Source organism: Antechinus flavipes, chromosome 1 (genome assembly GCF_016432865.1).
Source record: "Antechinus flavipes isolate AdamAnt ecotype Samford, QLD, Australia chromosome 1, AdamAnt_v2, whole genome shotgun sequence".
Taxonomy (NCBI): Eukaryota; Metazoa; Chordata; class Mammalia; order Dasyuromorphia; family Dasyuridae; genus Antechinus; species Antechinus flavipes.
In genome coordinates, this window is record NC_067398.1 from 110,486,993 (window position 1) to 110,559,081 (window position 72,089).

At 34.7% G+C, this 72,089-nt stretch overlaps 2 protein-coding genes across 3 annotated transcripts in view; one reads left to right on the forward strand and one right to left on the reverse strand.

Moving 5' to 3' along the window:
- Positions 1 to 10,772: 10,772 nt before the first annotated feature.
- On the forward strand, positions 10,773 to 38,337 carry AK3 (adenylate kinase 3). 2 transcript variants are annotated; one of them, XM_051987812.1, is made up of 5 exons: positions 10,773 to 11,148; positions 23,781 to 23,900; positions 29,071 to 29,243; positions 31,929 to 32,047; positions 34,842 to 38,337. In XM_051987812.1, exons 1-5 carry the CDS (start codon positions 10,995 to 10,997, stop codon positions 34,960 to 34,962), a joined length of 687 nt encoding a protein of 228 aa, XP_051843772.1. In that variant the 5' UTR covers positions 10,773 to 10,994; the 3' UTR covers positions 34,963 to 38,337. The 2 variants fall into 2 exon arrangements, with proteins under 2 accessions (XP_051843772.1, XP_051843782.1); XM_051987822.1 differs by having other exon boundaries at positions 10,775 to 10,899.
- A 3,408-nt stretch (positions 38,338 to 41,745) lies between these two features.
- Positions 41,746 to 72,089, reverse strand: part of CDC37L1 (cell division cycle 37 like 1, HSP90 cochaperone) — a 32,195-nt gene continuing 1,851 nt past the window's right edge. Inside the window, exons 2-7 of the mRNA XM_051987797.1 lie at positions 69,553 to 69,834; positions 64,773 to 64,866; positions 50,072 to 50,187; positions 48,616 to 48,738; positions 44,512 to 44,676; positions 41,746 to 43,550 (exon numbers count right to left, since the gene is read on the reverse strand). Coding sequence (XP_051843757.1) covers positions 43,449 to 43,550; positions 44,512 to 44,676; positions 48,616 to 48,738; positions 50,072 to 50,187; positions 64,773 to 64,866; positions 69,553 to 69,834 — 882 coding nt within the window. The 3' untranslated portion in view covers positions 41,746 to 43,448. The remainder of the gene's footprint in view (positions 43,551 to 44,511; positions 44,677 to 48,615; positions 48,739 to 50,071; positions 50,188 to 64,772; positions 64,867 to 69,552; positions 69,835 to 72,089) is intronic.

Genomic DNA, 72,089 nt, shown 5'->3' on the forward strand with positions numbered 1-72,089 from the left:
CTTGCTTCTCTTGACTTGTGACCAAGGACATTTGGGAAAATGTATATAATACACACTAACTCTACCTCAGTATGCAGAGACTGATTTCCTATTTGCAAATGGGCAAAACTGCAGATAAAAAGTTTTAAGAGGAATGGAACCAAGTGACGAGGTTCGGTGCAGGGCAGGGAGCTGTGGGGAACCTCCTTCTGGTCAGTGAAGGTTCTTCTTAAATGAATTTATGAATTTGAAAAGTTAAACTGTCAAAATAAGTTTATTGTTAGAACTGAAAAGTCAGCCTTTACAGGCTGACTTCCTTAGAAATGTTCTAACAGAGAAATCCTGACAGAGAGGTGAATAAAGTCCTGTTAGGGAAATAGGTGAGAGAGATCAAGAGGGAGTAATGCTGAAAAGAGAATGTCTTTTTAGCATGCAGAGGGTCACAGCAATGCCAAGGGGAGAGAGAGATTCCTTAGCATAATTCCTGTCTTTAGGTCCTCTGAAAGGAATGAGCCCCAAGTTGCCTCTTTTTATAATTGAACCTTTGGCTAGAGGCTGGGGGGCAGTTTGAGATGAAATCAGAGGTTTTCCAATTCAATAGAGTTGAATAGAAATCTGCATCTCCAGCTCTGGCTAAGAAGGAGTGGTCCTGGACTCAACTAGTCCCACCTAGATAACAGAATGAAACCACTTTATCTTGATTCCTGGGGTGGGTCTCTCAGAGAGAGCTTCTTCCTTATATTCCCCACTACACACTCTGATTTATGCTTGTAATCATGGCAACTGTGAGTGAATCATCAGTGGATCTTACCACAGTACTAACTTGGCTCTTAATTTTCAGTTTCTCCACTGTATTTGGCCAACGTGCTGACCTCTAGTTGGTCTTTTTCCTTTTTCTGGTGTTCACTTTCTTGTTTTATAAAAAGAGGGGGTCATGGTGTGATAGAACTCAAATTTGCAATCAGAAGACCTTTGTTTAAATCTTGCCCTTCCATTTACTCTCTATGTGACCCTGGACAAACTTCTTAAGATATGAGAATTTTAGTTTTAATTTAGAGGTCTGTGAATCTTTAGTTTAGAATCTCACTTAGAAAAGTGAGAGGGGTGGACAAATTGACTAAAATCTCACCAATTCCAAATCTATGATCCTGTTACTGGATGCTCTCTAAGGGTCTTTTCAGCTCTGATACTCCGGAGTTCTGTATTTGAAAAGGGATTAAGATGGAAAAAAGAGAAAACTTGTGATTTTTAAAACAAAAATTTTTATTACCACATTGATAAATATTTATAATCTGTAAAATGTATAGTGTCTATAATGTAGAATCTCACCATATGCTCATTTAACATACGAAAATTGAACTATGTGTGTCTGGCAAAATAATAATCATGAAGGAGTCTTTAAATAATGTGGGCTATTATGCTTGCAATCCCACTCAGTAAGTATATGGCCTAAAATCATTATAGGTAATGAATATATGATCATCCAGTGAAGCTCTTTTTAAGTGTATTCCCCCAAAGATTAGTTCTCTCTTTCTCTCTCTTGATATCTTAATTGAGTGTTATGAAAAAAATTTACATTCATTTGTTTTCATAGCAACTACCTCAGTACTCTATTACAAATCGCTCTCTTTTTAATAAGATCCTAGCCCTTTTCTAAATGTAACTATTTAAAAACAGCATGCTGATTTTGGAGGTGATTTAAGAGTTTTTCCAGGATAATATTAACTTATAGGATGACTATTATTTAAACTTGTAAAATGAACTTCATTCTTTGTTTTCCATGTCACTGCCTTCCCCCTTCTCAATCTAAGATGCAATTAGTCTTGGTTGATATGACTGTCAATTTGTAACTAGGAATTAAGATAACGATTAATTGTTGTCCTTGTATTTTCAGCACTTAGTAGAATGCTAAATGTTCATTGACTTGATTTGAATTAATTCTGAAGCAATATATTCAGAAATAAATCTTAAAAGTATCGATTCAAAAAGAATCCTAGTGTTATCACGTTCATAATCAAATTTTTTTTAAACATACTAAATAGATCTGTATTTTGAGTTGGACAACTCTAGGGTTATTTTTCCAGAAATTCTCATTTGCCCTTCCCTATAATTAATGATCTGTTTACAATAAACAATCAGGAAACAACAACAAAAAACTCAGTTTAAATTTATCTGGACACAAAACCCATCATAAACATATAGACAGAAAATAAACAAAATGTAATATTAACCAATACCAGTTCCCCAAGCTACTGTGAAGGAAAGGAGGGAGAGGAAATGGAGAGGTGATATATTCATCCAACCCCAATAAAGCAGTAAATTCTATCAAGGTACTTTTTAAGCAGGTTACCGAACTAGTGACCCAAATGATCATGATTCCATTCAGTCTCAGGTAGCAATGTCCCGCCATTATAATTGCTAATTGCTGGCATTCATTTATACAATCTGTCCCTTCTCCTATAGCATACTCTCTAGGGATTAAAAAGTTGTCCTACCTTCTGCCTCCCAAGATTCTACAGTCCCTCCTTTCTGTTGAGAAAAACTTTTGATAAAAGGTTCCAGTATAACACAGAAAGTATTCCTAAATACCGTTTAGCAGAGAAATTTTGCCTAAAGATATTCTTCCTCTCCTCATTCTACTGGGGTGGGTAAAATGTAATTGTAAATTTAACCAATTTCTGTGCAAATACAAAATAGCCTTTAATTTTAAAAGAACTGAAGGAAGGCCTTTCTCCTGTTGGATGGAGCCATTTCTGTGGAAGTGTTGAGATCCTAAATGGTGGGTGGGATGTTCAGGGAGAAACTGAAAAACTGATAAAAATTATTCCCTGGAGTAGGCAGGAAAAAGATAATCAGAAATCTATTTAGTTCCCTGGCCTCACCCTTTGGGAATAATCCAGTGAGAATATGTCAAATCCCTGTGGCTCAATTTTCCCTTTAAAGCATTGTATGGGCCTTGGCTTCCCAATTCCCCTCCTTTGGGTCAATCAGCCACTGACACTCTGCCATGGTGTCTTTCCCTTTTACCCCTCCCCATGTCATGATGTAGCTCTCCTAAGCCCCTTTTTCCTCCTTATAGCTAATTCATTTAGGGTGCTAAGTCCCTTTCAGGATTGAGCCTGCCAGCTAAGGGCATGCTTCAGCCTCATGGAGTATTCAACTTCCTACGGAGTAATTGTGTGTTCCACTGGATAACTCGGGTCTTTATATACTCTTCCACTCTATTTTAAATGTTTACCAATTCTGGTATCTAAAATATTTACTAATTCTGGTGTCTATTGTATTCTATTATTTTGTCTGTAACCTATTCCCCTAAATAAATCTATCTTTTGCCAGAGAATGGCCACTGTGAATTCTTTACATGACTGAAACCCAACTTTTGGAATTTCTCCTAAAGCATATTATCTGGTGCCTAAATAACAACATTTGGTACTACATCAGCCATATCAGGTCATGCACAATAGTTCCGTAGGATGAAGCAGTAAGGAAAGGTTGTAAACTGCACAATTAGAGCAAACATCCAGATTACAGATTCTTCTAGATGTAATGATGGAAGTGGGAAAAAAATCACAGCATTAACTAATTTTCAGAGTTAGAAGGGGATTTCAGAGACTAACTGGTCTAAAGAATGTTGTTTAATAGTTATTTTTTAAAATTATGTCTGACTCTTTGCCATTTCCTAATTGTTTTTAGTTGATTCTCTGAGGTTCTCTTAAGTATACCATCATATCATCCACAAAGAATGATAATTTGGTTTCCTCATTACCTACTCTAATTCCTTTAATCTCTTTTTCTTCTCTTAGTGCCAAAGCTAGCATTTCTAATACCATATTGAATAGTAATGATGATAGTGGGCAACTCTCTTTGCCATTTCCTTCTCCAGCTCATTTTACAGATGAGGAAACCGAGGCAGTCAATATCAAGTGACTTGCCTTGGATCACATAGTGGATGTCTGAGACTGGATTTGAACTCATGAAAAAAGTCTTCCATTTCTAATACCCCCTACCCACTGTATCACTTAGCTTCTCCTATAAAATGCTTACCAGAACAGTAATCTCACTACAATCTACACAAGTGGCCATCGACCCTTTGTTTAAAGACCTCCAGTAAAGGGAATTTACTGCCTCTATTCCACTACATGATACCTTTGTTAACAAGTTTTTCTTTTTATTACCCCTAATTTTCTTTATTGTAACTTCTACCTTTTGCTTCTCCTTATTCAGCCCTACGGGTCTGTGGGGAATAGATAAGGTAAAGAACTTACAGGAATGTATGAATTCTTTTTCTGTATTTTATTATTTCTGTGTCTCCCCTATGACCTGTATATGTGCAGGCTCATATCTACTTGAGCCTTGGCCAGCTAGAAACATATTTACTTAACCTGAACTGATGACATTTATTGGTATTTGACATTTATCAATATTTAGTCTATTAGCTGGACCACTGTCTGCTTGATTAAGCCTGAAGGCCTGACTTTGTTTCCCAGAAATCAGGAGATTTCAGGGAAATAGAAACCTTCCATTCCAATCTCTCCAACTAGCAACAACCAATTAGCTGCCTCCCCCTCCCCTTCTCAATGCTCTCTTACTTGTGATGTAATTTCTTGTATAAAAGCTATGTATTTTTACTACTTCTTTAGCCCTCCTACCGCGAGCTTATCTTGCGATGGGACGGCTCATCCTCCGGAGGTTTTTCAATAAACAACTTTTCTGCCTTCTACTGAGGGATCTCTGAGTAGTCATTTTGGGTAAGGGTCTTCTTACATCCCTCACAGATGGGGGCTCGTCCGGGATGGGGTCTTTGGGGGAGATGGCTATGTGCACCCCGAACAGGGACAGGCGCCCACGGAGTAGTTTTCTCCATGGTCTCTGGCTCTGGGTGAGCAGCCTCCCTCCCCTCTTAGACAACGACCCGAAGCAGGAATACTCAGTGGAATGCAGAATTGAAGATTGAAAGAAATAGAGTCCTGATGGCCGGCATTTGCAGCCTGAAAAGAAACATATGTTCTCGAGGTAAAGCTCTTGGGAAGTCTGGGGGTTTATTGGCTGGGTCGAGGGAGACCCTGAGGGATTAGCCCTCTTAAATTTATTTTTGGTGTGGACTGCTGTTAACCCCAATGATAAAGGACTTTTCCTAAGGAAGCTCTCGGGTGGCTGTGGGGGCGTGAGGGTAACATAGGGCCTCTGCCTGGGCGTGAGGATAACATAGGGCCTCCGCCAACACCTGGATCGGGTCCAGGGTGGTATAGAAGCAGTCCGAAAATTTGTATCAGGACGTTAGCTAGGGAATTCAAGACTGGAATGAACTTCCCAGATATACAAGGGAAGAAAACTGGGAGGATGTATATCCCAGGATTATTTGGGTATATCAGACTTAAATCTGTATGTAAAAGGTGAAAAGAGTTTTATGAATGTCTGTGTGTATGTCTGCTTTGCATTGCCTTTGTTCTGTGTTAAAAGTTAGAACGCTCATAAGAGATAAGAATTCAGCTCTGTGTTACAGGCTTAGAAAAATATCAGGATGAATTGTGGGAACTGGAATTCATTCAGAGTAGTAATTCTTTCAGAGTGGCTCAGAATGTATTGGTCTTAGAATTTGGGAACTAGTTTTGGGCTTCTCAAGAAAAGAAAAATCATTTTTCTCTCTCCCTCTGTCTCTGGCAGTGGCTTTGCAGGAAGGGGGAGAGAAGGGGGAAAATAAAAACATAGATTGAAAGTTTGGAAAGTTTTGAGAAAAATAGAAGAACAGTGGCTATCGCTCCTGTAAACAAGGAGCCTGTTATCAGGACTCAGCTAGAGAAAAAAATTCTCAAGGTAAAGCAAGGATTGGTGCTTAACTCTTTCCTGGTTACTAAAGAAAAGACATGGGAATAAAGTATCTAGGTAAATTTTAGGAAATTTCACAAACTGAAGTACTGGTTAATTTTAAAATAACTTTAAATTGGTGTGTGTGTTAAGATTGGAAAATTTAAGATCGGAAATAAGAAACTGCAGATATTGGAAAGGAGGAATAAATATAGAGTAAGAGAGGTAAATAGTAGAACACAGGGGTGTTCTGACCTGTTGGACCTGTGGGAAAACTAGGCCTACTTCTAAAGAAAAAAATTTGCAGGAAAAGAAAGAAAAATCATTATTAGTAAATTTGCCTTCATGGAATTAGAGAACAGAAAGTTTAAGAAGACTAAACTGGGTAATTGTTTGCAATATTTGATTAAGAGTTTTGGGAATTTACTATATTTTAAAGAGGTACTATAATTTTGAAATTGAAATAAAATTAAAATTGGGGGAAATAATTTACTGTTGCCTTACACATGTTAGATTTATTCTGAGTATAAAATCTTAAGAATTTTTCGAATATTGTGGCCTTTACAACTGAAGAGAAAAACTTTTCTTTTTTTTTATTATTTGATTGGACTTCAAATTGAAATATAGGTTATTAAACAAAATGCCAGTAGCTTACCTTAGGGGGGGCTTGTGTTTGTATCTCCCTACTTAAATGGTATGTTGCTTTTTAAAAGTATTGAGTAATTTGTAAACTATATTATAAGTTTTATGAAATTTGATTCGAAATTAATTGTGAATCTTGAAGTTTAAAGTTTAAAAAAAGATGATTTAAAGACAAGAGAAAAGAGATTGATTTACAAAAGCAATTAATAGTTTAAATAGAGCATCTAGTCAGAAGGATTTTTGGTTTAGGAGTGTTTAAAGTATGTAATAAATTTTGAGCAAGTAAGCATTGGGAAGAGAGAGAGACAGAGAGATGAGATAGGAGAATGAAGGTAATTTAAGAAGGATTGATTAGTAGAAACAAATGATTTCAAGAAGTCGTCAGTAGGAAAAAGAAGGAACTGGTTGGAAAGGGTAGTCACAGAGAGATGGATGTGAGAAGGGATGTGTTTTTGTGGGAGGAGAGAAAGTCAGTAGCAGTAGAAAGCGGCAGCCGCTTGGTTCCTTTGGCTGAAGAAAACAAATGGTTATTTAAAGAGACAAACTGCTCTTAAAAGATGTTAATTGATTGAATATTTGTTTCTTTAGATATATAATGGTTATGAATTTTAAAGAATATGATCAGAAATGTGGTATATAGTTTGAAAGGGTTATTTCAAAAAGTTTAATTGATGTTTTTAAGAACTTTTCAGATTCTTTTTATGTGAAAATAGGAAGTTTTAATTAACTGTATTGATGCCAATTATCTGAAATGGGACTTTAAGGATAATAGTTTTTGCCTTCTTCCTTTTGAAAATGTTTTTGTTGTGAACCATATGTAGTTTGGGATTTTTCTGTATATTGGGTATTTTAAAAGCAAAATGATTGGTATATTAAATTTATTCAAGATGCAACATCTACTTGGGTATATAAGAATTGTGTGAATTTTCTGGGATAAATTTCTTACTGTTATTGATATAAGGTCATGGTAAATAACTGAGATTTATTTGAAACTTTGAAGACGAAATTCTTTGGGCTTGTAATTAATGCTATTTGGAAGTTTTAAAGCTCCACTCTTCAGTGTGCTGAAGATTGAGTTTTAACTGCTTATATTATGTTATAGTTATGTTCTTGCATTTTTTCCTCCTGTGACTGATTTCTATGATCAGAACAATAGCTAATAAGAACTGTTAATGTAATTCAAATATGTCATACCTTGCTGTTTCCAATCTGGTTATATGTAATCATTATATCCTAAATACTTAGGCAAATAAGTATTTAGCCTGGTCATTTGTCTGTTACTGGATATTTGTGTTTTATTTAAAAAAAATTTTTTTTTAATGATAAGAGGACAATTTACAATTGTCTGTGAAACCTAACTGCTATTTATTGGAACTATAGCTGTCTGCCTGTCCTGTGAAGCAAGCTTATTCCTTCACACAGGAACTGCTGGCCAATCTATACTGGCCTCCCCACATATTGTTGCAGGTCCAGACTATTCTAACTTTGTTAGATTTAGTTTTTTTTGTTTTTCTAGATTTTGGTCAAATTACAGATTATTGAATCTCTTCTGAGACATGGATCGGCCCATCTGAAGCTTATATTGACACCACACCACACCCCTGCATGAATTGAGCACTTTCGCCCATTTCTCAGCCTGAAGCAGCTAAGATCGAGACCATCGCCAGTGCTCCTGATGTAATTTGGACTGATATGGGGGAAGTGGGAAAGTGGTTGATGAATTATTGTTAAAATTACAACTCTATTACTAGAGTTAGAAAAAAATGCAAATATTACTGTGTGTTTAAGATTTGGGATGGAAATTATTCAAAATGGTAACTATTGCTGTTAAGGAAGTTATAATATGTTTATAATATCTATGTTCACTTCAGAATATGTAATTGTTTAAGGTATTTGATTTGATTTGATTTGATTGATTTTAGGAAACTCCTCCTGTACTAGACTGTTATGTATGTAGGAACTTTAATTCACTCTTGGGATTTATATGTGGATGGTTATTTGACTATTTATTATTATTATTTTTTGGATGATTCCTTTCCATGAGGAAAAAAAGGGAGAGGAAGAGATAGGGAACTAGAGAAACTGGTGGATTTTTCTCAAAATACCTAAAAGAGTGGGAACCCTTAGTTTTCTTTCACTTTTGCCTTACGTACTTCTGCCCCACCCCCTATACCACCAGTTCAGATTGAATTGGAAGTCCTTAAACAATCCTTTTTGTTTTTACTATGTTTTAGCTTTGAAATCCCTTATTCTGTGGAATTGCCCTGGCAGACTCAGTTTTGGGAACTATTCTGTTTTAAAGAAATCTCTAAGATAAAGACACTTGTCTTGGGACTGGCAATCTCCAGCCCTGTAACCCCAGTTTCTTAACTGGTACCTCAGCATTTTTAATAACATTGCCCTTTTGAGATCAAGCCTCTAAAGTTTGGGGTTTGCCTGCCTTCATGTTCTAACTGTGCATGCTCTGATAGCTCTGCTCAGAAATCTGTATTCTAGTAGCAGCCCTGTCTGTCCCCCTGGGTGGGGACAGGTGGAGCTACTCTAAGCCTCACCCTTCTCCCCTGGAGTGGGTTGCCCCTCTGAATGGGCAGCATGACTGTCTCGAGCCCTGCTACTCCCTCTATAAGCAGAAGCTGAGTTAAGTGCACAAATGACTGCAGACCCCCTAACACAGTGAACTGTCCATCTCAAACTGGATTCTCTGACTGAGATGAGGGCCTTTGTACTGCTGATAACTCTGGGGTTGTCAGGAAGAGACTTGTCCTTGCCATAAGTCCTTGCATTTTCTAGTTTCATTTTGATTTATTTGCCTCACATTGGATTGGTCAAAATTATGGTGCTGAGACCTCCCAGGTATCTTAGGGAGGTAATTCAATAATTCAAATATTCAGAAGAAGAGTGTGTAATGTTGTGCCTCAGTTTCCCTAGATTGTCATCTTTATTTATCTTTGTATTTTTATGTTTGCCAAATGCCAATCTGTTCTGTGATAACTGTTTCTAAGATAGTTGGTGGAAGCAATTTTTATGGTATGAACTTATTGCAGTCAATGGTATTATCCTGTTGCTGCTATGTCTATCCTGTATAATTACATTAGTAACCAGAATAGTTCAGTGGTCCCTATCAAAATATTGCATACAGAAAATGCTATTAAAATGATGATTCTTCAGAGAAAAGACTGGAATGTATTAAAGAGGGATGATCTTGATTGTGAACTTGATAAACAATGTATAGATATATTAACTGATTTTGAAAAGTGTGTAAGTTCTTCATAGAAATGTGATAAAAATCATTTACATATTAGAAGGGGGGAGCTGTGGGGAATAGATAAGGTAAAGAACTTACAGGAATGTATGAATTCTTTTTCTGTATTTTATTATTTCTGTGTCTCCCCTATGACCTGTATATGTGCAGGCTCATATCTACTTGAGCCTTGGCCAGCTAGAAACATATTTACTTAACCTGAACTGATGACATTTATTGGTATTTGACATTTATCAATATTTAGTCTATTAGCTGGACCACTGTCTGCTTGATTAAGCCTGAAGGCCTGACTTTGTTTCCCAGAAATCAGGAGATTTCAGGGAAATAGAAACCTTCCATTCCAATCTCTCCAACTAGCAACAACCAATTAGCTGCCTCCCCCTCCCCTTCTCAATGCTCTCTTACTTGTGATGTAATTTCTTGTATAAAAGCTATGTATTTTTACTACTTCTTTAGCCCTCCTACCGCGAGCTTATCTTGCGATGGGACGGCTCATCCTCCGGAGGTTTTTCAATAAACAACTTTTCTGCCTTCTACTGAGGGATCTCTGAGTAGTCATTTTGGGTAAGGGTCTTCTTACATCCCTCACAGGTCCAAGAAGTCCTACCCTTCTTCTAAATAATAGTCAAATAGAGGGAGAAAGGGATGGGGGGGGGGGAGTGAGGAATAACATGTCCTTACCAAATTATGATCGATGCTGAGTTGACAAAGGGAAAAGTCTTTGATCACATTTTTACCCCGATAGTTTGGAGACAGAAGGGGAATTGGAGACAGGATCTGTGTTAGAACGCAGCCTTTGCTATTCACGGTTTGAAGCTAGACAAGTTACTTGTCTTGGGTTTTAGTTTTCTTGTAAGGAGGGTGAGCATTAAGGTTTCTTTCGGCTCTGAAAGCTGTGGGGGACAAAAAGGAAGGGATAGAGGGAAAGGAAACTACCACGAGGCTCTCGGCAACTAGAATGAAAGCAGGCTATTTCCTGCCCCCCCAGGCCACACCAGCCTGAAAAGTACGGTAAAGCGGGAGAGAAGGCGGGCAGAGGAGTGGGGCGGGCACTGGGCGGTGCGGCCAGTTCACTTCCGGGAGGCCAACTCCTCGGTTTCGGAGCCACCCCGACTTAAGTCTGGCCTTGCTGCAGTCAGTGATTCGGCTTGCAGCCTTGCACTGCTTGTGCCGCCTCCGGCTGGTTGAGATGCACCCGAGCAGCTGCTGAAGTAAGCGGGCCTACGCACGGGCTGGCAAATAAGACTGGTGCTGGGTTCCTATTGGATTTAACTCAGGATCTGGGCGCTTAGGCTGGCTGGCAGAGATGGGCTTAGCGGGGCGCGCACTCCTGCGGGCCGTGATCATGGGGCCCCCCGGCTCTGGCAAGGGAACCGTGTCCTCTCGCATCGTCAAACATTTCGCCTTGAAACATCTCTCCAGCGGAGACCTGCTCCGGGACAACATGAATAAGGGAACAGGTGGGAGACCCAGGAGGAGCAGATCCTCAGCATTCCTATTACCCTCCCCACGTCCAGACCTTTCGTTCCACGGGCCCCCAACCTCTATTTCCCAGGGAAAGAATCTGTACAAAACTCTTCCTGCAACGGCCACACCCCGAGCCTGGAGTCTTAGGCTGGGGCTGGGCCACAAATTTGGCATGTAGCCCGCAGAACGGTGCCCTCTCTCCTCTCTTTTGGAGAGGGGTGACCTATTATTAACGTCCCTGTAAATCACTTAGCTGTAGTACTCATCGCGTGGTATCTCTGCTAACACTTTATCTTTCATATTGCACTGTATGTTCCTTTGGGGACATCTGATCTGATCTGAACTTCGTCTTTTCCCCAGCATCCCTGCCCCCCACGCCCAGCCTGAGGTTCTGCACCCAGTTGGCCTGAGTGATCTTTAGCCCATCACTTGACACCTCCAGCTCTCCGTTTCCTCTGCAGTAACGAACTCCAGCCCTGAATCTATTGGCCCTATGTATGGACATACAATCCCTTTGTTTAGTCCTCCAAAGGATAAAAATCTAGTTTAAAGAACCAGAGATTACATCATTTCTGCCTGGCCTCCCCGGTTCCCAGGGTAAAGGTGGGTGGGGGACTGGCAGAGAATAGCCATTGTTTACAATGATTTACTTTCCCTTGTATTTCTAGCGGGCCACTGCAACCCTTAACCTAGAGATGGTGCGAAGAAATCTTTGGAGGTTTTTTTTTTTTTTTTTTTTTTTGGGGGGGGGGTTGTTCTGTCATTTTTCAGTCACGTCTGAGTCTTCGGGACTCCATTTGTGGTTTTCTTGTCAAAGATACTGCTTTGGTTTGCCATTTCCTTCTTCAGCTCATTTCACAGATAAGGAAACTGAGGCAAATACTATTAAGTGGCTTGGCTAGAGTTAAGCAACTACTAAGTGTCTGAGGGAAGATTTAGAATTTTAGAAGATGCATTTTGCTCTTTCCAGTACATTCAAAACTATTCCCTACTGCCTTTGAGAAAGTTGTTCAGCCGTGATTACCACTCCCGAACAAACTGATCTTTCTTGTGTCCTCATTCCTGGAAATCCGACTTATAAAACGTGCTAAACATGTTTTGTCAGATTCGTCCAGCCACCACACCCTCTTTCCCTCCCCCGTTTCTCTTTTTTCCCCACTTATAGCTCTGGGAGAATTTCCCCTCCGTTTTAGAACGCGGTGTTTTTGTTTGGAATCACGTAGTTCTTGTTAGTTTTCTTCTCCCCCTCAACGGTGTCTTTGCAGTTAAAATTTTGCTGTGAGTTTCCGGGAGACTTTTTGATCAAGGGAAACTGTTTTCCTTGATGCTCTTCCAAAAAAGCTTGTTTTGTTCCTGTGGTCAAATTTTGCAAACAGCAGAAAGTTGCTCTAAATGAATTTTTCCTGAATGCAGTATTACAGTCCAAGATTTTTCAGCTGTGTTACCATTTTTAAAGGCAGAATCAGGCCGATCTGGATTTCTACTTCTCTTTTGACACTTAGATTTACAAGTCCTGGTAGAATAGATAGAATTAGGCTTGAAATCAAGATTGGATTTAAGTCCCACCTCAAATACTAGCTGTGTGATCTCGGTAAGGAAGTTAATTAACTTTTGTACTTCTGTCCATGCCAAGTACTTAATTCTTAAGGAATAAACAGGATTTGTGTTTGTGAAATCTGTCTTTTCCTAAAGAAGCCTTAATTCTACAGAGAAGAGAGTCAGTTTTTTTTAATCTAATTGGTGTGCTCATGATATTATTCTGAGTAATGACTTAGTGTTCTTCAACCCATAATTTCAGAGCGTTTCCTTTAAATGTTTTTTAACTGAGATTTAAAATTTTTTACCACCAAAATTTCTCCCAGCATCTCTCTCATTCCCTTCCCAAGAAGTAGTTTATATAACAAATAATATTTTTAAAGAAAGAAAAAGGGGAGGAGAAAAACAGTAAAACAACTAATTAATGTTCCAACAAAGTAAAAAAAAAAATGCAATGTTCCACACCTGTGTAAAAGAGTAGGTCAGGGTATCTTCTCTTTTTTTGAAGCCATGCTTGTTCTTTGTAATTTTGCAATGCTCTTTTGATTGTATTTTTTTAAAAATTGGGTTTGATTGTGTTCTTTGTTTCAAATTTACATTGTCATGCATAGTTTCTTGTGCTTATTTCACTGCATCAGAATCTGCATCACATTGTGTAAAATATTTTCAGGCTTCTCTGTATTTATTATTTTCATAATTTCTTATGGCATAGTATTATTCCATTACATTCACAAACCATATATATATATTTTTTTAACAATTTCTCAATGAGCATCTACTTATTTTCAAAGTATTTTCACATAGCTAGTCAGAGACTAGTGTTCTTTGGTCCTAAAATGAGTATCTCTGACTCATCTGCCCTTTTATTCTTCTATATATAAAATCCCAAATGTCTTAATGCAGTTTTAAGGCACTAAAGTTTGAAACTTCACTGAGACTTTTGGGACATCTTGTATTGGTTACCTTTTCAATCAATAAGTCCTTCAAGTGAATTCAGCTCCTCAGAAAAGTTGTTAGTTGGATCATTGGTTGATAATATCCCTTGATTAATTTTTTAAAATTGCAATAATTAAGTAACAATTTAGGGACTTATTCTAATGAGCTAAGTTGGGTTATAAAAAGCAGGGAAAGACAGTGGAAATTTTTAAGAGTCTTCTAGCTCTGAGGTATAATTGTGTATGACTTAAGGATATAACTTCAGGCAGACCAACAAAGTTTAGATGATTGATTTAAGACTTTGGTGATATTACACTTTTTTTCTTTAAAAAAATTTAAAAAATTAAAAATTCAGCTGAAATAAGAGAGTTGAAAACAGGTGGCAGGGTAGGTAAGCATGCCAGTCTTTAGATTCAGGAAGGCCTGAGTTCAAATCCAACCTCAAGACAGCTGTGTAACCCTGGGCAAACTCTTTAATCTGATTTGCCTCAGTTTCTCATCCATTGAAGAAAATGACTAGCTATTCCAGTATCTTTGCTAAGAAAAGGGGTCCACAGAGTCAGACACTTCTGAAAGCTTAAGGATGTCAGATAGTTTTCTCTCTGAAAAAAAAAAAAAACTCAGTAGAAAACTGTGATCAGTTTTTTCCATAGAAGATAGATGATACTGTTTGAGGGGGACTTTATGGTTTTTCATAAATTGTTACTATAGTTCATAAATTATAGTGAAATTCAGTATATTCAAAAATTCAGTATATTCAGATGGATAGTTCTATAGTGTGATATGAAAACATTGGAAGTGTTTATTTTATTACCAAACTTGAAGTCATACTAGGATTCAGAAAAGGAGTCAGTCTTAGAAATTCCCAAGCCATAGAGTAGATTTTATATATTAACCAACCTGGAAGTAGCACTAGAGCAACTGAAGAGTAACTTTTCTCCTCATTCTCTTTTGTGTTCCAAATTATGATTTATATTAACTAGACACATCTTTGTTTCTCTGAGTCCTGATTTCTGTATCTATAAAACAAGGAGAATAATACTTGTATTGTCTCCTTCACAAAGTTGATATAATTAAGTACTTTATAAATGTTAAATTACTAAAGAATGTGAAGTGGTAGGTGTCATTATTTATTCTTCATTTCTAGCCTCTCTTCTTGAACCTGTCATTTTTTTTTTCCTTCCGGTCCCTGCTTTGCCTTAACATTTTAACTAAAGATAAAAGCATTTAGACTTTTTTTTTCCTGAGGCAATTGGGGGTTAAGTGACCTGCCCAGCTTCACAAAGGTAGGAAGTGTTAAGTGTCTGAGGACAGATTGAACTCAAGTCCTCCTGACTTCAGAGCTGGTGCTCTATCCACTGTGCTACCTAGCTGCCCCCAGCATTTAGACTTTCAAAACCTTGATTACTTCATGTATAAACATATATTTGCAAGACATTAATTGCTTCATGTATAAACATGTACTTGCAACATAGGCATATATATGTGTGTGTATATAAATATATACATATATATATAGTGTGTGTGTGTGTGTGTGTGTGTGTGTGTGTGAGCTTAACAAACATTTGAGTATTTATGTAATAAGTGTATAGGGTGACTATTTCTCCTCCTCCTGGTAACATACACCTTTGACCTGGTCACATGCATACCTGTTTACTCTCTGGGCTGACTCAGTTATTTTAACCTCTTACCACATTAGCAGGTCTGGGTTCCAGGAGAATAGCCACTATTAAATTGTTATACTCAAATTTATCAAATTCTCCGGGGTAATCTTGTTGAAGGGAAATATATTTCCTGCTAATACAACAACTAGGACCCCCTACTAATGAATAGCCAGCTACTTAAAATAAGGACACTTTTAGATTTTAAACATAACTACTTGCTTTAAAATAAGGCAAAAATAAATAGATAATATCACATACTCACATATTTAAGTACTGCATAACTAACAATACATCTCACTCTATAGTTAAACCTGAGTCACACTTTAGTTAATGAGCAGTCATTAACTGGGGGGATTTGTGGGCATAAACTTATAGAAGCCTGCCAAGGAAGAATGTGTTCAGGGTACTTCTTGCTGGTATACTTGTTCTAATTAGGAACTGTACATAAAAATACCATGATTAATGTATCTTCTGGATTGAACTTTCTCCTTCTTCCTTTAAGATGCATTGATCTGCAGTGTTTTGCTGGATTAACATTGACTGGATTTTAAACCTAAGCCAAATTAATTGGTCCACTGAGTGACTGCTCTGATTTTCTGTTCCTCTGTCCAGGTAGTCATATTCCTTATAGCAACTCTAGTATCTATCATTCTGACTTCAAATTTAGCTGTTACAGTTCAGTTCTTAGATTTGTCCTTTCACCTTTTTTATCTTTCAAAGTACAGCCTATGGATTTTCTAAAGTGACACAGCTAGGCTTTTGATGGGTAATCACATTTCCATATTTCAAATTGGAGTCCTTTTAGGCATTTCAAACAATACATCCAAAACAAAACTCATCCTCCTTCCCTGCTAAGAAATCACTCTTCTAAACTTTCCTTTTTCTGTCAAGGGCACCATCATCCTTCTGATAACCTAAGATCACAAACTTAGAGCCTTCCTCAATTTTCCTCATACTCCATATCCAACTGGTTCTCAAGTCTGTAACTATGGGTGTGATCATATCATTAAATGCCAGTGGCTTCTTATTGACTCTTAGATCCAGTGTTTTGATCTAAGACACTTTAGGGGTGTCTTAGGGGCCAACAGACATCTCTATTTGGTTTATAAAGCCCTTCATAACCTGATTCCATTCTACCTTTCTAGCTTTATGCCCTTTCTTTCCATAGCCAGAAATGAGGTAAATGATAGATCAGGCCTGTATTATTGTTATCATTACCATTGTTGTTATTAATATTTATTATAATTGGGAGGGGAAACCAATTATTTTAAAGGAAGATTCCTTTCCTAAGTAGATGAAACTTTTGTATTAAACACTTTTTTAAAAATAATTTTTTACTTGAATATTGACTTAATATTGTTCTTTGAACTTTCCCCCCTCTTCTAATTCTGAAAAAAGTTTTCTCTTCCTCTGTCCCACTCAAAATAACAGTAGCTCTTATCAAAATTATTCTTACATTTATTAGTATCCCACCATGTACCAATTTTACTGTATATCATCTTATAGTTAATTATGGGAACCAATCCATCATTGGTTTCTACTTAGATAATGGGCACCTAACTTCTGGGACCACTAAGTTTCAAAGACCAAATATAGTGAAATTCAGTATATTCAAAAATTCAGCTCATGCAAATGCTACCTGGCTAATTAATACTTGTGAGTCTTCAAGAACACTTGAAAGTCTAGGGACCTTGATGAAGACTTCAAAAGTGAAGCTTTTTCATTACTTGAGCAGGAGCATTCTAGCCTCAGGCAATATTGCTTCTGAAAACCTGTTTTGAGGGTCAGACTAACATGCATACTTATATCAACTTGGAGGAAATTGATACAAGGTCATTAGAAAACTTCTAGGTACAGAGGAGGATGTCTTTGTTCTAGAAGTATCCAGAGGATCTGAAAGCAGCATTCATACTTCACATATTCATTATTCATCTGAGATTTAGCTGCTTATAATTCATTTCTGAAATCACCTCTCTCCTTTAATAAATCTCATTAGAATTTATGTTAATTGTGTTGGTTTTACCTCTTAGTGTTGTGAGGTAATGTATATCAAAGAACTATTTTTTAAGTGTCCCAATTCTTTTTTAAAATTTTTCAATAGTATGTTATTTTCCAAATACATGTAAAGATAGTTTTCAACATTCATTTCATTTCTGTAAGACTTTGAGTTCCAAATTTTTGTACATCCCTCCCTTACTTCTCCCCTCCTTAAGATAGCAAGTAATTGGATATAGATTAAATATGTGCAATTCTTTTAAACATATTTCCATATTTATCATGTTGTACAAGAAAAATCAGACCAAGGAACTAGATGATGCAGTAGATAGAGCACTGATGCTGAAGTCTGGAGGACCTAAGTCCAAATTTAGCCTCAGACACTTAATATTTCCTAGCTGTCCAATTCTAAAGAAGTTACTTAACACCAATTGCCTGAGCAAAAAAAGAAAAGAAAAATCAGACCAAAAAGGGAAAAAAAAAAAAAAAAACATGAGAAAGAAACAAACAAAAAGTGAAAATACTATGCTTTGATACATATTTTGTCTCCATAGTTCTCTCTCTAGATAATTTTTTTTCATCACAAATCTATTGGAATTGCCTTGAATCACTGCATTGTTGAGAAGAACCAAGTCTATTGAGCTGATCATCATTGTTACTGTGTATAGTGTTCTTTTGGTTCCTCTCTCTTCTCTCAGCCTCAGTTCATATAAGTCTTTCCAGGCTTTTCTTAAATCAGTCTGATTATCATTTCTTACAGAACAATAATATTTCTTACATTCACATACCATAACTTATTCAGTCATTTCCCAACTGATGGGCATCTATTTAATTTTTAGTTCCTTGCCATTACAAAAAGGGCTGTTATAAACATTTTTGCACATAGGGGGCCTTTCCCCTCTTTTATAATCTCTTTGAAAGGTAGACCCAGTAAAAATTCTGGTGGATCAAAGGACATGCAAAGTTTGATAGCCCTCAAATGCTCTCCAGAATGGTTGGATTAATTCATAATTTCACTAGCAGTGCATTGGTGTTCCTATTTTCCAAATCCCCTCCAATATGTACCATTATCTTTTCCTGTCATCTTAGCCAATCTGAGAGATGTGAAGTGGTACCTCAAAGTTATCTTAATTTGCATTTCTCTAATCAATAGTGATTTAGAGCATTTTTTCATATAACTAGTAATGGCTTTAATTTCTTCATCAGAAAATTGTCTTTTAATATCCTTTAACCATTTGTCAATTGGGGAGTGACTTGTATTCTTATAAATTTGGTAATATTCTCTATATATTTTAGAAATGAGATCTTTATCAGAAACACTGTCTGTAAAAATTTTCCCCCCAGTTTTCCAGTTTTCTTTTAATCTTGGCTGCATTGGTTTTGTTTGTGCAAAACATTTTTAATATACTCAAAATTATCTATTTTGCATTTCTTAATGTTCTCTAGTTTTTTTGAAGTAATCATACAAATTTATTTTTTTAATAATAGCTTTTTATTTTTCAAAATACATACAAAGATAGTTTTTTATATTCATTCTTGCAAAACCTTGTGTTTCAAAATTTTGTCTCTTCCTCCCTTCTTTCCTCTTCTCCTAGACAGTAAGTAATCCAATATAAATTAAATGTGCATTCTTCTAAACATTTTCACTTTTATCATGTTGCACAAGAAAAATCAGATCAAAAAGGAGAAAAAAACAAGCAAGCAAACATCTAGTTCTCCTTTGGATAAATTCCTTCCTTCACAGATGATAGATAGAATATCCCTTGCTCTCTTAATCTGCAAAGAACTATTTATATATTTCTTGTTCAGTCATGCCAGCACATTGTGATTCAGATACTGTCCGTGGGATTTTCTTTGCAAAGATATTGGAGTGGTTTACTATTACATTCTCCACTGGATTAAAGCAACAGGTTAAATAACATGTGCAGGGTAACAGAACTAGTAATTCAGAACTCTGCCTTGAATGCAAGTCTTTCTAACTCCAGACCCAGTGATCTTTCCACTGAACCATCTAGCTATCTCTGTAGGGAATATTAGTTACTCAGTATGGTGGTAGTGATTGTTGTAATGGGGAATGGTTGTTCACTTGTGTCTAACTCTTTGTGGCCCTGTGGACCATAGCGTTCCAATATTAGCTGTAAGTATTTTCTTGGCAAGATGATGAAGTGTTTTGCCATTTTCTTCTCCACTGGATTAAGACAAATAGAGCTTAAGTGACACAGCTAGTAAGTATTTGAGACTGAATTTGAATGCAGATCTTCCTGATTCCAAACCCAACATTCTCTCTGCTGAGCTACCTTGCAGGTTGTGGAAAGTGTGCGACAGAACCTGATCACTTCAAAAACCCTTGGAATTAGTCCTAAAGATTTGGACCATTTTAGAAATTCCCTTTCCCACATGCTGTGCTGAAGCCAAACTGACTTTCTTTCTCTCATACAATATTCCATCTTCCATCTCTGTGCCTTGGTACTTAGCCATGCCTCCTTGCCTCTTAGCTAGCTTCTTTCAAAGCTCAGCTTACGCAGGGCCTTCTTCATGAAGCCTTTCCCATGGTTCCCCTAGCTTCTACTGCCTTCTCTTCCCTTTTGATTTATTTTAGTATGTAATTATCTGTACACATGTTATATTCCAATAGCATATAAGTTATTGGGTAGGAAATGTTTAATTCTTGTCTTTTCATACTTAATATTAAGTACATGGTAAGTGCCTAAGAAATGTTTTCTACTAATCATTGTGGAAGAGATATAAAGATAAATATCAAGTCAGTATGATATAGTGGAATGAATGGTGCTGCTCTTGAATCTAAGAGAAATGGATCCCAACTCCAGTGAAAATGAGAATAAGAAGGCTGAAGTTTGAGCCAAGCTTGCAATATAATTTTTGTGATTCTGTCTCTCTTGCCCTTTGTTTCTTTATTTGTAAAATGGGTATAATAATTTCTGAGTTTTTGATCTTACAAGGGTTTTGTGAGGAAAATCCTTTGAAAACCTTAAAAGATAATAAAAATATGAATTGTTTTAAATGTGAAATTTCTCATAATTGTTTTCAAAATTGGATGTTTGTCTTCTCTTCCTCTCTTAATTCCACAATGTGCATCATGAATACTATTTGACACTTCTCTCTGTTTTGCTTATGATTATTAACAGTAAAACAAACAAACTTCTTATGACTAGTTAAATTTCAGTAACAAAATAACGGGTTTGCAAAGCTCTTTAAAAATATTATCTCTTTTATCCTGATAAGAACCAAAGGAAGTAGGTACTATTAGCCTCATTTTACATATGACAAAACTGAAGCAGACAGAGATTTAGTGCCCAGTCAGTATCTGAAGCAGGATTTGAACTCAAGATTCCCCAACTCTTGGTCTAACAGTCCAACCACTTTGCCACCAATCTTTATGATTTTTTTTTTCCTGAGGCAATTGGGGTTAAGCAACTTGCCCAGAGCCACATAGCTAGGAAGTGTTAAGTGTCTGAGATCAGATTTGAACTCAGGTCAGACTTCAGGGCTGGTGCTCTATCCACTGCACCAACTAGCTGCCCCTAATCTTCATGATTTAAAAAAAAAATTTTTAGTCAAGGGTTATTTGTTAACCTGTGGGTTATCCTCTCACCCTTAAACTACTCATAAATTAAGGAAAAAAGGAAAATAACATGTATATATTTCTGTTTCCACCCTCCTTTTCCCCTTCCTCATTTATTTATTCTAAAACTATTTCAGATTATAAGTACCAAGTACTCTATATATCATAGCTAGTCTCAAATTCAAAAGGCTTTGAATTCAAGTTAAAAAAAATTAAATTACATGTTTAAGCCCTACTTGAAGAAGCTGTAATTTGATCATTGTAGGCACTTCTTCCACCAATGCCAATTTCAATCCCACTCTGACTTGGTAAAATGTCTTCAAGAGTTGTGGTTGAAAAAGTCTTTATGCTGTAATGAACTTGGTGATACCCCTCCCTATGCTTAGCTACTCAGGCACTAAGGACAGTACTTGGTGTACAGTAAGCATTTAATAATGTTTGTTCACTGTTAGACCAGTTTTTGTTCTCAGTTGATACTGAATCTATTAATAGGCACATGCTTCTAACCTTTCTAGCTTGTTAGGACCTTTTAGAGCTTAGGTGGTGCTGGCAAAGCTTTTGAGACTCCAGGGAAGGGAGTTTTCCATGAGAGGACCCATCTTTATACTTAATCAGGGCTTGGATTCAATCAAGAGGACTTCTCCCAAGTATAGGATCATAAATTTTTTTTTTGCACCCTCTGCCTCATTCGACCTCAAACCCTATCATCCTCCTCTAGAAACCTTGGGAAAACCTTTTGAATAATACTAGGGATAGCTAATGTTTAGAGTCTCCCCTGAAAAGGATTAATATGATTACTTCTAGAAAAAATACTCAATGTATGAAATAGATATTGGGTATGAAGCAGCTATTTATTTCCTTCCACAAAAGATATATTTAAAACAGTGTACATAATGAATACTTAAGACATGAAACAGTAACCCATCACACTTAATTATGATCTCTCAGGAGAAGACTTTGCAGAAAACTGCTGAACAATTTTTTTTTTTTAAAACCTCTGTCCTGTGCTGTCCACACAACATAAAAGTTCACATTTTCTGACAAGCCAGTGAATGACATGGGCTTTCTTAGTCTTATTACTTGCATTGTCTTCCTCTAGGGCAGCTAGGGGGTGCAACAGATAGAGTGCTGGGTCTAGAGTCAGGAAGATTCATTTTTCTGAGTTCAAATCTGTCTCAAAACACTAGCTGTGTGACCCTGGTCAAATCGCTTAACTATGTTTGTTCCACTTTTCCTCATTTGTAAGATGAGCTGGAGAAATAAACAGCAAATTATTTTTGCCAAGGAAACACTAATTGGGGTCTTGAAAAATCAGACATGACTTAAACAACTGAACAAAAAAAAATAATGGATGTATGCTGAATTGAACTATTGTTGGGAATTGGCAAGGTGAGTTATGAGACAGAAGGGGAAAAGAAAGAGGGATGGTCAGAGAGCTGAAAAGCAATCAACCACAAACAAAGATTATTACTATAAATCTGAACAGTAGCTGGTTGAGTAGTGGATAGATTGCTGAACCTGGAGTCATGAAGATGAAATTAAATCTGACTTCAAGATGCTTACTATGTGTTTGACCTTGGGCAAGTCACTTAATCTCTTCCTCAGTTCTTTAAAAAAGTGCCTTAAGTTTTGTAAATTACTAGGACCATGTTATGAGAGAAATTCTGAGAGACAAAGTTCCAAGCATGATCCATTTCTTAGTAAGGTTAACAGTTACGAATAAATGGGGGTAATAGTCTTCTCTCAGTGACCAAATACCTTGAGTGAGGACTTAAAAAAAAAAGACAAGCAATATAGATGTTTATTCTTCTGATTGCTATTAATGACATAGTCAGATGTGAGATTATGTCATTTGATCTCCCCTTCTGAAATCCCACTTCACTATAGTCAAAACTTATAATCACAAAACTTATAATAATAGTCCCCAGCTATGTGATTAATCTGCAGGCAATGTAAGTTGCTGTTTAAATGAATATTTAAATTGAGTTTAAATGGATGAAACTTGACTTTGTAGGTTAACCAGGTTTCTTTGGAAAGTAGGTGATGGGTGGGGCTACAAAAGTGGAGTTGGTTAAAAAACAAAAACCACCTATAAGCAAATTGTGGGGTTTGGGTAAAGTTTACAAGGGAAGGAACCACTAAAGAGAATATTAAATCTAGCTTGATTAAGTCTTAGCAAAATAGATTTAAAATCATTTTTCAGTTTTTCAACCAACAAAGAAATCTTCATCTGGTGTCCAATCTGGTAATACTCCTTTCTAAACTTATCTGGATGATTGACCCATAGAATGTTGCCCAGTTTTTCTTTGAGATTTCTAGCTTGGTAGGACCTTGCTTAGGTTTCATTAAACTGATATAATTTTTAAGGATATCTTCATACTATGTTGAAATTTTGGAAGAAAATGTTAGTGGAGGAAAGGATGATGGCTACTTATTTAATTTGAAATATACTATGCAAAGTTGCCATTAGTACTTTATGGCTACAAAATGCTTTATTTTATTTCATCCATGCAACAATCCTGTGAAGTAGGTATTACAAAAGTCACTGGCAGTTTTACAGATGAAGAAACTAAAGCTCAGACGGATTAGGTACTTTGCTTAAGGAATCTCACTAGGAGAATGTGAACTCTGGTTTTCTGATTTCAAATCAAGTGCTCTTTCTACTTTTGCACGAACACCTTGAATTAGAGGACTAGAATATTCCTATACACACATTAAGTAGTAGGAATGGCCACTTAGAAATGAAATTAGGATTAGATTTATTCCATTAAACTAAATTTTTTGTGGAGACAAAAAATATTAGGCTTTTTTAGATCCTTTGCCTACCAACTCAAGCCACTTCTGGTTTTAGAGGGCATCAAAGCAAGCTTTGACTAATTTTAATTGACTTTCTGGTTTGTTTCTTCTGCAGAGATTGGTGTGCTTGCCAAGACTTTCATTGATCAGGGGAAACTCATACCAGATGATGTCATGACCCGGCTGGCCCTGCATGAACTGAAAAATCTAGCCCAGTATAGCTGGTTGTTGGATGGTGAGTGAACTCAGTGAATTTCAAAGGTGATGGCTAATATCACGACTTAAAAGAATGAACATTTCTGAGTAGGCTGTTTCTGAGTAGGCTATTTCAATTTCAATTTTTTTTTCCTTTTTTCCTTTTTGGGAGATGCAGATGAGTTGGGAGGAAGGAGGAAAGTCCAAGAAGAAACAAATTTATCTATTTAGAATGGTCTCTACTGATCAATAGGCATTTTCATAGGATCATAGGATGTTAGAGCTAGAAGGAATATTAAGATTTATTCTAGTCAGACACTTTTATTTTAGAAATAATATGAAGGCCCAGAGAAATAAAAGGACTTGCTCAAAATTATAGAATGAATTGGTCCTTGGCTCTTTGCTGCTCTACCTATGGATTCATTCAACATTTAGGTATTTGGAATTTGAAGAGCACTGTGGTAGGCCTTAAGGGATACAGTGCCTAGACAACACACAGTTCATGCCTTCATGTAACATGGAACAAGGCATAAACACAGATGGCTATAACATATAATATTGTGTGATAAGTGAATTAGAGGTATAAAACAAAGTGTTGTATAACATAATGAATACCAAGCAAGATCTAAATAAATAAAAAGAAGGAGATCAAAATGACTTAAAGTGAAAATGGAAGAAGATAAAACTGTCCAAGCAAAGTGGTATCAACAGAGGAGAACTGTAATTCATAAAAGAAAATATCCAGGAAGAGATCTATCAATAAAACTCAAGTCTTCAGATGCCTTTAGGCACAATGTATAGGTTATAAGCAAAGTAAACTGGAGATCTTATCACAAGGAGCTGAACTCAATTTCATCTACATCACTGAGATATGATGAAACGGAATATAGTACCCAAAGAAAGAACACTGGGAAACGAATGTAAACTATCTGCATTTTTGTTTTTCTTCCCGGGTTATTTATACCTTCTGAATCCAATTCTCCCTAAGCAACAAGAGAACTGTTCGGTTCTGCAAACATATATTGTATCTAGGATATACTGCAACATATCCAACATATAAAGGACTGCTTGCCATCTAGGGGAGGGGGTGGAGGGAGGGAGGGGGAAAAAAAAATCGGAACAGAAACGAGTGTCAATATAAAGTCATTATTAAATAAAAAAAAAAAAAAAAAAAAAAAGAAACGGAATATAGTTATATTCCAGTCACTTTATTCAAAAGGAATAAAAAAAATTGTATTAGAATATGGTATGTAATGGTATTCTACTATATTAATATTATATTTTATACACACACATACACACACACACACACATATCTTAAGAAGATAAACTTATGCTATGCAATCTATGCTGAGGATCATTAAGGGAGTAAAAAAACATTGTAGCCATAGAAGTGTACTACAGACCACTTGGCCAGAAGGAAGAAAAAGACAAGATATTATGAAATCCAGCCATATATTTTACATTAGAAATATATTGTATTGATGGATCATAACATTTTTCAGTGAAAGAAGACTCCAGAAGTCACCTAGTCAATCCCCTCCATTTTATAAGTAAAGAAAAGTAAGGCCTAGAAAATTTAGTAAGTTTGCCTAAGGCCTGTCTGTCTGCTTGTCTCTCAAAAACATATAAATAGAGCCTGGTTTCAAACTGACACACATTCTGTGCCAAAAGCGGAGCAATGGATTAATTTTTCAAATGCCTGAAGAAAATTATTTCATTCATCAAAAGTCGGAAGATCATCATGTATTATTAAAAGTCACAGCAATCACAAAAATGACTTCTAATGAGGAAGAAAAAAGGAGCTGGACAAAGGGGTCTGTGTGGGCACATAGGAAACTCCTTAACAACTTTGATTTAAAAACCAAAAGACATATAAAAAAATAGAAGCAAGAGTTTTCTCTGAAGATGAATCTAAGAAAGCAGTATGCATCCCAAGTCTCCAGTATTTATATTTTCCTGTTCCTCACTCTATAGTTTAATCCTTATCCATAAATCTCTATAACTCTTCATTGTTGCATCCAATCTCATCTGATCCTCAGCCTACTACAGTGGTTCTCAAACTTTTGTTCTCAATATCTTCACGTTATTAAAAAACTATCGAGGATCTGTTCAAAGAGTTTTTGTTCACATGGATTATATTTATAGCTATTTACTATATTAGAAATAAAAAAATAAATTTGAATTTGTAGACCCTCAGAAAGGGTTTCAGAGACCCCAACAATTCTTTGGACTACACTTTGAGGACCATTGGCCTACTAGATCCCTTGTTCTGGGACATGAAAGCCACTACCTTGGAAATGAAGGAAGCTTTGTCTCTCTATTAAGGAAGCAATTGGAGAAAGGAAGCTGTGGAAAAGAAGCTCCCAGATTTCAGATGGAACACTGAATGAATTTCCTCTGGATATTGCATATGGTGGTTAGGTTCCATAACATTATTGCACATACTTCCTCTTTCCCATAACTGTGAGAAAAATGCTTTCTAAATTCCAAAGTTGCAAAAATGTGAGTTATTGGCACAGGGTTGTGATGGCATAGTAGGAAAAAAGGCTGAATTCATAATCAGATGGGTTCAAAATCTTGCTTGATACTAAATGTGAGATCCTGGACAAGCCAGTTATTTGGTCAACAAAAATTGATTAAGCCCTAATACTGTGCTAGATGTTATGCTAAGCCTCCAAATACAATCTTTGCCTTCATGGAGTACATATTCTAATGGTATAGACATACAACCCCTCTCCCCCCATACTTACAAGATATACATGCAGTATAACAGGGTGAGCTAAATTTCAATTTCTTTACCTATAAGATAAGATATCTTAACTTCAGTATTTGTCTTATAGGGTTGTTGTGAAGATCAAATGGGATTAAAAAGTATGTAAAGTGCTTTGCAAATCTTGAAGGATTGTGTTAATTCCAGTTACTGTTATTGTAGTTATATAAAAATAGGTTTTAATGAGCTGGCCTAGGGCCCACTCTGTCAGTCTAAGCTTGTTTAAACTTTGTCCACTCATGACTTTTCACCTGAGAAATTTTTATAGGACCCCAGGTATGTAGGTATATAAAATAAATATTTACTGATAATAAGAAATTTATTTTAAAAAAATTATTTGGTATACATATAATTTTATCACTTATTAAAGATGAAAGAAAATATGCATACTAATTAGATGAACATTTTACATAAAGAATTAAATCTTCATGATATATTTGATATCTTTTACTGCTGCCAAATTTTTTGGGATCCCCACATTTGCAACCCACAGCTTAAGAAGCTTTAGTCTAGAATCTGGAATATATTTTCTCATTGAAACTTGAAAGTGAATTTTCTCAATGAATGTTTCTCGTTGAAACATGAATGTTTGGACCATAATCTATTGGAAAGTTGATTGTCCACAGTATTATAATTTCCTTAATAATAGGTAGATCTCATTTCATTTAGATTCATGGGAAGAAAAGGAGATGATAGAAGAATAATAAGGTGATATGGTAGAAAGAGGACTGCCCTTCTAGTTAGGAGAGAATTCCAAATCCTGCATTTGATAAGCTTCAATACTTATTAATTATGTGACTTTGAGCAGCTTAGTCTCATTTTCTTTCTTATACAGTTTCTATATTAAACCATCCCAGTGATCAGTGAGGTTCAAAGTCAGATTGCCTTTGTAGCTGACAAGTAAAAGTTGAGGGAGAATATTGAGAACCCTTCCCATGACTGCATTATAATTTTTCAATGCCATTGCATTGATCAGGATAATAATAAGTAAACATTTATTATAGTTTTATAAGGCTATAGTTATAGAAATGGAAGTGACTTTAGAGGCAATCTGGTGGTCTGCTGGCCCTTTCTCTATTTTAAAGATGAGGGAAGAGCAGCTAGAGGATTAAGTAGATAACTGGACCTAGAGTCAGGAGGATGTGAGTTCAAGTCTGCCCTCAGACACTTATCAGCTGTGTGATCTTAGACAAATCATTTAGCCCAGATTGCTCTACCTACTCCCCACCATCCCCCAAAAATAGAAAAGGAAAGAAAGAAAGAAAAATGTGAGGGAAATGAATCCTAGACATATGTGACTTATTTAATATCATACAACTACAGAGTTTATGAGGCAGGATTATGGGCCTTAGAAAAAATCATTCAAGTATCTGTGACTATATTAACTGGATTTCAGTTAGAAAATTACCTTTTCAAATCACTATTGATCAGAGAAATGCAAATTAAGACAACTCTGAGATACCACTACATACCTGTCAGATTGGCTAAGATGACAGGAAAAAATAATGATGAATGTTGGAGGGGATGCAGGAAAACTGGGACACTGATGCATTGTTGGTGGAGTTGTGAATGAATTCAACCATCCTGGAGAGCAATCTGGAATTATGCCCAAAAAGTTATCAAACTGTGCATACCCTTTGTTCCAGCAGTGTTACTTCTGGGCTTATATCCCCAAGAAATACTAAAGAAGGGAAAGGGACCTGTATGTGCCAAAATGTTTGTGGCAGTCCTGTTTGTAGTGGCTAGAAACTGGAAATTGAATGGATGCCCATCAATTGGAGAATGGCTGGGTAAATTGTGGTATATGAATGTTATGGAATATTATTGTTCTATAAGAAATGACCAGCAGGATGAATAGAGAGGCTTGGAGAGACTTACATGAACTGATGCTAAGTGAAATGAGCAGAACCAGGAGATCATTATACACTTCAACAACGATATTGTATGACGATGTATTCTGATGGAAGTGGATTTCTTTGACAAAGAGAAGATCTAACTCAGTTCCAATTGATAAATGATGGACAGAAGCAGCTACATCCAAAGAAAGAACACTGGGAAATGAATGTGAACTTTTTGCATTTTTGTTTGTCTTCCCGGGTTATTTTTACCTTCTGAGTCCAATTTTCCCTGTGCAACAAGAGAACTGTTCGGTTCTGCAAATATATATTGTATCTAGGATCTACTTCAACATATCTAACATATATAGGACTGCTAGCCATCTAGGGGAGGGGGTGGAGGGAGGGAAGGGAAAAATTGGAACAGAAGCGAGTGCAAGGGATAATGTTGTAAAAAAATTACCCTGGCATAGGTTCTGTCAATATAAAGTTATTATAAAATAAAATAATTTTTTTTTTTTTTAAAAAGGAGGTTACCTTTTGGGTGTGATAAATCCAATAATTATTTCTTTCTCTTCTTTATTTAAATTTTAAAAATAAAGGTTTCCCCAGGACTGTCCCACAAGCTGAAGCTCTGGACAAAGTCTACCAGATAGATACAGTGATTGATCTGAATGTACCCTTTGAGACTATTAAGCAACGGCTCACCTCTCGCTGGATTCATCCAAGTTCTGGCCGAGTTTACAACACTGAATTCAACCCTCCTCGAAAAATTGTGAGTACTTGTCTGTAGTAAAACCCATCTCTGTGTATATGATATTTGATGTTTCTGTTTTAAAGACATATAACCTTCTACTGTCTTTCCTCACACCTATCAGAATGTACTTGATCTCTTGGTTTAGAAGTGTTAGGTCTGGTTAGTATTTAGATGAAAGACTTCTAGGACTACTCAGTAAGAGATCTCTTTTTTATAATTTTATTTTAATAAGGCTTATCATTTTTATTTTTATTTTTTATAATAGCTTTTTATTTTTCAAATTACATGCAAAGATAGCTTTCAACATTCATCACTGTAAAACCTTATGTTACAAATTTTCCTCTCTTCCTCCCTACTTCTCTCCTAACCTAGACAGAAAATAATCCAGTATAGGTTAAACATGTTCAATTATTCTAAACATATTTCTGCATTTATCATGCTGCACAAGAAAAATCAGATCAAAAGGGAAAAAATGAGAAAGAAAAAAATAAGCAAGCAAACAGCAAAGGTGAAAACTGTATGTTGTGATCCACACTTAGTCCCTATCCATAGTCCTCTCTTTGGATGCAGATGGTTCTCTCCATCATAAGTCTATTGGAATTATGGCTATCATTTTTAAAGCTACAAGTATTTCCCAATATTTCCTATCCTTCCTCCCCAATCTAGAATCCTCCCTTGTCATAAAAAAAAAAAAAAAAACAGTTCATCAAAATCAACCTATACAGAGAATGGTTTGTTAGTGTATATGGCATTCAGTTCCTACAGTCTGCCACCACCCTATCCAAAGGAGGCAAGTATATTTTATCATCTTTCCTTTGGAACCATTATTTACCTTTAATCTGAGCTCACTTGCTTTGATTGTTTTCATTTACATAATTTCACTCACTATGTTTTTTAAGTCTCAGATACTTAGCAGCTACTTGGCCCTATTTTCCCTGGTTTCTTCTCTGGGGCTCACTCTCTGCAAGAAGCCTTTTCTGCTTCCCTTAATGCCTTTCCCTCTCAGACTGACCTCCTCTCTCTATACATTCTGTGTGTTCCTTATTTATTATTTTATTATTTATCTATATTTATTGTATATCATATAAATATATTTTATATTGTATAATAAAATATGTATTATATATTTATTATACTTATGTTTATTGTATTTATTATTTAAATTTAATTCTTATTACTTACACTTATTTATAATGTAAATGTATCCTTTGTAAGTTCCTTGAGAACAGGGAATCTTTGTACTTTTCTTTGTACCTTTGGCACTTAGCATAATATCTGGCACATAAGTAGTAAATAAATGCTTGTTGACGCATACCAAGTACTCTCAGAACCAGCCCTCTGACAAAAGACCTATAGTCAAGAAGGGTTTCTAAGAGCCTGAGACCAAAAAGATTTCAGTTTTACTATATAAAGATCAATTGATCTATCTATCTAGAATATATATATATCTCACATTGCAGAAAAGGGCTTACCCATACAGACTTGTTAGAAGACTATACGACTGCAAAGTGGGATGAAAAGAATGTAGAACTAGTCTTGTCTCAGCTCCACCAGGAACTTGCTTTGTGGTACTGGATAAGTCAAACTCTCCAAGGTCAAGACCTAGGAAAAAAAACCAATGCAAAGACCCAGAAGGAGGGAGATATGGCATGGCACGTGTGAAGAAGCAAGTATATCAGGTTAGCAGGAATAGAGAGTATAGAGTGGTGAGGAGTCTGCAAAGGGGTGAAGAGGCCAGATTATAAAAAGGTTTACATGCCAAACAGACCATTTTGTAATTGATCCTGAAGATAATAAGGATCCACAGGAGTTCCTTGAGTGGGATTGGAGGAATGAATATGGTCATGTCTGTGCTTTAGAAAAATCACACTGGAAACTGAATGAAGGATGGCATGGACTGGGGAGGAAAGTTGAGGAAGTAATACAATTATTTGGTTTTGTGTGGCCCTGAATTGGGATAGTCACTGGGTGAATATAGATAAGAATAATTGTTTTACCTATGTCTGTACTTTCAGAAGTTCGCTCTGGGGGCCTAGGAGTTGAATGAATGGAGATTGTATAGTATTAGTAGTGAAGGAGAGAAGTAATATACTCAGATTCTGGAAGGCAATATTCCCTGATGATAACTGAAACTGCCACAACATATTATTCAAATGTATAGATTAGTTACTAATCGAGCTGTGTCACTCTGAGACAAAAAACGATTTTCTGCAATTCTCAAGTTCTTGAGAGTTTTATGTTACAGTCACATTGGGCTTCCTAACATTCTAATTCTCTTTTGTTGGTCTTCATTTATTGCTGTTGTTTTTAAGATGTAAATAGCTTCTTATTTTTTCCAATAAATTACATGTAAAAATAGGTTTCAGCATTCATTTTTGTAAGACTGTAATTCTAAATTCTTTCTCCATTCCTCCCTTCTTTCTTAAGACAGCAAGCAGTCTGATATAGGTTATACACATACAATCACCTTTAAACATATTTCCATATTTGTCATGTTGTAAAAGAAAAATCAGAACAAAAGGGAAAAATCATGAAGAAGAAAAAACAAAACAAACAAAAATTAGTATGCTTTGATCCTCATTCAGTCACCATAGTTCTACCTCTGGATGTAGATGGCATTTTCCAACCTATTGGAATTGTCTTGAATCATGGTTAGCTTTTTAAAAAGGATACAGACTGTTTAATTCATTATTTTTCTTTTAGGGCATTGATGATATTACTGGAGAGCCTCTCATACAGCGTGAAGATGATAAACCAGAAACTGTTACCAAGAGATTAAAGGCTTATGAAGCTCAAACAAAACTTGTCCTGGAGTATTATCGGTAAGTTCTATATTCACCTCTCCTTTCTTTCCTTCTTTTTTAATTCATAGATGTTCACAGTAGCACATGTATTCAGTTCTCATCTGTATTCACATATGAAAAGATTGGCCAGAAAATGCAAAATGTTATTACCATCATTTAGGCTTTTGGATTACAAAAAAAATTTTAAAAGAGAAAACTCCAGTAAAGGACTTATTTTTTAATATAGGTGTATTTGATGTTCTGAAAATTCACAAAATTTCCTATGAACACAAAAGGAAGCCACACAGCTAACATTTGAGAGGCAGAAAATTCTAGAACTTTTCCATCTAATCTCCTTGTTCAGCTTTTACTTCTTGTAGCATAAAGACAACATTACTTTTCAGTATGATACAGAGAACCAACTTTGGGGATTTTCTATATCCTTTAGATTCTCCTCCAAGTTTTTTTTTTTTTAATGGCCTTTAAAGGGGCTAATTAGGCATTTTGATTTTTAAGTTTTATGGATGCCTTTTGTCTGTTCAAAATTACATTGAAACAAATTCTACAAATAGCACTAACATGCTAACCTTTTCCTGCTCCACCTCATGCATTGAATCTTTTCTTCTCTGGTAGCAAAGCAAAATTGAGAGCTAAACAAATGGTTATATAAGTGCTATATGATAGCATAGACAACATTATGTATTACAAATACATAATATCCTTCCTCTTAAATAAAAGGAAAAAAAATGTGTTAGAGGCTATAGGGAGCCATTCTGGGAGTGACAGTTTGTTCTCCAGTCCTCAGAATCCAAACTGTCATATCACTCTAAGTTCTGATTTTTTTGGGTATTATCTTCATTTACATTATCATGGTCATTTTGTGTGTGTGTGTATATATATATTTAGGGGGGTTCTCTACTCTGGATCAGTTCATACAAATTTTCCAATGTTTCTCTTTGACATTTGATATCCTGCAATAATACCATTATATTCTTATATCACAATTTATTTAGCCCTTCCTGGTTGATTTATGTCCCCTTTCTTTCTAATTCTTTGCTAACACAAAAGGACTACTATGAATAATTTGGTAGATATACGGTTTTCCTCTTGACTTTGGTGCCCTTGAAGTATAAAACCTTTATTATTTCCTGGGCTTTGTAGGAAAACAAATTCTATGAGGTAAAAAGGAATGGATTCTAGGGATAGAGATGATCAGTACAAAGACATGGAAAAAAGTGTCTTATGTGACAAGGCGGCCAATTTGACTGTAGAACAGTGGTATTAAACTCTAATAGAAACAGATCCCCACAGGTTACAGATTGACTTAGAAAATCACAAGTTAACATTACCTAAGTTACATTGTATTTTTATTTTGTTAAACATTTGCCAATTCCATTTGAATCTGGGGACTCAAGAGTTTTTCAGAAGTGATAGCTTTTTGAGTTTGACACATTTGCCAGAGAGTGCACACGGTGGAGCAAAGTTTAATAAGGCTGGAGGGGGTAGATTGATTTCAGTTCGTGAGAGACTTTAAACTAAACAAAATTGTTGTTAGAGTCAACAAGGAACTAAAGGAGTTTGAGTATGGATATTATATAAAGCCTATGCTTTATGAAAAATCCTTCTCACCAGAACCCAGAGAATCACATTTACTTTTAAATTCTGGAATTCTGGAAAGCAATTTGGAATTCTATGGAATTGTACATACCTTTTAACCCTACATAGCCACTTCTAGCTATGTATCTCAAGGAGATTAAAGAGAGAGGAGAAAACTTTATATAAAAATGTATATAATTATACAAAAATATTTATAAAAGTACTTTTTGTGGTGACAAAGAGCTGGAGAGAAAGTCGATGTATGCCCTTTGCTGGAAACTATACCAGACTTAATTTCTGATATGTGAATTTAGGGCAGCTAGGGGGTGCAATGAATAGAGTGCTAAGCCTGAAGTCAGGAAGACTCATTTTCCTAAGTTCAAATCAGGCTTCATATACTTACTAGCTGTGTGATCCTGGGAAAGTCACAATTTCTGTTTCTTCAGTTTCCTCAGCTATAAAATAAGCTGGAGAAGGAAATGGCAAATAACTGCCAGTATCTTTGCAAAAACAAAACAAAACAAAACAAAACCCCAAGGCTTTCTTTACATGATGTCAGACACAACTGCAGAAGTGGTACAATGGATGGAGTGTGAGACTTGGAATCCAGAAGTGCTGAGTTCAAATCCAGACTCAGACCCTTATTTTCTGGACAAATCACTTTAAGAAGATATCACAAATGCAGAAGGTTGCTTGTGCTGTCAGATGTGGTTGTTTTGCTTAACATTCTCTTTGTTACAAGGAAAGGAAAGATTCAATGTAAGAAGGAAATGTAAAATTCAGTGGAAGCAGGAAAAATTGGAATGTTAGTGTTATTTATACAATTTGTTACAATGTTATCTCTAACAGACAAGTTGCTACAATGTTATTTTTAATAGCTAAAGGCATACATAAAACAAACTTTTCTCATCTATAAAATGAGGATGATAATAGCAGCTACTTCAGAGAGTTATTTTGAGAATCAAATGAGATAGTATTTGTAACATGCTTTACAAAACTGAAAATCTGGTTGTAAATGCTGGTTGCTATTATATCACCATAAGGGAGGAATTAGGCATATATTGTAAAATAAAATTAATATGTGGATTGACTTTGCTTAACTGTAGTAATTTATTCTAAGGGAAAGTTCTATTTGGAAGTGATGGGTATATTTTAAAAAATAAACTAATAAAATTGAATTAGAATAGTTGAGCAGGAAAAATCAAAACTGCTTATTTATTATCTTTTTTCCTTTTAGGAAAAAAGGTGTGTTGGAAACTTTCTCTGGAACAGAAACCAACATAATCTGGCCTCAAGTATATGCTTTCCTCCAAACAAAACTGCCAGATATAAGTCAGAAAGAAGCTATGACTCCCTGAAAAGTAACAATTCACTATGGCAGTAGCAGAAAACTGGTTTGCTTTGCCAAGGAGTTTCTCTGAATGATGGGATTTTGATATATATGAATTCTGCTAAGATCATGATCTACTCTCATTTTTCTGATTTTTTCTGGAAACTAAGTGATGTTGTCAGTCATGAAGACTTTAGTTTCTTAAATCTTTATTGTAGTGACCTGTTTCTCAACTTCTGGTGGTTTGTGTAATTTTTTTTAAAATTCTATTTATCTAATATTTCATTTTGTAAAATGGCAAAGCCAAAAGTATGACTGGTTGTTTTTAAAACAATATGTCCTTTTCAGTAAGTAAGCAGCTTCTAGAATTTCCCTTTTTTCAGAAAAAGAATCAATGTTTACATAGCATTAACTCTAGTCAAATACATTATCCAGAGGTATTCTTACCCTTTAGTCTTTTAAAACCATGACAAAAATCCTTCTTCTAACTTCAACTCAGAAGTTTCCAGCACTGTGATTTTTTAAAATATCTGGAAGTTCTGCCTTAGAGAATCACTGGTACAGAATGTCAATTCATCAATGCCTCAAATAACGCACACATGAGACAGTTTTATTTGATGACTAGAATGTGCTTATTTTTCTGGTGAAGATGCTCTCCTTTGAGAGCAGCTAGGTGGCACACTGTGTGTGGAATCAGGAAGATTCCAATCCTGTCTCAGACACTTAAGCTGTGTGACCCTGGGCAAGTCACTTTAATTCCATTTGTCTCAGTTCCTCATCTGTGAAATGATTTGGAGAAGGAAATGACAAACCACTTCAGTATCTTTGCCAAGGAAACCTCAAAAATGGGGCTATAAAGAGTCAATCATGAATGGAACCACCACAGCAGCAACCAAATCATCCTTTTAATTCTGCCTGAAGAATAATTGTAGAGCATATTGTTGTATGCAAAAATAGGGAACTTGAATATAAATGCTGGCTCCTGCTACCTGTAAGCTGTGTAACCTTGGGAAAGATTACTTAACCACTTAACCTTCAGAGTCCTCATTTCTTAAAAGTGGTAAGATTGGACTAGATGACCCAGGGAATTTTCGATCCCTTCTAAATCCCTCATGATGCTATTGGAATAACTATTGGAAACTCTGTAATTGTCATTAGGAAAACATTTTATCTTTAATTTGTAAAGTGCTTTAGCATTTAGAAAGTACCATAGCAAATATAATTTGTGACAGCATACCAGTAAGAGCAATGATCATTCTTATTTTGTGTTCAATCATGTATGACTCTTCACGATGTGTGGGATGGGTTGGGTGCAAGACCCTCTTCCCAATCCAATTAACTAATCAGAGACATCAGGTACAAAGAGAAAACATTTATTTAATCCCTGCAGAGAGAGGCCCAGACAAACACTTGGGAGCTATCCCATGCTCTATGTGCTCCTGGAACCTGGCCTGCTTCTGTTTTGTCTGGGGTTTAAAAGGCAAAGAACGCGACCCTTCTCATTGGATAGACTAAAAGGACATAATCATCCTTGACCAATGATCACTAATGCTGACTGCCTCCCACAGGTCATGTCACTTTCTGCATTTCAGGTTCAAAGTTCATTCCTCCAGAGTAAATGACCTTCCCAAGGTCTCAGTTCTGGAAACAGGGAACATGTGACCCAATACTGATAAATACTTCATCCAATCAATCCCATTCAACTACTCCATGGACACACCAAGTCCTTCCTTCTATCATCTGTCTCTCAAAGCCTGTCTAAATTCATGTGCATTGACACTATCTCATCCTCCTTTTACCTTCCTTCTTTCTCAGCATCAGGTTCTCCAGGGAATCCTGTTATATCATTATGTGCCCACAGCATCTCAGAACATTAGCTTATGTATTTGTCCTTCCAATAATTAGTCAAGTTTTACAGGATTAGGAAAATGAGGCTCAGGATTTATCTCATCCCAGATCACAAAACCACATAGTATCACACTGGTCATTTTTTCTTTTGAAAATATTTGCTTTCACTCATGGATATGATACATAAGAGTTTTGATATAATGGGATTTCCTCAATGAGCAATGAAGGGAGATTTTTTTTATCCCAAATGGAAAGTTTTTAGGCATTTATTGTGGTTGAGAAATGTGGATTTTAGAATTTCTGGTTTTCTGGCCATTCCATGTTAACATATTGAAAAAAAACCAGGTTATTTTACGGTACTGTGCAAAGCAAGGGTATTTCCCAAAGCAAGCATGGAGCCTTACATGTAACAGGCTTCTAATATGTGATAATGGTAGTTGTTAGCTTTCCATTCCAAATTCTTGGGCACCCCTGGGAATCCAATCTCACTAGATTTCCTGAAGAAGTAGCAGGTAGAGGCAAGTCCTATAAGGGATGCTATTGCATATTTGAGGCAGCAGACTTATTAGAAGCAAGAAGATAGTATAGTTTGGGGAAGAGTAATGACTTTAAAATATCTGAAAAAACCATAATGCTGCCCACTATATCTTAAACTTGGGAAAAGGAAAAACTTCCAGAATGTGTGGATAGCTTTTAAATCAATGTCTTTGGGCCTCAGCTTCCTTATCACTAAAAGAATAGCACTTACTTCTAATGGTTGTTATGTGTCTAATATATGTAGTTTGCAAACTGTTTTTAGTAGAGGAGTAGGGTAGCTAAACCTTCCATTTCCATTTCATTTTCCTTACAATAACCCTATGAGAATCTTTAAGTCATGAATATTATCTCCACTCCAATCTGATGAAATTAACTTGCTCAGGGTCACACATCTATTGTCAGAGAGAGCATTCAAACTCTGATTTTCTAACTCCTGGGCCTTGATGCCTCAATTACTGTGGCCAATGGGGAATAGTGGTATGGTATAGATAAAATGCTGGGCTCAGTATCAGAAACATCTGAATTTAAATCCTGCCTCAGACATTTGTGTAACCTACGCAAGCCACTTTCCTTCTTTCAAGCCTCAGTTTCCTTATCTGAAAAATGAGGTGTGTTGGACTTAATGACAGCTAAGATCCCTTTTAGCTGGAAATGTGTTTCTATGAATTAAAGCTTAAATAATTAAAGGTTTTAAATGCTTTATCAAGTTTGCCAATGTTCTTGAAAACTTGATCACCCCCCATCCCTTTTCTGAGATTTGTCTTCGAGGCAGTTAAAATGTAAAAGCAATTTTAGAATTTTTTTTCCTACTTAACATTCTCATTCTCACACTGTCAATCTTTTCCCAGCCTACTTCCCTTTTTGATATTTTTCTTTTACTTTGTATAAGACTTTCTGTAATGCCTTACGTGAGTATCATAGTATACCCATTTCTAACAAAATAATTTTGGATTTTTTGATACAAAATAGCATTAGACTATAAAGCATGCTTTATAATAAAACTGATCAAAAATCAAAACCAATGTTCCTTTCTTCTTGGTACACACAAGACTGTATGTACTCCAAACTCTTTGATACTTTCAAAATCACAGCCTACACCTGCCATGTTGTTTTGTTCTCCTGTTATTTTACAAAAGCCCCATGAATGAAATCCAGATTATTTTCAGTGTTTACAAAATACTTTTACTTGTATTATTTCATTTGTTCTTCCTTAGAATCAACTGTAAGAAAAGTGAAGGGTATTACTATTTAACAAATGAAGCTCATCTCCCAATATAACATTCTATGTTTCAAAATGATTTTTCCCCATTTTATGTGTAACTTGCATTTACTTGTGTGCTTGTGTTCTCCCTTATCCCCTCACTTCAGAGAGGGGAGTTTTTCATTTTTTCCTGTGCTTATGGTAGTGCTAGGCGTTTAATATTTGTAAAATTAAATTTTGGGATGTTGCCCAAGAATACATAGTTAATAAACTAGGTAAAGATATTAGACAACACTAAGAATCCAAAAACAGATCCTAGAATGATGGGTTGAATCCAACAAAAATCAGTTAACAAAGGTCAAGGGATTATCAAGTTTCAATTCACTGATCCACACTATTGCTCTGAAAGAGAACTCAGAATACCCGAAAGCATCACATTGCCACTTTTGGGAAACTTCGATTGCTTTTCTTTCTGTGAAAATACCTTCCTACTACTGCTGCTCTGTTCTGCAAAGCAGAACAAAATAAATCCCTTTCCCCTTTAGTCCTTCAAATACATGAAGACACCTATTACATCCACTTTTGGATTTTCATTTATATTAAACAGTCTCCCCACTTCATTTAATCAGTTGGCATGGTCTCCAGTCCTCTCATCGTGGTCAAACTTCTTTGACTACACTTGTTTGTTCATGCCATTCTTCAAAAATGGGGATACAAATTTCCAAATGTGATCTGGTCAAAATATGTTGGACACTTCCTAATAATTCAACCTAATACTAATTACATTACCTTTTTGCCTGCCATGTTTTACTAATTTGTACCTGAAACTCCACTTCTTGATATGAACTATTGCCTGACCATGTATCTCCTATCCTTTATTCATTCAGGTTATTTTGGGGCTCATTCCTTGTACCAACCAATAACTTTTTGGATTCTGAGTGTCATATTTTATTAGCTATTCCTTTTATCTTTGTCATGTCACACAACAGAGGTGAGATTTGAATACAAGTTTTTTGATTCCAAATGTCCATATTATTCAATACTAGTTTACTGTCTCATGACAGGTTGAAACAAAAAAGTTTGAAGTGGTAGCAGTGGTGTTAGTAGCTTCAGGAAGTCTCAGGCCACTGGAGATCTTTCCTAGCATTGAGGAAAGACAATAGCTTTAGCACACTAGAACTTACAGTCACAATGGAATGGATACCCTCCTCAATTCCAGGCTAGAAGAGAATTTGTAGTCAGGTCTCTAAAAACAGCTGCACAAAACTCCTCAAATTGGAACATTACAACCTTCACCCTGGAAACAGAGCTATACTTTAACAGAGTTAAAAGCTGAGTAAGAGGCTGAGAAAATGAGCAAACAGAAAAAGATTCTGAACATAAGTTACTATGGTGACAAGGAAGCTCAAAACATTCAGAAGAAAACAAAGTTAAAGATTACTACATCTAAAGCCTTAAAAAAAAAAAAAAAGAATTGGTCTCTGGCTAAGGAAGAGCTCAAAAGGGATTTTGAAAATCAAGTAAGAGTGGAAAAAATTGGAAGAGAAATGTGATGAAAAAGGAAATACAAAAAGCTAATCTTAAATATCTTAAATAGCAAAATTGGCAGTATTTAAATATGAAGCATTTCAATTAGAATGATACATGATTTTTCTTTCTGGCAACCAGATAATTCATTTTTTACATGTCAATTTAGACACCAATCAGAAAAGGGATAGTGACTAATTTGAATCAAAAACCATAATTTTGGAGATGATTAGTCACATTTCCTAGTCTAAGCAAAGCTCCAAATAAAAAGATGACTACTAGTTTCCAGTAGGATGAACATTCATTTCCATATTCCCCATCCATAAAAAAATCTCAAAGACATCACCAAAGGGTAAAGTTTATATAGGTAGTATTATTCCAAGTATGTCTGGCAATAAAAGCTGTGAATGATAGCTACTTTCATTATTTTAAAATATTTGGGAATATTAAATATTGATCTAATATTCAATTGTCAATTAAATTCAATAAGACAGGATAATGGAATATTAGCAAGTTTCATGGGGCTATTGGTAATTACAACTGTTTGGACTATTTGGCTGAAAACATTTCAAACAGGTATTAATCCAATCTTTCTTACATCCCACTACTTTGCAGATATGCCAATTTATTGCTGTCATATAAAAAAAAATATTAAGAAAAGTCCCACATTTGAATAATCTTAGTAATATTCTGGTGCATTTCAGGTTCAAGTCTGCACATAACTACCTTTGCACTTTCCTTCAATTTTTTTTTTTTAACTTTTATTTAATAATTACTTTATATTGACAGAATCCATGCCAGGGTACTTTCCTTCAATTTTGAATAAAAGGACTCCTAATTAATTTTTAAAATAAGAGAATACTGGATATGGATAAAGATTCACATGCAATAAATTGTCTGGTCAAGAGATTTGTTTAATTGAATATGCCTCATCACTTTTGTAATAAACAAGTTTGAAAAAAAAAATCCTTTCAGAGTTAAAACACTGACCAAATTTTAGAACTTCACTTTGTGCCTTTCAATTGCCAAAAAAACCCACTTTATTCAGAAAGAAGAGTTCAGGCTATTCAGGCTAAATTAAGGTTGTTCTTAACTTTTTCTTTTCTCTCTTTTTGCTAGACTCTATTAAAATCTGGTCAGTCAAAAGTTCTTGGAAGGCAGTGAAGGTAGTACAAAATTGAAAGCAATTTTAAAAATCGAAGTTGGTTAAGTCTGAGAATTTTAACCCCATGTTTCATTTCTATTTGTAATTGATAGCCAAGAGCTGGTTTCTAGAGGAGATAAAGAATCTCTTTAATCATTAGCAAGCTGAGGGATGGAAAGAGAACAAAAACTCAGAGAGGCATTTCTGCAAGTCTTGTTTAAATCGGGATTTAAATTACAATTCCAGCCTAAGGAACAGCCAAACTTCAAAATGTCAAGAATTCTGCAATTTAATTGAGATGGGCAATTCCTCTACCTTCTGCCTACAAAGACCCAAATCCCTTAATGCCTTTTTACTTCATACTTTTCAGAACATGTGCATGTTCAGAGAAGTGTGTCAAGACCATATTTCTCAAAATAACTCTGAGCTTATGTTCTACTAAAGGCAGGACTGGCATTTTATCTTTACCAAAAGAAAACAATATTGATATTGAACCAATGAAAATAAACATAACTTATTTGGAAGCAAGTATTATAAGAAATAAAACTCAGAAATTTCCTTTGATTGGGCTAGAGTTTAATGAAATTTACCACTGTGACAAATTAACCATATTTGTAAGAAAAAAAAAAAAAAAACCTAGCTTTTATTGAGCAGTTTTAATCACTCAGCTTTATGATGCCACTTACCCCTTAAAGCACTATGTAAATGTGAGTTATCCTTATTAACAATATGCTCAGGGGATTAAGTTTCAAAACAGAATAAACAAGTCATTTAAAAAAATTGAATTATCCTATAACTTGAAGGTACTGTACATGTAGTCTACAGGCCATTTATGGATCTTCCCTTCCCCACCCACCCTCAACCTCTGCTTAACATTTTCAGGTCATCTAGTGGAATGAAGTTAAACATGAGAGAAATTGTTTTTATTCTAAAGAAGAACCTACATGAATTTTTTTAAAAAAATCTTGCAATATTTATAAACGAATAACGTATATTGTGGCTCGGTGGAGAGAGCACTAGATTTGGATTTGGAAGACCTGGCCTTAAATCCAGGTTTGGCCCTTTTTACTAGCCTTGTGATCTCTGGAAGATAATTCAACTCTATATATAGTTTCTTCATGTGCGAAAGGAAGAAAATACCTGTATTACCTGCTTCATACAGGGCTGTTGTGAGCAAAACACTATGCTAATTTTGAAAGTGCTCTACAGATTTGAGGTTTGTTTTTTGTTTCTAATGAAAGGTGTGATAATCAAGTTAAAATCACCTAGCAAAGAATACCATTTATTACATGTATCTTTGAATAAATATTAGGGTGAATTTCTTAAAATATCAAATTACATCTGGTGTAGTGGAAAGAAGAGACTTGGGTTCAAATCCCACCTCTGATCAATTCTTCCTAATTGTGTGATCACAATGGGAGAAATTATAAGACCTTTCAGAGCCCTGTTCCTAATCTGTAAGATAAAAATATTTGCACTATCTACCCTCACAGGTCTATCATGGAGAAAGTGATTTGTAAACCGTAACACCATAGAAAACATGAATTGTTGTTATTACATCTATTTAAAGGCTAGAACTGACACATCTTGGAGATAAAAAATAAAAATTTAATCCCAATAAGATATCTATTTTAATCGCTTATCACCCAGCTCCGTTAAGTGGACATCAATTACTGATTTATTGCTTTTAATATGATGAAACACCAGATTTGACATCTAAATTAGCAATATGATACAAGTACATTTTATCTTTGTCTTTGTAGAGGACATGAATGTCTATATAAAAAAGAGACTGTAGCAGATGCCTCCTAGAATCAACCAGTTCTTGTAAACATTGTATTTGTGCAGATTTTCATACTTTGATTTCAAAATTGAGAACAATAGGATTAAAGGCAAATTTAGTAGCCAAAAAAAAAAAAAAAAAAAAAAGAAAAGGTCCAGTTTCACATCCTGCAACATATGATGTACCTCTTCTCCCTCCAAGGAAAAAAAAAAAAAAAAAACACTCCCTCACCCCCAAGACAAAAACAAAACAAAAAACCTAGCAGCATATTTTCCAAAAGAAAAAAAAAGAAAAAAAAAAAGAAAAAAGAAAAAAAATATAAAATGTTTCAGTTCTCTCTTCCCCTCTCATCAAAAACCAAACAAAAATAAAGTGCAGCACCCATAAAAGTGTCAAGAATATAGCCAAGTTCTTCCTTTTTTTTTTTTTTTTTTTGTAACAAAATAGTACTTGGCCTTAGCAGTCTTAACTGAACTATACAGTGTCCATCATTTTCGGTTCATCATCCTCTTTATGAACCACTGAATTTAAGCTGCAGAGCGCTGTATTTGTACAATACTGAAGATAATCTGGATTCTGGAACAAAGAAATGGAAGAAAAACACAAAAATCAGTTTTATGAAAGTTAGTACAATAAGACCTTCCAGTTTTACATTGTTTCTTCCAAGAAAAATATGAACACAATGATTTCAACAGTATCAGCTAATGCATGTGATTTTAGTTCCTCAACTTTCAAAAACCAATGGAAAGAATGTGAAAATTTCAGAAATTAAATACAGTCAGCAAATATATCAAGACATTCTTAAAAGAATTGTTTTTTTTTTAATGCAGTAATATTTTAGTTTAAATAACAAATGCCAAATTAGTAAATCCTGAAAACAATTTGAATTGTAGAAAAATATTGAATAGATGGGAGGGAAAGAGCCCTTTTTAGCACCTAAATTTTGTCTGTTCAAAGTCAAACCTTAAAGGTGATGTTATTTTCTTTTTACTGAGGGATAATGACCCACATAAAAAATAAAAGCCAAAAACATCAATTGAAGGGCTGGTAAAACTCAATTTCAGATTCTGAAAATTATTTTTTACAGATGGAAAAATATAAAACATCCCATTTATCTACAGCAGCATTTCAGAAAAAACCATAATATTCTACTCAAGAAATACATCAGTAGGTTTCACTTCACTGATCATTTAAAAAAATGCTTATTTTCATGCATGATATGTGCTAAATGGTGAGTATTCAGCTCTATATTGTATGCAGAGCAGTGTGACAAAGGTATCAGGGAGGGGAAAGAAATGGTAAAAAGAGTGGGGAGTGGGAGTGATTGGGGCAGGGTTGTTTCAGAAAAGTGACACAAAGAGACAGATAATACAATATATCAGGAAATTCAAATATACAACATACATACCAATATTTAAATATGTTAACAAAATTAAAGATTAACTAAATTAGTATACTTATTAAAATGGGAACATTTTACTAGTCATGACTACTCATTCAGTGACAATGACAGGAATGATTACTTCTCCACACCTACCTGTGGTAAGGATTCTAATACACCTATAGATCCAACACCAATATGGGGAACATGATTCTGAGCTGACATAGGTTGAAAACTTTGTGATTGAGAATAGAGTCTTACTCTTGACTTGAATGCTTCAAGTTCATTTTTGAAGGCTTCAAAATAACCCTCTTCCTCAGCCTGGAAAACAAAGAAAAAAAAAGTCTTTATATTAAAATTTCAAGATTTTTTCAAGTACAGTGGATGGATTCCAAGACTACAAGAAAGGAAGAAAATTCTTGTTATATATAATATACTCAGAAAGCTTTTATGTTAGAAAGATTAAGTGTCATCCAGTTTTAAATATAAGAATTGTTTTATATAAGCATTTGATTATCTTCAGGTTCTACTTTGTAGCAGTGCTATCTCTGTACACTTTGTCAGAGTTGCCAGATTATAAAGCTCTTTGAGGGCAGGACTATTGTGTTTCATTTTTGTACCTCCCCAACTCTGAGTAAAGTAATAAGAAATACACATTTAAATTGTGTTTGCAGATTTAGAAATATTTTTCTAGTTAGGAAGGTACTTTAGGGATGAAAATACTTGCCAAAAAAGTTACATAGCTACTAAATTTCAGAGAATTTCAAAGCATATCTCCTGAGTCTTTTCAGTCTCTCATGCACACTTTCTATTACATTCAGCTTGCCTGAGAAATTGAAAGCTAGAGAGCCTGAAACCTTGTCTCCTGCAAAGACGACCTAAAAGCTGAGGAAGACAACTCTTCCTCCTCAATCAGCAGGTTCTGGGTATCTGAGAGCACTTATTACTGCACTGGACGATACCCAGGCTTCCTTGTAGGTTTTGAGAGAGCACAAGACTTCAGAGAAAGCTTTTTCATTTCTCCAATGATGAGGATTGAGAAATCAGATCTTAAAAACTGATACTTAGTGGCTTTTCCTCAAGTCTGTTTCCACTCTATCCTGCTGTACCACAAGCAACTGTGAACAGCCCTTCTTGGTGCTGACACCTTTAAAACAGGAGATATTTATTCGTTTTTGAATTAAGTCTTTTATTCTTAGTATGGCACAACATGATCTACTCAAAGAATTGTTTCTTTTCAAGCATAAAACACAATTACATTCAACATGCTACAGAGAAAACTAAAACTTGCTATATCTTCCCCAAAGCAGTCTTTGCAGGCTCACCTTTTTTGGACCCTAAAATTCACCCTTCACATGTAAAATTATTTCAATCATAACTCACCTTTATATGAAACAATCCATAACAGAAAATCTCTTTCCCAGATTTTCCTTTATGTCTTTTATTTTTTTTCTTTAAAAAAAATTGTACTGAAGCTTTTTTCTTTCATTCTTTACAAGACTAACACTTCACAATGACACCCTTCTTCGTTTCCCTCCAAAAAGAACTCTCCTTGTATCAAAGATGCACTGTTAACTTTCTTCACATTTTTTATACACCACTGACTTTTGTCATATTTACTTTTACAATCACACCCCAGAGAAAATAAGTTATTTTTTATGTATCCTTCTCATTGTCTTTCAGACCCCAATAACTTCCATCTGAGGTATATTTTTTCTTTCAACTCTTCAAAGTTACTTAGAAAATTGAGGAGGGAACATACAAAATCACAGTATTCTAGATCACAATGCTCATCTAAAAAATATTTATGGAAAAAAAAAAAACATTTATCTCAACCACCACATACTCATTAAGTGAATTTTCAGTCTCTACTCAAAGACTCCAATGTGAAGCAGCCCTTTCTACTTTTATACAGCAAGGAAGCGTGATCTGTTTCTTTCATCAAGCCCCAATGTGTCTGTAACTTTCCCTGTTCCCTAGAGGCCAACCAATGTGTGTGACCTCTTTTTCACATGAGAGTCCTACAAATACTTGGATATGGTTATGTCTATCCTGAAGCCTCAGAATAGAGGCAGCTGGATGGCTCAATGGAAGAGCACTGGGCTCGGAGTCAGGAATGGGCTTCAAACACTTCCTAAAGGCATGACTGGCCAAATGCCTTAGTTTCTCTTCACTTAAATCCACTAGAGAGGTAAATACCAAGAACACTGTGTCCAAGGCACACAGAATGAGACACAACTGAACAACTTCCTCTTGAGTCTTCTATAGACAAAGTCATATCATTCCTTTGTGATGTACATAGGCTATAGAGTCAGGGCCCTCTCCTATCTTGAATAATCCTCTCTTTAGGCTCTCCAGACTTTCAGAGTCCTTCCCAAATTGTAGTGTCTAGAACCAATCACAACACTCCAGATATCCTCTGAATAAAGCAGATGACAACTCTTACATTCTTATTCTTGGAAACTCTCGTGAATAATGACAAGATGAAATTAGCTTTCTTGATTGTCATATCCAGTGCATAATGTATATTGATTTTTGATTAATATTACATTGTTGTTGATTCATATCCAACTGAAGTGCAAAGAAGCCATAAGATCCTTTTTAGAAACCACTGTCCAACTACCTTACCTGGAGCCTTCATTTATGTAAAGACTTTTAAACCCAAGGGGTGGAACTTGGGTTTCTGTTACATTTCAATGTATTAGATCCAGTCCAATGTTCTAAATAAATTTTAAAAAATTATAAACAAAACTAAAAACAAGTCCAGCAAAAGCAAAGTATAACAAACTCAATCCTTTTGTGTTATATTGAAGAAATCATCTTTAAAACTTGTTAGGATCATTTCTTCATTAGTTTTTTATTCATTTGTTACCTCTACCTAGTTATTTTTCTAGTTTATGCACTACACCCTTTTGGGGAGAACCCTGCTAAGATAAAAAAAAAAAAAAACAATGAAGCGAATACTTCAAAATTTGACTTCTTTATAACAATTTATTGTTATTTGAGAAGGGACTAAAATATACGTATCTGGTTAGAAACAAACATCCAGAAAAAAAAATACTCTTTGGCATTAAAACTATAAGCCAAATTCTAAGACTTAATGTCCCACCCTCTTCCCACAACGAATGCCTATTCTTTCTTGGCCCTGACACTTCTAATGCATAAGTTACCGAACCTCTCTGAACCTTTCTTTACCTTATCTGCAAAATGGAGACATTATGCATTTTTTTTTTAGTGAGGAAAAAAATTTTTGTAAGCCTTAAGGTATATATGAGTTATTTACAAACCATCTCTCCATGGCATGACACATCAAGGAATGATATAATTAGGGCACCAGGACCGAGGGTCACTGTAACACTGTGAGGTCCTGCCTTTCTTCCAGGGCAATAATAAAAATCTAGCTTATTGATCTTCACTAGTGATGATTACATTACTTTTGTGTCACATATGCACGTGCATACATACACAATCTCTCCTTCATTCAGATTTTAGGAGTTCTGTTCCCCTGTCTTCTTGGAAGAATAAGGTCTCCTCTCCATGTTCTTCTTAAGAACTCTATCTTGAAGTTCATACTACTTGCTGAAATGAGAACCATGTCATTTGATAAGTGACTTGCTCTAACTTAGACAAAAATCAACTCCTTCAGCCACACTTATGTATTAATGCCCTTATTTTGAAGTTAATTCTTTTTTTCCCCCTGAGGCAATTGGGGTGACTTGTCTAGGGTCACATAGCCAGGAGTATTAAGTGTCTGAAGCCACATTTGAACTCAGGTTCTTTTGATTGAAGTTAATTCTTTACCATGTTTCAACTTGGTTTATGCTTCATAGCACAAAATTAGTGAGCTTTGCTTAAATTTGCAAAATAATAAGTACAATATTCTGGTGGTGGGGCAGCTAGGTGGCGTAGTGGATGGAACACTAGCCCTGAAGTCGAGGAGGACCTGAGTTCAAATCTGGTCTCAGACACTTAACACGTCCTAGTTGTGTGACCCTGGGCAAGTCACTTAACTCCAATTGCCTCAGGGAAACAAAAAAAGATTATGGTAGTACATTTCTCTTTATCTTTCCCCTATTGTCTTCCTTTCCAGACCCCCCCAAAAAAGGATCCTTTCAATGCCCCTATCACAGAATTTATAGTGATCACAGTAGCAATGTCTTGCCCTGGAAGCATGGCAGATGGTTCCATTGAAAGCTTTTGACAGGATTATTGCAGATACTACAATCTAAAGTTTTCACTTAATTTCTTTAAGCTACTTACTTTGGCTTTCTGAAAAAATAAACGAAAACACCCTCGGGGATCCACATTACAGTTTTTGGCCATTTCCATAATAAACTGCATTACGACGGCTTGATGTGCTACTTGTTCCATTAGAGCCCCTTTCTGAAAAGAAATTAATTGAACTTTTATAAAAAGCTCTAACAAAAGTATGGTTAATTGACATCTACTAAAATGGTATAATGCTTTGTATTCAGAGGCATTTCAGTCTGTGCTCTGTTACTGATCATGTATCTAAATTTGCATGATTTTATTTCAATTTTGCTTAAAATTTTTCATTATTTCCTTTGTTTTAAAAAAAGTTTTTTATATTTCAAAATACATGCAAAAATAGTTTTCACTGCAAAACCTTGTGTTCTAAAATTTTCTCCCTCCCTCCCTTAAGCAGCAAGTAATCCAATGCATGTTAAGCATGTGCAATTCTTCTATACATATTTCCACATTTATCATACTGCACAAGAAAAATCAGATCAAAAAGGAAAAAAAAAATGAAAGAAAAAAACAAGCCAGCCAACATCAACAACAAAAAACATAGTGAAAATACTATGTTGTGATCCACATTTAGTCTCTATAGTCCTCTTTCTGGATGTAGATGGCTCTCTCCATCACAAGTCTATTGGAACTGGCCTGTATCACCACATTGTTGAAAAGAGCCAAGTCCATCATAAATGATTATCACATAATCTTGTTGCTGTGCATGATGTTCTCTTGGTTTTACTCACTTCACTTGGCATAAGTTCACGTAAGCCTCTCTAGGCCTTTTTGAAATCAACCTGATTGTTTTTTATAGAACAATAATATTCCATTACATTCATATACCATAACTCATTCAGTCAGTTATTCCCCAACTAATTAATGGGCATCCACTCAGATTCCAGTTCCCTGCCACTACAAAAAGGGCTGCTGCTACATACATTTTGGGCACATGTAGATTTTTTCCCCCTTTTTATGATCTTTGGGATATAGACCCAGTGAAGACATTGCTGGATCAAAAGGTACAGTTTGGGCATAATTCTAAATTGCTCTCCAAAATGGTTGGATCAGTTCACAACTCCACCAACAATGTATTAAGTATCCCAGTTTTCTCATTCCCCTCAACATTTATCATTATCTTTTCCTGTCATCTTAACCAATCTGAGATTGGCTATATTTAACAACTGTTTGGACTGCATTTTTGTATAAATTAGCTTGAGAGCTTTTGGAGAGATTTTGGAAAGCCATACATTTCTAAAGAATGTTTTTATTTATCAACTGGAATATGAACGAATCAACTCTCCTTTACAATTACATCTAAATGAAATCTAGAAACACATATGGGATCTTCCAATTTATTGATCACAAGTGTCTCTCTAATATAGATGCAAAAAACCTAAAACTAAATAGGTTAAACAAACCAAAGTATTTCCAAGGTCCTAGAAACTTGTGGTTTACAAAATACCTTTTCAGCTTCTAGATGAAAACACCATAAGATGAGATACTTAGCAGTTTCTTCACATACAAGGTATGGCTGGTCAGACAAGAACCTCTGACTATCATCCCATCGACTTAGCATACCTAATAGAAAAAGAATTAAAATGTAGATGACAAGCACTTTTTGACTCCGAGATGAAATAATGTTTAAAAATAATTTCATTTTAAATGGAAGCATTTAAATATAGAAGCATATTAATATAGAAAATAGAAAACCAGAGGCTAAAAACCACCTAGCTATTTCCTAATTGCTTATTTTTGTTTGTTTTGTTTGTTAAAGATAACATTTTAATATAACATTAAAAAACTCTTCAAATAGATGTGTACTGCTATAGGAATCATTCAAATGGTACAATGTCATATCTCAGATTATTAATCAGATTAAATGAAGTATGATAAAACTAAGAAACACTATGGAGCAGGAAACACTGGACTTTGGAAGACCTGAGTTCAGATCCTAGCTCATATTCTTATTAGCTGTGTGACTCTAGGGAAATCAATTAATTGCTTCATGCCTAAGTTACCTCAATAAAATGAAGGGGTTAGATTCTAGTGCCTTTAAAAGTCCCTTCCAGACCTAAATTATGATTCTAAGTTGTTTTAACCATATAAAGAGTTAGGTTTTCCTAAATTCCAACTAAAAAGCAAAAAAGTTCAAGCTTCATAGAGCTCAGTTTGATACTATGATATAAATATCATTACCTCCATTTTATAGATGGAGAACCTGAGGCTCAGAGACTTAAGTTGAGACCTGAAATCATTCTTCTTGCTTATTAAAATCCCTTCAAAGAGTTGAAAACAGTTAAAATAGCTCAGGATGAAGGATTCAATTAAACCTTAGTGATGTAGTCTTTAGGAAAAAGCAGCAGAAAGTTGTGGAAGCCATACTGGATTGAGAGACAGACAGTCTGAATCTTGGCTACTTAAGTGTGATCTTAAACAAGCCATAACTTTCTGAGTCTCAGTTTTCTTCTCTGTAAAACAAAAAAGGAGTGGGGAGAGAGGAGGAAGGGCCACTCTACTCAATCCCAAAGTTTTTTCTATCTCTATGTTATATGGTACTATTTAAAATTTCAGAGGAAGAAGAGATTACTTCTCATGGAAAAGTATTAGCAAAAACTTATTAGAGGAAGTTGAGAACTGGGCTTAGATGAACAAATGCTAAGAGACTGAACAAGGAAGCAGAATAAAGTTATACAAAAAGCAATACATGATTTTAAAGGTCCGCTATAGTTCACACATCCTGATTCAAGAATTATATAACAGAAAAAGAAAGGGGAAGATTGGAGAAGCCTGCAATCTGAATGAGCTTGATAAACAGTTAAATATAAAAAGAAAATGATATATTCCAGTTCACCCAATAAAATATTAGTGCTAAGAACCAATCCATTCCATCTTGTGTCTTTGGCCATGTTTTTAACTCATGATGTTTTTATCTCTCCCTTTCCCTCCACATTTTAATTTTATTTAATTTTATTTTCCCAAATGCATGTAAAAATGTTTTTCAACTCTTTTTTGAAAGACTCTATGTTCCAAATTTTTCTTCTTCCCTTCCTTACCACCCACTCTCCTCAAGACAGCAAGCAATTCAATTTAAGCAAATGCAATTATTTTAAACATATTTCCATATTTGTCATGCAAGAAAAATCAGAAGAAAAAAAACCACTATAAAGAAAAAAACGAACAAGCAAACAAACAACAATAACAAAAAATGGGTAAAAGCACTATGCTTCAATCCACATTCAGTCTCCATATTGGATATGGATGGCATTTTCCATCACAAGTCTAATTAGAATCACCTTTTTGCTGAAAAGAGCCAAGTCCATCACAGTTGATTATTACACAATCTTGTTAGCGTGTACAATGTTTTCTTGGTTCTGCTCCTTTCATTTAGCATTAGTTCACATTAAGTCTCTTCTAGCCTTTTTGAAATTAGTCTGCTGATTCCTTGCCACTACAAAAAGGACTGCTACAAACATTTTTGTACATGTGGGTCCTTTTACCTCTTTTATGGTCTCTTTAGGATATAGATCTAGTAGAAACAACTACTAGATGAAATGGTATGTAATGTTTAATAACCCTTTGGGTATAGTTCCAAGTTGCTCTTCAGAAGCATTGGATAATTTCATAATTCCACCAACAATGCAACAGTCCCCATTTCCCACATCCCCTCCAATATTTATCATGATCTTTTCTTGTTATCTTAGGTAATTTGAGAGGTGTGAAGGGGTACCTCAGAGATATCTTAGTTTGCATTTCTCTAACTAATATGATTTAGAGCATTTTTCATATGACTAGAAACGGTTTTAATTTCTTTGTCTGAAAATGTTCATATTTGACGATTTTTCAACTGGCTAGTATTCTTGTATTCTTATAAATCTGACTCATTTCTCCATATATTTTAGAAATATTTAGAAATTTATTTAAAAATTGTTTCTCTGCTTTCTGCTTCCATTCTAATCTTGGCCGCATTGATTTTATTTGTGTGAAATCTTTTTAATTTACATTTAATTTACATTAAGTTACATGTAACATGATGTCTATTTCAACACAATGTAAATATACTGTTAACACTCAGCTTTTCTAATCTCTATAATCAAAATATCACTGAAATCCACCTCCATCATAAAAAAATGTACTCATTTGAAAATTTAGTTGCTATTTGGTATCTGGTTTTGAAGTCAGTAAAAGACACAAATTCAGTTTATAGTCCACTCTGAGATTCCTTGAGGTCCTATACCAAAACAGTTAATTCCTTCCCAAAGCAACAACAGTAACAATTGAAATGATAAGTAATCAGCTGGAACAAAGTTTTTGTTTTGCTCAGCTCTTTACTATAAGAGAAACTATTAAGCAGAGGTCTACTTTGGGCCCCATTCAAGTACCAAGAGACAGTTTCACTGAAACAGCAATGTTGTTTTATGTTATAATACATTAAAGTACCAAACTACATCAATAGATGACAGCCAAAATAAAGAGGCACTCCCAAGTCTTACTGAACTGATCAAAATACAATGGACTATTAATATCATACTAGAAATTACTTCAAAGTAATGAAGGAAAGGTCATGTTTTTAATTTTAAAATATTACTAATGGAACCATAACAAAGAATAATTTATTTATATAATCTCACAAATTATATACAAGCAGTTTCTTAATACAGCTTCTCTGTACTCAAATGGCTACAACCCTAATTTAGATCTTCCAAGCCTTAACATTTGTTCTAATGCTATGATCTTTAGATTCCTAGACACTATTGGATACCCAAAAAATATCCTCTAAGGACTCCTTCAACCTTATGACTTTTAAGGCTTTCCCATGCATTTTAGGTGTTTCATTAGTCTTATATTTAATATTTAAATTAATATCTAATAATCAATAAAAATAAATAATTAATAATTAGTATTAATAAATTAATGATTTAATAAATAATAATTTAATAAATATATTTAATAATAAATTTAGTAAATATAATATTATATTTAATAATATTTTAATAAATTAAATTTAATAATTTATAATATATTTAATACAAGAAAAACTTTTTGAGAGTACGACTTTTTTTTTCTTTTTTAATAACTTTTTATTGATAGAACTCATGCCAGGGTAATTTTTTACAGCATTATCCCTTGCATTCACTTCTGTTCCGATTTTTCCCCTCCCACTCTCTACCCCCTCCCCCAGATGGCAAGCAGTCCTTTACATGTTGAATAGGTTACAGTATATCCTATATGACTTTTTTTTCCCTAATGATATTTCTCAGAATTTAGCAGAGTGCATTTATTAAGTGATTGTACTTAATAAATGCATTTTCTTTCATTCAGGTCCTCTTCACCTATTGCTTGGATTATTAATTCCTCATAATTGGTATCCTTCTCTCCAAGTCTATCCTCTCTCTCTCTCTCCAATATTTTCCATATAGCTGCCAAAGTAAATTTCCTAAAGTGAAAATATGAATGAAAAAACATTTACTTATGAAATTACATATGAAAAATATTGTGCTATGATGATACAAAATATTGCTATGGTAATACAAATTCTAACAATACATAAATAGAATTCTTTTTTTTTTTGTTTCTTTATTATTTATTTGTATTCTTTTTTTTTTTTAAATATATATAAATTTTATTTTATTTAATAATAACTTCGCATTGACAGAATCCATGCCAGGATAATTTCTACACGACATTATCCCTTGCAATCACTTATGTTTCGTTCATAAATAGAATTCTGATGCAGTTTATTAGCAGATAGATTCAGGATAGGGAGAATAGAGAGACAGATAAGGATACCAATTATGAGGAATTAATAATCCAAGCAATAGGTGGGTCTACATCTCACCAGAAGGAATAGAATTGGGGCCAATCATATCCAATTACTATGAACAGTTAAACAGCCCAGATGGGGTTAAGTACTGAGAACAGATTAAAAGGAAGACTAAGGCACTTTCAAGTGTCTTTTTACCCAATAGGCTAAAACCAGATCTGAAAGGACAGACTTGGGAGTCAGGAGAGATCTTAACTTATTAATCTAATTTGTCAACCACAATATTCTCCCCTCTCCTGATTATCCACTTGGTTAATAACTTTTGTCTCCTGATTTAAAAAAATAGGAATTTAACATCTGAAAACAGAATAAAATGTTTTGTTACTTTTGTCATATATGAGTAATTTTAAAAAGGTAGCTAGGCTTGTAAAAGCCCTTGGAAGAAGGCAGGTTTCACTAGATGAAACACTAAGAACCAGTAAATTAGCAAGAGACAAAACTAGAATTCAGAAATTGCCAGATGTTCAGATAAATCAACAAATTCCTATTTGTACATGTCACCTTTGATAAAGCTGCACATTATATTATGGAATAGGGAGAAGGTAAGTTTTTATATGGGTCCATAATCCCATCTTTCAAAGTTCAGTGAAGAGAAACATTTAGCCAACTCACCACAAAAACTGACTTACTGAATATATAGGAGAGAAACCAAACTGGTAAATTTAAATCCTGCCAGTCATAGTTATGACCTAGGGTCCAGAGGCTTGACTCAGCTTTGCAGTAATGGTTAATAACTATTGAACCAAGGTCAGGATCAAGGTAGCCTCTCCACTAGTTGTTGCCCATCACTCTTATAGTTTCACTACAAGAAAAGGCATCTATGATAGCGAAGCTAGTTCAAATAATTTGCTTGGTGATCTCATTAGCTACTTTAGATTCACTTATCATCTTATGTAGAAAAGCCTCAGGTTTGTCGATTCAACCCTAATCTCTCTCTTGACAAGTCTTTTGTTTTCACAATTGTCTATTGGACTTTTTCATCCTAGCATCTCATTATGTCCAAAACTGCATTTATCCTCCTGCTCTCCTCCCCCAAACTTTCTTCTTGTCATGGGTACCACTTTTCCTAAATGTCATCCTCTACTTTTTTTCCCATCCTCCATACTGAGCCAAGTCCTATAGATTCTACCTTCACAATATCTCCCCTTCTTTCTTCTGAGACTGCCATCACCTTGATAGATGCTCTCATCACCCCATAACTAGAATACTCCAACACCATGCTGGATCTTTACCTCAAGTTACTCCCTAATCCAGTCCACCTTCCATTCAGCTATCAAATTGATCTTCCTAGAATGCAAATTTTATCACGTCACTCTTCCAAACACTCAATGCCAGTGGCTTCCTATTACCTTCTGGATCAAATTTAAAACTAAGTTTGCCTTTTAAAACCCTTAATAACTTGGCTTCTTGCTACTTTTCTTTTCTTCTTACATTTTACTAACTTCCATATGCTCTACAATACAGTAACTAATCTCCTTGTTTTTCCTCTTATCAGACTTGACAGTGCATTTTCACTGGCTGGCAACCACATCTGGAATTCTCTCCTTCCTTATCTCAACCTCTTGACTTCTTTTAAGACTCAGTGAAATCCCACCTTCTGCAAGAAGGCCTTCTCAGGCATCTTTATTGATGCCTTCTCTGAGATTATCTCCCATTTATTGTGTATCTAAACATAGTTGTTTGCATCTCTCTCTGTGTCCCTGTCTTCGCACTCTCTCCACTTCCCCCTCCCTCCCATTGAATTGTGAGCTCCTTAAGGATAGGAACAATTTTGTTTTTCTTTGTATTTCCAGTAGTTAGCATTGTGCTTGGCACATAGTAGATAATTAATGCTTGCTGACTTGACTTGAACAAATGGATTAAAGGCATATCTTTGATCCCTGTCATAATGATCATTATCAAGTTTGTATCAATACTCTGAAGCCAGGCTTAGTTGTAAGTTGTGGGAAAATAACAGTGCTGGATCTTACCTCTCATTAACTTTAAATGATTTCAACGATCAAATATGGAATGGAGAGAATTACAAACATGGCAAGGGGTTTAAATTTTTGGTACTCACATTTCAATCATTGGTCAAGAGCCAAAGAGCTATTGTTCCCTGCACTGAACACTTCATCTCCTATCTCTGTCACTTTGTACATGGTAAGGATGAAATTCATCCTTCATCCTCAACCTTCCTCATAAAATTTTTAGTTCCTTCAGGCTCATCTCAGTTGGTACCTCCTAGGAAAAATCTTGCTATATTCCCCAATAGAATATAAACATCTTCAGGTCAGGAATTCTTTTGTTTCATCTTTGTGTCCTTAATGCCTAGCACAGTGCCATTCTTATTAGAGACATTCAATAAATGCTTGTTGCTAAATATGAAAACAAGGCCAATTTTAATTATTTTTGTCTTAATGACAAATTTTTCTTGGTTAATTTCAAAAAAAAAATTAAATGTGAAATGACTATTAACGGCTAGAAACTAAACTATAATGTTAAATGATTATTAAAGTATATAAATTCAACTATGAAAGAAAAAATTCTACCTAATTTAGAATCTATGAATCTCAAAAATGTTTTTGAAAAATATATTTCAACATATTTACTTCCTTTGTAATCTTGTTATTTTATGCAAAATTATTATTTTAGAGTGGTCCATAGATTCCACCAAGCTAGTCAATGACACAAAAAGGAGGAATATAATGAAGGTGTTAACAAAATTTCTTGGGTAGGAAAAACAAGTGAAAATTAGTTTGATTGAGGTACTCTCAAATTTCTAGAAAGAAGTCTGGATTTGGTATCTTCACATTCTTATCACTTGAAACCTTGAATTCGCTTAAAACCTCTCACCTACTGTTCTATTTCTTTTGATGACATTATAGAAAGTGTATTAAATCAAACTTTTAATGTTGGAATCACCCTTGACTCCTTCATCCCTTTTCAAATATAAACTGCTGCCAACTCATTCATTAATCTCAAATTCTCTAACAACCTCTTAACTAAAACCAGTATTCTTTTTTTTCTCTCTTCTCCTTTCTATACCTCTTTGTATCAGATGACTCCTTTGCCCATTTACTTTCTTAATATTTTCTCAGCTCTCTCAATTTTTCAACACTGTACTTTTATAGGACACATATTATATTACTTCTTTTTCCTTTGCTTCTTCCTCATTCTATTTCCTCTCATTAACGATTGGTTTTTTTCAGTGTTCTGTCCCTAGTATATTTTTTCCCTATTATACTCTCTTCTTTGGTGACCTCATGGTTTCTACAATCATTTTTTACACCAATTCTTTCTCCACTCATAATCTCTCGTCAGAACTCTGATCCTATCATTATTTCCAAATGACAATTGTTTTATTTCCAATTGGGTTCCTCATTAACACTTTAAGCTTGACCTGTTCTAATATGAACTAATTATCTTCCTCTTAAAACTTCTCACCAACTGCTTAAGAGACCTTTATTTCTGAGAATCATAAGATCGAGAGATGGAAGGACTTCTAGTTAGCTTTCCTGCCATAAGTCTTGCCCACTACAACTTAATTTTCTCTACTGCCATTAAATTGATCTTCTTAAAAATGCAAGTCTGACCTTGTCACTTTTCTATTCAATAAACTTCCATCTCCTTATTACCTCCAAGATCAAATATAAAACCCTTTGTGCCTAGTTAGTACATAGTAGGTACTTAAATGCTTGTTGACTTGAACTTTAGTGTCTCAGGCAGTTCTCAGATTAAAAATTACAGAGCAAGTGTCAATCTATATTGGTAAAGGGAGTTTCCTCTTTGGGAGTTCCCTATGCCAACGATATCAAAGGTCCAGTCCAAAAAACCTCTGTGTGTATGTATGATTTCTTTCTTCCCTTTCTATTTCCAGTTTAAAGTCCCCTCACCAAACTTACATAGGTCCAGAAAAATCTTCTACAAACTTATTAGAAATACTCTATCTCTGGTCAAAAGTCAAATGCCTGTCTCATTTTCTCATACAATTATTATTAAATTTATCAAAAAAATATTATTGATAGTGAGGGATAGTGGATAGATAATGATGGTGGGAGAAGTAAATAGACAACTAGCTTACAAATCAACTGATCTGAGGTTAAGTTTTTCTTCTAACGCACACTGGCTGTGTCACTTTGAACAAATCACTTAAACCTCTCAGTACTCTAGACAACTTTTAAGATTACAAACTGCAAAGAGGAGAAAATGATTTAGATTGGTAGAAGGAGTTTCCTCATCTGGGTGGTCCCTATACAAATGAAATCACAAGTCCCGTTTCCATATATTTTGTTATTGCTATCTTTTGAAAATTTTTATATTGTCTTCATTTGGGACATCTTTTCTCTACTCTATCAAAAAAAAGGGGGGGAAGGGAAGAAAGGAAAGAGTTCAACCAACACATCAATTAGGCTCCTTGTTCTACAATGAAGGAAGGTACATTTTCTGAACACTTCTCTAGAGCCAAATTTGACTATTATAATCACAGTCGTCAGTTTTGGGTTTTTTGTCCTTTCCTTTTATATTATATATGTGTGTGTGTGTGTGTGTGTGTGTGTGTGTGTGTGTGCATGTTTTCTAGATTCTAACTATTTTACTTTGTAGATATTTAAATTTTATCAATCATATTAAGTACTTGCTCACTTACCTCCTGTTTTATTTAGGACCTAAAATTTATTTTTGAACTAAATAGTACATATTTCTCATTTCTTTATTTTGTTCCCGATTTTTAAAAAATTTAACAAAAACAAATTTAATCTTTTATGGAGTTAATGAACTTGAAGGAAATAAACAGAGCTCAAGTCTCATCTATTAACATCAGACACAACCAAACTATGATTGAAGTTCTAATCACTCAATAAAAATATTTACAATGAATGCTCATAGTGAAAACATTTCAAATTTCTAATTAAACAAAAAATCCATCAACACAGGAGAAACAAAAATAATTCTTAACACACACACCCAAGGTTCACAAGAACATGTGGAGCCAAATTTACATCTTTAAGTCTTTTATGATGAAAGCAGCAGGAGTTTTTTCCAGGTTCTTTTCTTGCCTCTAAATTATATAGTAAGTAGCATCATTGTACTGAAGGAGCATGCAGACAAGGTATTCCTTGAACATCAATGACTGACTCCGCCTTCATTATTAAGTCAAAATCTTGGGGGAAAGATCACTGGCATCTCCCAATTCATAATGAAAATTCTTTGGGCACAAGAACAAAAACAAAAATACAACCTACATTCTTAGGCAAGGACAGTAAAATTCGATGGATTCATTCTCAGAGCAGGTATTTTTTCATTAGTATACATTATCAACTACTCATGTCTTTTCATTCTATGTGAATTTTTATTATGTTTACAAGAAACTTTTTGGTTTTTAGCATTTTATGGATATCAATGAAGTGTTTTATGCTTTCCATGTGTTATAAATATAAACGATGGAAGGAAAATGGCATAGTAGCTACAACAATGGGCCTGTAGTCAGAAGATCTGAATTCACTAAGATCTCAGATGCTTACTATATTACTTAACCTCTGGTTGTCTCAGTCTCTTCAATTGTAAAAATAGGGAGAATATCTCTCTCACAACAGCTGAGCTGTTGTGAAGATCAAGTGAGAGAATATTTTTAAAGCACACAATGAGCAACTAATAAATGAATGTGTTTTTTTTCCCTTTTCTTGTTTCCTATACTACTACACTTGTACCCACATCATCTTTTGTGTAAAGCAATTTTGATTCTAATCTAACAAGCATTTATTGAATAATTACTATGTACAAGATGCTGGGTATACAGGACAATTTATTTTCAAAGATGACATTCTATTGGGAAATACTATATACATACCTAAGTACATAGAGAATGCAAAATACATACCAGTTAGGAAGGAATGACTCAGAAAAAGCTTTACTTATAACACTGTATCTAAATTGGGTCTTGAAAGACATAAAAAAAAAAAAAAACATGGGGAAAACATAAGAATCAGCCACTGCAAATTTACAGAAACAAAAGATGGCATGCAGGGTGTAATTGAGAAAAAGAACCATTGGCTAGAACACAAAGTGAAAGGAGTAGAGTGATATATGATAAAGTTGAAAAGTAGACTAAGGAGCAGCTAGATGGTGCAATGGATAAAGCACTGACCCTGAAGAAAGGAGGACCTGAGTTCAAATTCGATCTCAGACACTTAATACTTCCTAGTTGTGTGACCCTGGGCAATTCACTTAACCCCAAATGCCGTAGCAAAAAAAAAAAAAAAAAAGCAGACTAAGAAGGGTATAAAATACCAGAGGAGTTAAATGTTTGATCCTAGGAGCACTAGGGAGCTACTGAATAGGAAAGTGGCTGGGTCAAATCTCTGATTAAGGAAAATCACTGGCAAATCAGTGCAGGATTGAAATAATAAATCTTGAGTCAGAAAGATTAATTAGGAGGTTATTCAATAGTGAAGTCATGTGGGAATGAGTTACATGGAAGAAATACTATTGAGAGGGAAATAATATTTAGCAAATGAATAGGTGAGATGAAGGAAGTTGAGAAGTCAAGGATAAAGTGAGGTTAAGAACCCGAGAGACTGGAAGAATGGTGTTTGATACCTTTGACAGAAATAACAAAATTCAGTAGAGGAGTGAGATGAGGAAAATAATGAATTTTGTTGAATTTAAGATGTCTCCAGGATAGCCGGTTTGAAATCTCCAATAGTTGATGACACAGGAATGAAACTCAGGACAAAGTCTGGAATTACATATCTAGATCTAGGAGTCATTGGCATATAGTAGCTAAGGAGGTTACCAAAAGAAAAGGTGCAGAGAAAGCAGAAAGGATGGCCTTGGACAAAGCCTTAGGGAACATGCATAATAAAGGATTTTGTTATGGATGACCAGCCAACAAAGAAAACAAAAAATCTGGTCAGACATGTAGAAAAACCAAACGATAGTACTGTCAAATTCTAGAAAGGAGAGAGGGTCCACAAAGAATAGTCAACAATGTCAGATGTAGCAGAGAGGACAAGAAGGCTAAAGACTAAAAAAGGTTATCAGATTTGGCAACCTAAGACACTGATGATGACTTTGGAGAGAGTGGTTTCAGATGAATGCTCTGTCAAAAGCCAGATTACAAAGAATTGTGGAACAGTGAGGAACTCGAAGAAATGAACATTGAAAGTTGTTATTGCTGTTTTTCATAAAGGGAAGAGGGATTTGGCATAATAGCTAGAAGTGATGGTAATGTAATTAAGGTTCTTTTAAGATTGGGAGAAGACTGGCATGAAGAATGTAGAGAAAGAACAAGTATTAAGGGAGAGGTTAAAGAGTAGGAATGAAAGGAATAAAACATACTAAAGATGGAAGGGGAAAGAATCAAGAGTACAGACAGAAGAGTTGGTCTTGGGAGGGAAAATATTGGAGACTAGGAGAAAAGGGAAGGAAAGAAGAATGATGAGAAAAGGTTTTGAGATAAAGGGAACAGGAAAATAGGAAGCCAATGATCAATGGGCTCAAATTTTCTCAGACAAATAAGCAAGGTCTTTAGTGAAAAGGGAGAAGTGGGAGACTTGAAAAAAGAAAGTCTGAGAGGGTTTCAAGGGAGTGAGATGGAAAATCAGTGAAATAAAAAGACTGCCTAGTAGCAATATGGTTTTAATTTAGAGTGTGCCAGTCAGCAGAATTGTGTGACTTCCTTTACCTTTCTTTTCAGAAACACAATCTAGTTGAATGATTAGAATAATCTAGAAAAAAATGGAGAAGCCATTTTTGGAGGATCTGCCATACTACTTGGATGTAGAGTCTTTAGTGTCCCATTCCCATCTCCAGCCAGTTTTAAAAATATTCTTCAAGTTTTATGGATAGGCTTCTTTTCTCCCTTTCTAGTGTGGATGATGAATTATTATGTAGTAAATCAGCACCACTCATTTAGAGAACAATTTATAATAAAAATAAAAGAACTGATATGAGTAGGAAAAACTAATTAAATCTCTTAAAATTCCTCAAACTCAGAAAGTTCATATTCCAACTGCTTAAGTAGCCCTTACTTAACTGACTCTTCTCTTTCCCTGTAATCTTCGAACTCTCCCAATTCATTGGCTGGCTTCTTCTCTGCTGCTTACAATCATCTTCAAGGAAAAAAAAGAATCCCTTCATTTCTCTAATGCTAATATCTCTCTCCACTATTTAGCAACAGTACTAGTCTCTACTTCCTTTCCGTACTTAAAATTAAGTGCAATGCTTTAATGCAGCATCAATAAGCACAGCCAAACAAAACATTTCATTTCATTCCACAGGTACGGTTTACTTCCATAGCCAAGAAGAACTCTTCATCAAACCTTTGAAGATACAATTGATCACTGTATAGGGATTAGAGTTCTGTTAAATGTTGTTTTCTTTTAAATTACTATGGATGTTGTATAGCTGTTTTCCTGCTTCTGTTCACTATGTTTTTCATAAGTTCATAAAAGTTTTCTCAAGTTGCTTGGAATTTTTCACATCATTGTTAACAGTATACTAGTATAACATTATATCCACCTTCCACAAATTGTATAGCCATTCTATAGTTGGCTAGTACTCACTTGCTTTTCAGTTCTTTGTTACTATAAAAAACACAGCTACATAGTTTTCTCTTTTAAACTCTCTGAAGCTAAATACCAAATTGTGTCATCACTGATTCAAAGCATTTTTATATAGTTCACTGACTTTTTGGATGATTATCATTTCAGAACTGTTGGACTAAATCATTAGTGTAACAGTTCTGTCTTCCCATAATCCTGCCAACATTGATCACTTTTGTCTTTTTTCCTATATTTTCCGATCTCATTCACTTCCCAATTTGTTCCAATGTGGACTGGCTTTGTTACTTAGTTGAAACAGTTCTCTCCAACAATATCAAAGGTTTCCATTACTAAATCAAAAGCCTTTTCTTATTTTTTCCTAATTTCTGAAGCATGACACTCTTGACTCCTCCTTTCCTAGATAATTTCTTCTCAGGATTTTTGGGATATTGCTTACTTCTTATTTCCTTTTTCTATATGGCCATCCTTTTTCAGGCTCTTTTACTGGATCATCCATATCTTATCTTCTAACTATAGATATACCTCAAGACTTTGGTCCAAAGCACTCTTTTCTATCTACTCTCTCAGTAAGTTCAGCAGCCCCAGTGGATTCAATTATTTCTATGAAGATGATTTCCAAATCTATGTATCTGGCTATGTATTCTCCTGTTTCATACCATTAACTATTGGACATTCTACTCAGATATCCCATAGGCATCTTAAACTTAGTGCAACCAATATAGAGGACTTCATTTTCATGATGGTCCAGTCATAATGAATATGAGGGAGAATATAAGATTAGAACCAGATTATAAAGTGCTTTAATTGTCAAACAAAGGAATTTGTTGTTGTTGTTGTTTTATCCAAGAAGAAATAAACAGGGAATAACATGATGAGACCTGTGCTTTTGGAATATTATTTTGCCAGTTTTGTGGAAAGGAAAGACTGGTAGCAGGATACAAATTAGAAAGCTAGTGTAGTAATTTCCTGTATAACTGCTTAACTATTTTTCCTAAAGCAAAGGTATAAACATGTCACTGTCTTGATCAATAGACTTCATTGACTCCCTCTTGCCTTAAGGATTAAAAAAAAAAGTTCGATTTGGCATTAAAAGCCTTAACACAAATTGTCAATTCAGACAATTCCACACTACACCATTGCAGCCTTTCAGACCAAACCAGTCTACTGCTCCTGCTGTGCACAACATTTCATTTCCAGCTTTGGTGCCTTTGCAGGCTGTTTGTTCCCTGGGCCTGGAAAGCACTCCCATCTCACTGCCACCTGCCTCTTCAGAGTTGAGCTTAAGTACCATCTTTTACATGAAGTCTTTCTGATCACTTCAAGTAGAGAGTGTCCTCTTTCACAGCCAAATGACTTACAGATCTGCCTGGTTACTTAAGTAACAAGAATTTGAAAAAAGAAACCAATAGCTAACCAGAAATCATAAGTTAGTGACAAAGAAGGATGAGGAGAAGCAGCTCAAAGTGACTGGAAATTAGCAGAAAATTAATAAAACTGTATGTGATAAAGAAATGATTTTATCTTAAAGGTTAGTACTGTAAAAAAATTTTTTGATTTTGCTTCTATTAACTGGGTGGTTTTGCCTATCACTCTGCTGTTCTTTGACAAATTAAAAAAAAAAATAAACCAAAACCAAAATAATTCTCTGTCACCACAGCCATATAAATATATCAGAAATGGCCAGAGAACTACTGCTTGGTTGGCATTTATCTTCTTTTGTGGTCCACATTTTATATTTCCCTTTTTAGCACAGATGATACCAAGAATTACAAAAGAGAGAACTCAAGTAAGGTACTTACCAAAATGTCTAATCTTTTGCTCATATTTCTGCATAAATGATTTGGATTTATCTTCATCTTCTATTTCTTTACTTTTATCTTGATTAATAAAACTCTGGGAAAAATAAGTTACATAAAGTGAATGGAATATTTCTCTGTCGCATTCAAACTAGAATATCTGAGCAGGCCATTTTTGATATTCCTTCAAAGTTCAATCATCATACATGTTCTTTTTGGGGGGGGAAGTGGGAGGAGAGGAAACTATCACTGTATCAATCCAAGTCCAAGGCTTAACAGATTATTCTTAAACCCAGTATTTCTTCTCTATAGCACTTTAGTTAACAAAAAAAACTGTTTATGAAAGAATATTACTGTTCTACAGGTAATGATGCAGAATGCTTTCAGAAAAACAAAAACAAAAACAAAACCCTGGAAAGTCCTCCATGAACTTAAGCAAAGTGAAATGTACTGTAGACAAAATAATAGCAATGTTCTGGGATGACCAGCTGTGAATGACTTAGCTATTCTTAGTAGTACAATCATCCATGTCTGTTCTGAAGGCTTATGATGAAAAATCCTATCCACACCCAGTGAAGGAACTGATTGTGCATGAATACAGAGTGAAGCATTCTCTCTCTCTTTTTTAAACATTTTTTCTTGAAGGTTTTTTATATATAGGAAGGGCGGGAGATCTGTTTTTTTTAAAACTTGACATGATGGAAATGCTTTACATAACTTCATAAATGGTTTCTTAATTGTGGGTAGAGATAAAGAGAGAACCTAGAACTCAAAAATTTTTTTAAATGTAAAAAATATTTTTTGTTTTGAATATTAACTGGAGAAAAATATTAAATAAAATAAAGCAGAAAAAATAAGTCTGGTGAATAAAAATGCATAATATTCTAGAGTGGACACATACCCAAAAATAAAATAGCATATGATTATAATTAGATTAATTTCCTATAAAGATCCCCTACTTTAGCTGGAGTTAGTTCCAAATAAAAATGATTCCAGAAATCCTGATCTAATACAAGATAAATAATTACTTCTAAAAAGCTCTGATAGTTCCTGAATATGGAAAAATTTAGTTGAAATTTCTAATAAATTTTATGGGGCAGTTAAAAAAAGTTTTGTTCTTAAAACAATTTGAAAGCTCTATTAAAGGACAATTTCTTTCAATTAAGTAAACACACACAAAAAGGACATTAAATCAAATACTTATTTAGCTAGGAAAACCATTGAAGAACAATTTTTCAGAACATTCTGTAATCACACTGAGATCATCATTGCCCCAAATAAAAATTGCATTCTACTTTTCTTCCAGCTCCTGGAATTAGCAAATATTCAAAACTACATATAAAGTATGAGTATTTCTGCTAATTCTTTTCTCAGTAATTTGTCATCCAGATTCCATCTCCAAGACTTATATCACCTTATAACAAGCATAAACTTAAACAAGTCTATAGAAAAAGGCCCTGTTCTATTATAAAACATTCCTAATTAATTTTGGACAAATTGGTAAGACTAGCTTTAAAAACAATAGTATCTGAGGCCTGCCACATCCTAGCTGTGTGAACTTGGGCAAACCACTCCTATGGGCATTAGTTTCTTATCCATAAAGTAAGGGGGCTGGTAGATGGTCTCTAAGGTGCCTTCCAGCTCTAAAATCTATATCCTATGATCATCTCCCTCGACAAAACACTTGTGCACCAACTAGTTTTCTAAAATCAAAGAAAGCTTTTCTTTAGGGAACACTTAATAGTTCATAATAAGAAGACAAAAAGGTTATTCATTCATTTTAGAATATGCACCCTATCATTATTTGGCATTCAGTAAGACAAATACCCTATTCCTTTATCCTGAGATAGGTGTCTACTCTAGAATATTTTCTGTAAGTTGGAAAAAATATAAAAGGAAGAATGAAAAGAATCAGAGAAGGGCAACTAATAATATAGAGATGGAGAGCAGTCTAAAAAAAAAGATTAAAACGATAAAAGGTAAAAAGACAATTATATAGAAATTAAGAGGACATAATTTATAGCTTGGAAATGATATCAATTTAAAAGTGCTATCTTTATATCTTGGATATGTAAAGTTCTTTAAAAAAAACTAAATCCACTTTCTTTTCTTTCTATCCATTTTCATCATTGGGAAAACAAAAGCAGAAAAAAAAAAACCTTTGTAAAATCACAATCAAACAAAACAAATTCCTATATTGGCCATATCCAATTGTCATTATATTCTGCACCTTAAATCCATTATCTTTTTGTCATCAAGTAGCACAGCATGATAAACTTATGAAATATTCCCTTCTCCCTAAATTGATGATCCAGGCCAAAAAGAGATTTTTAAAAATTCACTCCTGAATAAATGAATAAACATTTATTAAGCTCTTTGTATGGGTTAAACACTGCTGAGCAAAGGGACTACAAATAGGAAAATCAACATTCTTAGATTTGAAGAAGCTCATGCACTCTAATTCAGGAAGGGCTATAAAGAGTGCAGTTAAAGAGAGGATGGAAAGGTGCTAAGTCCTAAAGATGAAGCAGGTAATATAATTCATAATGGGTCACAAAAGGAAACTGGTAAATTAGGGCATGTCCCTAACCTTTAACATCAAATGAGAATACTTATATCTTTCTGTACAATTCATTATACATTTTATCCCTTTCATCTTATAATGTGGTCTATGATTTTTTTTCCCCCCGAGGCAAGTGGGGTTAAGTAACTTTGCCCAGAATTACACAGCTAGGAAGCGTTTAGTGTATGAGATCACATTTGAATTCAGGTCCTCCTGACTTCAGGACTGGTGCTCTATCCACTTCACCACCCAGCTGCCTCATGTGGTCTAAGATTATAACTTAAGAAGTCCTTAAGGGATTTGTTAATGGTGAGAACAATAATACATGCTCTAAAGCTAATGTTTTTTTATTTTCCAAAAACCCATTCTCTTAAGTATCCTGTATAGTTCTGATTGCTATACTTTGTTATTACTGTATTTCTGCAAAATAAACTTTACAGCTCTAGCTCAATATGTCAACAGAAATATTCCTTTGCCCTCAGGTAGTTATTTATTACTACTACATAAAGAATGTTAACCTCAACAGTCATCTGGCCTTATTGTTAATTTTTTTGTTGATAAACATTAGCAACTGGGTAGAAAGGCTTCTTATATAACGAAACATCTCTGAGATAATCTGGCTCCTTAGTGTCCCCCGTCTTCTCCCCATTCCTTAACTACTGCTCTGAGATTTTCAATATAATGCCAGCTGATATCTATTATGCTGAGTTATTTGTAGACTGGAATTATGATTCATTTATATTATTATGAGAATGTGTTTAGTAATGCTCTTAGATGAAATCCAACAACTATTTCAATAGTTTTATGTGATAAGCAATGTCCAATTTTGGAAATCCTCAAATCACAGCAAAACAGGATTTTTAAGGTCACCTAAATCATAGAATTTAGAGTTCAAAAAAAATTTAATCTAGTTCAACACTCTCATTTAACAAGAATAAATGGATCTTCCAATTCTCCCTGTGCAGCGGGAGAACTGTTCGGATCTGCAAATGTGTATTGTATCTAGGATATACTGCAACATATTTAACATATATAGGACTGCTTGCCATCTTGGGGGGGGGGGGGGGAGGAGAAAGGGAGGGGAAAAAACGAAACATAAGTGATTGCAAGGGATAATGCTGTGTAAAAATTATCCTGGCATGGATTCTGTCAATACAAAGTTATTATTAAATAAAATTAAATTAAAAAAAAATTATTTAAAAAAAAAAAAAAGAATAAATGGATCTTAAGATGTTATTATAAGTGCCTTGCCCAAGTCACATAGATAATAAATGCAGGCCTGGATCTAAATTCATATATTCTGACTTCAAAATCAACTTTTTCAGAATGTCTGTTTATCACCTCTCTATCCTTCAACTTTGTCATTTTCCATAAAAATCTGTTCCATTATTAATGATATTTAGGGAAAGATATTCAACTACTCAGGGTCAGGAAATTTTCTTTTACCTCTAACTCACTAATTTGAGTTATGACCTTTGGTACTTTACTTATTCTTTCTTGCTTCATCAGTTAAAAAAAAGGGGTGGTGGTGGTTTAAATCAGACCTCCATGTCACTATCTCACCTAAAAGTTCTATGGCTGGGATTAGAATTTAAGCTTTTTTCTTGAATGAAAAAGTCATACAGGTTTGATTATATGCCTTGATTCATACAGTGAGTCAGTCAATGGCACTATTAGGAAAAGAATTGCTACTAGAAGTTAACTTCTAGCTTATATTCTTTGATATTATTTTTATATTGTCTCAGGTATAATTTTTTTAGGGAAAGAATAAAGAGAAAAAATAAAATAAAAATTCACATAGATTATGTGAAATATCCTTCCCAAAATGAGTGATTCTACTAGTAAGTATAAATTCTTAGTATACTAAGGGTTTATTGTACCTATGCTAGTAAACTCAATGGAACAGATTATTATTTTTAAAAAAATTAAGTAGTTACAAATCAGTATTATATAATCAACACTGTAATATAATTATTATCAAAAATTGGCCACAGCAAAAACAGGATAGGGGTGTAAGATATTTTTTAGTGGTAACATTTTCTATAATTTTTAATGAAATTGGCGGGGGGTAGGGGGAGGAGAAGGAAAGGGGGAGAAAATCAGTAGATAATGAGTACTGCTTTGTTAATACAGATATTCTAGCACTAGGATATTAAATGTCCACAAACATACACAAATGTATTGATAGCTTTTGCTTTGTTTGTATTCCTCAATATGTACCTTATTAAAAACATCCTTGCTAATGGCATCCATGTTCCATAAACACATTCTCTCTCGCTGTACCAGGGCCTCTTCTTTTTGTCTCCACTCTTCTTCCCTCTGCCTCAATTCCGACACTGCTGTTTGTGCTTTGGCATGTTCCTGATCCAGAGACTCAGAGTTATGAAGTGCTAAACTACCAAGTTTCTGTTGAGCTTCAGCTAGATTCCATTTGCATGCTACAGAGCTTTTCACAAACTCTTTCTGCTTTTGGCAAGCCAGTTCAATCCCTTGGCTATACATCTGGATGGAGAACAAAACATTATTTGTAACAACAAAAGTAAACAAAGCACGCATTTATATAGTACAAACAAAATTTCACTTTAGATTGTATTTCATAGAGGTCATTTTCAATTTTCATTAAAACAGATTACTCCAAATACCAAACTTTTTTGAAGTTTCCCAGAGAATAACTAAGGAAAAACCCCATCAACTATTGTATCTTTATCATATATACAACTCATTCACCATTTACTATACATGACCTTATAGTATTATCTTATAATCCCAACTACATATAAAACTTTTAAAGGTAACCTACCTTTGTAACCTACACAGCAACACAGTACCTCACACACAGTTCATCTAAAATATTTGTTTATTATTTTGTAATAATTAAAGTAACAAAAACAGAAGTCCATAAATTTTCTCAATAAAATGAAAACAAAATCTTTGGAATTCTCTTCTATAAAGAATTTCCTTATTCCAAGGAATGCTAAGAAGTAATTTCTTCTTTCTAACTGTACACATACTTGCAATCCCAGTCCTTAGTGACTTACATCTTCTCTTGGTCTAAAATACAATAGCATATATGTTTGCATTTCTATTTCTCAATTTGAAAAAGGTGTTGCTTTTAAAAGAATACAAAACAAGTGACTTTTTTTTTAAAGGTATATTGAAGGACTCATTACAATTGTCTGACCAGTTAATAAGTTGTTTATTAATTGTAAATTAGCCAATATGCTCCCTTTACAGCACATTATTTATATTTTAAATACAATGTGCCTTTATAGGCAAGGGACTCCCCAAGGAAAGCCTCTAGCTTTGCAGTTTCTGGCAAGCTTGAAAGATAGGACAAATGGGTATACTTCTGAATGCAGATGTAGTACTTAACTACTTTGGGATTTTGCAAATGTTAAGCTCATGTTATATTCTAATACATAATACTTTGCATGTACACGAGACTTTACAAGCCAAAGCTTCTAAGTATATATAGTACAACTACTACTCCTATTTTAAAGATAGGTTAATGACTTGTCCATAGCCATACACTTAAGTAAATGTCAAGACTAGGCTAACATTTTATACTGGGGGGAAATTTTTTTGTTTTTATTTAGTTCCCATACTTTATAGAGAACTACTACTTATTTGTAAAATCTAAGGGTGGCAGTTACTCATATCAAAGACTTATAATGCTTTTAAGATGGACTAAATTTTTATTTTTTCTTCATATAACTTGAATTTGAGGACTCATACCCCTTTCTTGTCTCCTCCTCATTGGCAAAAACTTTATCGGAAATTTAAGACTTTAATGTTTACAAACTGTGATAAATATTTTTATCTTACTGGTTCTAAGACTGAAACTTAACAATTTTATAGGTAGAAAGAAAAACAAGCATCTTAAGTGTGTTTAGTGCAAAAAAGTGACCAAAACTAGCATTAATCAAGCTATCCATTTACAAATTGAAATATCACTGATAGAGTATTTCATCTAAATAGGATTCAGCTGTGCCCCACAACTTCAAAGTATATAACTCCCCCTCACATTTCTCCCCCAAAAAAAGAGAAAGAAAGAAACCTCACCCATTCAAAATAGATTTTCTTTTGGGGGCACTTTTGTGGAGCAATCTTGTTTAACTGAAATTCCTTTGACAAAACTGATTACAGAAGTTGATGTACAATCATTTCTTCAAAACGTTATCTTTCATATAGATAGATTACATTAGTGACTCCTAATTAGTGAGGTGCTAGTGACTCTTTGATTCTGTCATATTGCTTTCATTTCTCAAATGGTTGGTGGTGTCTTTGGTTGTAAAACTGATTTTTGACCTATTAGCTAGGGAAATGAATCATTACTGGCTTCCTTGTAAGCACTATACTTTTAAATAATTTTAAAAATCATCATATATAAAAAAGAGTTTAGGAAAAAATGTTAGTTTTTTTTAAAGCATCTTTAGGAATCAATTCATTTTGCAAGAACTATGGATTTCATTTCATTGAAAATAATAACATTTGTCTATTCTCTATCCTGGAGAACTCTTCTCAAAACACTTCCAGTAAGGACAAAAACAAAATGAGGTAAATTGGGACACTGTAAAGCATTTCATAAGATAGGATTCAATAACCTTGAAGAGTCTACTTCAGGTAATGATTTGAGAAATGAGACCCTAACATTCCAAACTTGCTGATATTTTTTATATGTTTTATGTAATTTTGTTTTATTTGGTATTTATAACAATTCAATGTGGTAGGTGCTATTAAGGATTCAGCACCCCCTT

Coding starts and splice junctions, on each gene's coding strand:
- AK3 (XM_051987812.1), top strand. CDS start 10,995: ATGGGCTTAGCGGGGCGCGCACTCCTGCGGGCCGTGATCATGGGGCCC. Junction 11,149..23,780: donor CAACATGAATAAGGGAACAG/GTGGGAGACCCA, acceptor TTTCTTCTGCAG/AGATTGGTGTGCTTGCCAAG. Junction 23,901..29,070: donor GTATAGCTGGTTGTTGGATG/GTGAGTGAACTC, acceptor TTAAAAATAAAG/GTTTCCCCAGGACTGTCCCA.